The sequence below is a fragment of the Geotrypetes seraphini genome, chromosome 11 (genome assembly GCF_902459505.1).
Source record: "Geotrypetes seraphini chromosome 11, aGeoSer1.1, whole genome shotgun sequence".
NCBI lineage: Eukaryota > Metazoa > Chordata > Amphibia > Gymnophiona > Dermophiidae > Geotrypetes > Geotrypetes seraphini.
In genome coordinates this window covers 10,999,231-11,071,319 of record NC_047094.1, presented here as the reverse complement: position 1 = coordinate 11,071,319, position 72,089 = coordinate 10,999,231, and the positions used below count along the sequence as shown (strand labels likewise).

At 43.4% G+C, this 72,089-nt stretch overlaps 2 protein-coding genes across 3 annotated transcripts in view; both read left to right on the top strand.

The window, feature by feature from the left end:
- The window catches only part of NATD1 (N-acetyltransferase domain containing 1), a 30,937-nt gene extending 2,163 nt beyond the window's left edge, over positions 1-28,774 (top strand). Inside the window, exons 2-3 of the mRNA XM_033914117.1 lie at positions 6,928-7,046; positions 27,100-28,774. Coding sequence (XP_033770008.1) covers positions 6,928-7,046; positions 27,100-27,216 — 236 coding nt within the window. The 3' untranslated portion in view covers positions 27,217-28,774. The remainder of the gene's footprint in view (positions 1-6,927; positions 7,047-27,099) is intronic.
- A 14,724-nt stretch (positions 28,775-43,498) lies between these two features.
- TMEM11 (transmembrane protein 11) lies at positions 43,499-60,013 on the top strand. 2 transcript variants are annotated; one of them, XM_033914114.1, is made up of 2 exons: positions 43,499-43,691; positions 59,159-60,013. In XM_033914114.1, exons 1-2 carry the CDS (start codon positions 43,645-43,647, stop codon positions 59,673-59,675), a joined length of 564 nt encoding a protein of 187 aa, XP_033770005.1. In that variant the 5' UTR covers positions 43,499-43,644; the 3' UTR covers positions 59,676-60,013. The 2 variants fall into 2 exon arrangements, with proteins under 2 accessions (XP_033770005.1, XP_033770007.1); XM_033914116.1 differs by lacking the exon at positions 43,499-43,691 and adding an exon at positions 44,137-44,279.
- The last annotated feature ends 12,076 nt before the right edge of the window (positions 60,014-72,089 follow it).

Below are 72,089 nucleotides of genomic sequence, written 5' to 3'. Positions count from 1 at the left end.
TCTTACCATTCTCCCTGTGAAAAACTCCCCAACCCCTGTATGTACTGTTTGTCTAAACTAAATTGTAAGCTCTTCTGTTACATCTTAAATGCTCATGTACAGCGCTGTGTACGCCTTTCAGCGCTTTAGAAATGTTAAGTAGTAGTAATACAAAGTGCTTTACACATTATATACAGGGACTTTTTTTGTACCTGGAGCAACAGAGGGTTAAGCGACTTGCCCGGAGTCTCAAGTTGCTCCAGTGAGAACACATTGTATGGAAGGGAAAGAGAACGGAGAGATGCTCAGTGGCATAGTGTGGGTGGGAGGCGCCCAGGGGGGTGTTGCTTCCTCCTTGACACTCCCCCACTCCTTCTGCACCCCCATGCCATACTTGCGCTGTCCCTTTCCACTCCCGTACCTCTAAATTTTCATCAGCGTGAACAGCTTCTCCACCTGTGGCTCACGCTAGCTTTCCCTCTGACATCACTTCTGGCTCCGTGACCTGGAAGTGATTTCAGAGGGAGCCAGGCTAGAGTAGTTGCTCACGCTGTCAAAGATTTTAAAAGAGGTACCAGGGGTTGGAGAATGGAGGACACGAGCGGGGGGGGGGGGGAGGGTGGCCAGGTGCCGGCACCCTCACCCTCACCGAGAATGTGCCCGAGGCTGTCCACCCCTGACCACCCCCCTTACTATGCCACTGGAGATGCTGCAAGGAAGGGGGGGAGATGCTGGAAGGAAGAAAGCAGACAGAGAGAGAAGGAATAGAAAGGGACGTGATCTAGTGCAGACATGGGCAACTCCTGTTCTCAGGGGCTGGAATCCAATTGGGTTTTCAGGATTTCCCCAATGAATATGCATAAGATCTAGTAGCATACAATGAAAGAAGTGCATGCAAACATATCTCATGCAAATTTATTGGTGAAATCCTGAAAACCCAACTGGATTGCGGCCCTCGAGGAGGGACTTTGACACCCCTGTTCTAGACAATATAGCAGACAGTACTGTACTTTGAAATCCATTGCTCGATGTACAGGAGTGACAAAAAAAAAATCCCAAACAGAAGGTTGGGAATTATTAGGAAAGGCGTAGAGAACAAAGCAAAGAGTATCTTAATGCAAATTTGTGAAACAGCTCCTTAAATATTGTCTGCAAGACTAGGGGACACTCGATGAAACTGCAGGGAAATACTTTTAAAACCAATGGGAGGAAATAGTTTTTTCACTCTGAGAATAGTTAAATTCTGTAACGCAATTGCCAGAGGTTTTGGTAAGAGCAGATAGCGTAGTTGGTTTTAAGAAAGGTTTTGGACAAGTTTCTGGAGGAAAAGTCCATAATCTGTTATTGAGAAAGACCTGGGGGAAGCCACTGTTTGGCCTGAATCGGTAGCATGGAATGATGCTGCTCTTTGGGTTTTTGTCAGGTACTAGGGACCCGGATTGGCTACTGTGAGAATGGGTTCCTGGGCTTGATGGACTGTTGGTTTGACCCAATAAGGCTGTTCTTATGTTCTTAATTCTGGCTGCCTCATCTAAAACAAGATATAGTGGAATTAGAAAAAAGTACATAGAAAGGGATGAAATGACGTTCCTATTAGGAAAGGCTAGGGCTCTTAAGTAGAGAATGACATCCCCGCAGGAACACATTTTCCCGTCCCATCCCATCCCATTGAGTTCTTTTCCTGTCCCTGCCCCATTCCTACAAGCTCTGTCCTCATCTGCACAAGCCTCAAATGCTTTAAAATCCTAAGTGGCAACATTCTAGAGCTCAGATTGTGATGTCATAATGCCTCATTCCACCAATGCCTAAGCTCCATCCTCATCTGTACAAGCCTCAAACCCTTTCAAACCCTAAGTAGCAACATTGTAGAGCTCAGATTGTGATGTCATAATTCCTCGTTCCACCAATGCCTAAGCTCCGTCCTCATCTGCACAAGCCTCAAACCCTTGAAATCCTAAGTAGCAACATTCTAGCGCTCAGATTGTGATGTCATAATGCCTCATTCCACCAATGCCTAAGCTCCGTCCTCATCTGCACAAGCCTCAAACCCTTGAAATCCTAAGTAGCAACATTCTAGCGCTCAGATTGTGATGTCATAATGCCTCATTCCACCAATGCCTAAGCTCCGTCCTCATCTGCACAAGCCTCAAACATTTTAAAATCATAAGTGTTTGAGGCTTGTGCGGTTAAGGCAGACCTTACAGGTATGGAGCAGACAGGGACCATGACAAAACTCACAGGGATGGGACGGGGAAAATGAGTTCCTGTGGGGATGGGGAAAAATTTCTCCCTGTGTCATTCTCTGTACTACGCTGCACCACTCTAGAAATCAAAATGTAGTAAAAGTGAGCCAAGTAAAGGACAATCAAGCCATTGTGACATCACTGATGAGGTTGGCTCTTATTGGTAGAATGAGGCATTATGATGTCTGGTTATCAGAGGCTGAAACTCTTCACACTATTTATTTGTTCCATTTTCTACACCAGGGGTAGGGAACTCCGGTCCTCGAGAGCCGTATTCCAGTCAGGTTTTCAGGATTTCCCTAATGAATATGCATGAGATCTATTTGCATGCACTGCTTTCAATGCATATTCATTGGGGAAATCCTGAAAACCCGACTGGAATACGGCTCTCGAGGACCGGAGTTCCCTACCCCTGTTCTCCGAAGTACTCTTAAGCTTGAAGAAGAGATGACTGAGGGAGGATTTTCAAAAAAGAAAGATGTATAAAAAGGGGCAGATGGGCGTGTGTTTTTAGGGGGGTTTTAACCAAACCATTCCAATTAGCTATTTTCAAAACCTATGTTCTAGATCAGTGATCTCAAAGTCCCTCCTTGAGGGCCGCAATCCAGTCGGGTTTTCAGGATTTACCCAATGAATATGCATTGAAAGCAGTGCATGCACATAGATCTCATGCATATTCATTGGGGAAATCCTGAAAACCCAAGGAGGGACTTTGAGACTCCTGTTCTAGACTGATTTCTATGTTTTGTCTAAATCTCAAAGGTGAGATTAGGGCAGATTTATGACTTGGATGCTTTTATGCCATAATTGAACATTTAAAAATACGTCCAGAGCTCAGTTTGGAAGTCTGGGGCTAGACCTGTTTTAACAACAAAGAAGTGCCAAAAGGAGCCCAAACTGACCAGATATATAAGCCTGACTACCCACACTTTCTCAGTGGTCAACAACTCCTCCCCCCCCCCCCCCTCACTATCAAAGATGTGAATGAAACAGTATTTACCTGCCTGGTCTCCAACTCAAACTCTTTGCAGGGCCACATTTTGGATTTGTAGGTACTTGGAGGGCCGCAGAAAAAAATAGTTAATGTCTTATTAAAGAAATGACCATTTTGCAGGAGGTAAAACTCTATAGTTTATAAATCTTTCCTTTTGGCTAAGTCTTAATCATAATATTGTCATTTATAGCTAAAGAGATTTATGATCAAGAAACGGTTTTATTTTACTTTTGTGACTATGATAAACATACCGAAGGCCTCAAAATAGTACCTGGCGGGCCCTGAGTTTGAGACCACTGTTTTAAAGCAACAAGCAGGTTCCTGGAGGCCTAGTAGGCGGTGTAGTCAACCATAGAGATGGGAACTCAGGCCCATATCCCATCGTCAAGAATTTAGAAAACTCAAGAGCTTCACCAATAATAATAATTTTATTTTACACGGGTCTTTCCCATACGCTATGGCCATTTTATGCCGCGGCCGGAAAATGGCACTTTTTCCCATTTTCCAAATTAATGGCCACAGAATGTCCTCATTCTGGTTTAGCCGGGCAGCCATGGAAAGGTTTCCCTTCTCCGATGGTTGTCATTGAATATAGTGATAACAGGACAGTAGCTTCACAGAGGACTTGTCGGCTGAAGACACTTTTAGCGAAGCACCGCCGTGTGTTGAGAAGGGCTGAAAATGAAGGCTGTTAAGATCGTCAAATGATATCGTTCTCCACAACTCGTCTTAGAAGCAAATAGAAAGACAATACAAAGCTTTATCTCAGGATAAAGAGTGACAACAATTTTGATGATGAACTATTGATTGTGGACATTTCATTTATTTAACTTTCACGGTTTTATACTATTGGTGGTGTCTGTGAAGGTGAAAATAGTTGAAAACTGTAGAAAAAAATCTGTTAATGTGTTTGGTATATGTTTGATAATTGATTATGAAAAGTTTATGATAATTATTACATCAATATTTTATATATACACATATTAATTTTGCCCTTAGTGCGCAGCCATTAAAAAAATTTGTATGAATTTTGCTTAACTTAGCAATTAAAATAATTCTTGCTCACTGGAAAGACTTTTTAAGAGTTGAATACTTGGAACGGTGGAATTTAGTAAGTCTAACTGCTAAGTACGAGAGAGAGTTTGCGGAAAGAAAGGGATGTTTGCATATTTTTAAAAAAGTTCAGAATCCCCTCACAAAATATAGCGATATGTCACATTTAAAATGAATATCTTTTTTTTTTTTGGGGGGGGGGGGTAATGTACATCCGTGCTATTAGTTTTCTTATGTTTAGTCTTACCCCCTCTGCTAAGAAACCATGCTAGCAGTTTCTAGCGCAGGGAGACGTGCTGGATGGCCCGCGTTACTCCCGATGCTCATAGGAGCTCAGTGAGCATCGGGAGCAGCACGGGCCATTCAGCGCGGCTCTCTGTGCTAAAAACCGCTAGCGCGGTTTCGTAGAAGAGCGGGGGGTTAGGGTCAGCATTATTTGTATACTGATTATTGTAATTAATCTGTTTTGTGAGGTAGCACATGTCATGCGGTAATCCTTTGTACCCCCTGTTCGATTAAACTGCGCTAGCAGTTTTTTGCGCAGAGAGCCGCACTGAATGGCCTGCGCTGCTCCCGACGCTCATAGGAACTCTGTGAGCGTCGGGAGCTGCGCGAGCCATTCAGCGCAGCTTCCCGCTCTAGAAACTGCTAACGCACTTTAATAGAAGAGGCCCTTAATGTGATGTAGGCGCATGCTGGTACTTACTGCAGTTTATTAAATTGGCCCCTTAATTATTATTAAGCGTGTATTTTGTGTGTGTAGGCATGTGATTATTTTCAATTTTGTTTTATAACTCTTTCTTAGTGATTTTTAAATACAGCATCTGATATGGATGATGTAGAAAATGGACCAGGAAATGAGACTAATCTATTTTCCTGTTTCCCATATCATCACTGCACTTCTTCACATTGACTTTTAGTTGCCTTTTTCATATTTTCCACTCCCTTCAGGGCAGGGGTCTCCAACTCAAACCCTTTGCAGGGCCACCTTTTGGATTTGTAGGTCCTTGGAGGGCCTCAGAAAAAAATAGTTAATGTCTTATTAAAGAAATGACCATTTTGCAGGAGGTAAAAACTCTTTATACCTTATAAATCTTTCCTTTTGGCTAAGTCTTAATAATAATATTGTAATTTACAGCTAAAGAGACAGATGATCAAAGACACCGTTTTATTTTACTTTTGTGATTATGATAAACATACTGAGGGCCTCAAAATAGTACCTGGTGGGCCGCATGTGGCCCCCGGGCCACGAGTTTGAGACCACTACTTCAGGGTGTCCACTTTATTACAAATTTTGATATCCGTAAAAAGGCAAACCTTTCCTTTTTTTGTTTTCAACATTTTATTGAAAATTTTTAAAATACATAAAAAAGTACAAACCAATACAAAAATACAACCATAGATTCTAAGGATACAAAGATTAATAAGCTGCGTCATAGCGAGTAAGTTGGGAGCATGAAAGAATCATAGTCAGTATGTATCAAGAGGGGCCCATGTCTTGAAAAAACTGGAAATATTATTTTGTTTAAATGCTATTATTTCTTCTTATTTTCTGATAGAACAGAGATGATTCCACCATTCAGTGAAGTTCAAACCTTTCCTTCTAACTGTTCAGCAATGTCACTCACAAATATACTGAACAGAATCAGCCCCAACACCGATTCTTGTGGCACTCCACTGCTCACCTTTCCTTTCTCCAAGTGAATTCCGTTAACCACCACCCTCTGACTTCTGTCCGTCAACCAGGTTCTAATCCAGTTCACCACTTTGGGTCTTAAATTCTGCCCGTCAGGTTTATTCGAGAGCCTCCTATGTGGAAACGTATCAAAGGCTTTGCTGAAATCTTAAGTAAATTACTAGTCCCTGGTCGCCCTGTCAAATAATTTAATCAGATTCGTTTGGCACGATTTACTTTTAATGAAGCCATGTTGCTTCGGATCTTGTAACCCATTGGATTCTAGAAAGTTCACTATCCTTTCCTTCAGCAACACTTTCATTATTTTTCAATAACCGAAGCGAGGCTTACCGGCCTATAGTTTCCTGCTTCATCTCTGAGACCACTTTTGTTAAAGAGGGACGACATCCACTCTTCAATCTCACGGAACCTCTCCCGTCTCCAAGGAGTTATTGAACAAATCTTTAAGAGGACCCACCAGAACCTCTCTGAGCTCCCTCAATATCCTACACATGACATGACATAGCAACTTCTATTAATGTTTTAAACATAGTTATTCCAATTTTAAATTTAATTCGTGCTGGCATCAGTAGCTTAATGTAAGGTGGAATAGAAGGCTTTCACTGAATCATATCTTCAAACCAAAAATCATACGGAACAGCTATATTCTGAATCGTTCGCGGTCGACAGTGGTGAAAAGGCTGCCCGTGCCAGCAAACACACATGGCGCTCCTGCAGGCATTTTCAAAAAGGCTCTCTCTACATCAGTAGATTCTTTTCCAAAATGCCACCTGGAGACTTCAAACTCTAAAATGGGGCTCCGCTTCTTATGATGCAGTTTCTCACCTAAATCTGAATGTTATCAGGGAGTGATTTAAAAGTCCAGTAATTATTTCCTCTGTTGGCTGCAAGTTAAATATTAACTTAAGATAGAGATTAAATGACTTTTTCTCACACGGTATCTCTTGCCTGTTTCTGGTCAGGTTGCCACGACAGAGCGGTCTTGCTCTATGAATATGTAGGGAAAAAGACTGTTGATCTTCAGCACACGGAGGTCCCGGACGCCTACAGAGGGAGAGGGATAGCCAAACATCTGGCTAAGGTAGGTGAACACTGGCCTGACTGCACCCTCCATTCACGACTTCCCTTTATGAACTGACCTAAAACATGACCTCCTGTCCGTCCCATCTTTAAGATGTATTAATACCTGAAAAAAGCGTATTTTTTCAGATGTAGCCCCACAAACATGGAATTCACTGCCAAAACAACTGAGGGAAGAGATGTCATTAGATAAATTCAAAGGTTTACTAAAAAGCTTTCTGTATAAAGACACTTTCGACAGTTAAGACTTCCAAAAGGCTTTGATTATTCTTTTTCTGCCTGTCCTTATATTTTGTCCTCTAATTGTTTTGGAGGAGGGGGGATTTCCTATCACAAATTGTAGTTTTCCCAACATCCCTTTCGTATCTAATAAGCCACGTTTGTCCATGTCGATGTTCTTAATTGTTTTTTGGGGGGGTTTCGTATCACAAATTGTACTTTTCCCAACATCCCTTTCGTATCTAATAAGCCACGTTTGTCCATGTCGACGTTCTTAATTGTTTTGGGGTTGGGTTTTTTTCCCTATCACAAATTGTAGTTTTCCCAGCATCCCTTTCGTGACCAAGAGGTACACAAATGTTATACCAGCGGTATGATTGTAGGATTCTAATCACAGCACATAAGCTTCCAATGACATTTTGCAAAATAATAATGCAGTCTTATTAATTTGAACAGGGTAATCCAAACACTTATCTTAATCCAACAGACGAAAAAGGTTGACCCCGGCCTCGACACGAGCCACGTTTTGCGACTGCTACCTCAGGAAGCCAGACAGAAGTTTTTTTGTTTTTATTTTCAAAAATGCCTTAATCCTATTGCGTTACTAGATGTTACCCAGTAGAAACAAAATGAAAAGACGCTCGGCCTTTGATGCATAAAAGGGTCTTGGGGAGGGGGGGCTTCTACCAATCCCGGCAGCAGGCTACCGTGAACCCTATGCAAATGGATTACAAGGAGCTCCATCGTATTAAAGCGAACACTCCTTGTATGCAGAGAAGGGCGTTACGCCCACCTCTTACTGTGCAAAGTTTTCCGGCAGGTTGGAGCCGCCGGTAGCAGTTTGCGCGTGTTTTGTGCGAGTGTGTGTTCCACACCTAAGGTCAGAAGGCAGCTGTTGAGCACGGGATACACATTCAAAACAAATCTTGCTATCTTTGAGATTCTGCATGGAATCTTGTTACTCTTTGGGATTCCAGAATGTTGCATCTATTTGGGTTTCTGCCAGGTACTACTGATCTGGATTGGCCACCGTGAGGACAGGCTACTGGTCTGACTCAGTAAGATTATTCCTATGTTCTTATGCTAAATGATGGTCTCTTTTTTTACTCTGATGACTGATGCTTTCAGCGGAGGGCCATCAGCGACTTCTCATGTACTGAAGAATCGCAGTATAACAGAGACGGTTTATCTAGTTTACTTTTATATTCAATAAAAAATTAAATTTAAAAAAAATTATTTTCATGATAAATACACTGATAACCACTTGTTTTTTGAGCCTAAGAAAGTACTTCAGAACAAAACCCCTAAAAACAAACCAGCTCAGACGGGCGCCATTTCCTTGCGGAGAGAGGCCACTTTGAGGGGATAGTCATTAAAAAGTAACAACTTCTTCCCTTCATATTCCAGATGGTCCAGTTTTCTGAAAGCTTGCAGAAGGAGTTCCTTTTCTCTCCAGTTCAGGTAGCGGGCAATCGCTGCTCTGGGCCGGTTGTTGTCTCCAGAGCATTATTCGCCGATGACGCCAAACTAAGTAATGTAGTGGGCAAATGCACAACGGACGAAGATTCAATGCCCGACAACATGATGCACGACCTACTCCTACTGGAGCGCTGGTCTAGGACCTGGCAATTTAGCTTCAATGCCAAAAAATGCAAAGTCATGCACCTAGGCAACCATAATCCATACAAGACTTATACCCTTAATGGTGAGATCCTAACAAGAACAGTAGCAGAACGAGACTTGGGGGTGATCGTCAGTGAGGACATGAAGGCTGCCAGTCAGGTAGAGCAGGCCTCATCCAAGGCAAGACAGATCCTAGGTTGCATACGCAGGGGTTTCGTCAGCCGTAAGCCGGAAGTCATTATGCCATTGTATAGATCCATGGTGAGGCCCCACCTGGAATACTGTGTGCAATTCTGGAGGCCACATTATCGCAAAGATGTGCTGAGATTGGAGTCGGTTCAGAGACTGGCCACCCGGATGGTCTCGGGACTCAAAGATCTCCCGTACGAAGAACGGTTAGACAAACTGCAGCTATACTCGCTCGAGGAGCGCAGAGAGAGGGGGGACATGATCGAGACGTTCAAATATCTCACGGGCCGCATCGAAGCGGAAGAAGATATCTTCTTTTTCAAGGGACCCATGGCAACAAGAGGGCATCCGTGGAAAATCAGAGGCGGGAAACTACGAGGTGACACCAGGAAATTCTTTTTCACTGAAAGGGTGGTTGATCGTTCGAATAGTCTTCCACTACAGGTGATTGAGGCCAGCAGCGTGCCTGATTTTAAGGCCAAATGGGATCGACACGTGGGTTCTATTCACTAGGCAAAGGTAGGGGAGGGTCATTAGGGTGGGCAGACTAGATGGGCCGTGGCCCTTATCTGCCGTCTATTTCTATGTTTCTATGTTACTTTTTCTCATTGCTGCCATGTTTTTACGCTCGTTGCTTTACATGCCTGTTTTCTCCTGTTATTGTCTGCTTCCCTCTTGGTTGTATGTTCCTTTTGCAATTGCTAATAAAGATATTCCGAAAAAAAACAACCCAAACTCCAAAACCAGCTAGAATCAGAAGACCCATGAATGTTATATTATAGGGCGGCAGCACCTGACCATATGATCCCACTGCTCTTCTCACAAGTCCCACATTATTAGCACTAGGTCAGTTTCCTATGCTTTTGTAGTGCATCTGCTCCTAGAAAAGTCCTGCCTCTGTTTTTTTTTTTTTTTTTAGTGAGGGTGGGGGGAACAGTTTGGCTTGGCCCCAAATTAGATCAGCTACCCACGCTCATTTCATTACCTTCTGGTCCCACACTGCAGATTGAATTCTCAAGCAAAGTTTTGGGCATCATTATTGACTCTACACTTTCATTTAATGACCATCTCAACTGTCTGGTTAAAAAAATGTTTTTTTTAGTCTTCACATGTTGAGAAAAGTGAGATCCTGCTTCCACCACCAACATTTTGCTGTCCTTGTACAATTAATCATTCTTTCCAGACTGGACTATTGTAACTCTAAGTCTAACCAAGAAAAGTCTTCAAAGACTTCAGCGGATCCAGAACACTGTGGCTAGGTTGATCTTCGCAAAAAGTAGATTTGATCATGTTATCCCCTGCTTCTGTCAAAACTTCACTGGCTTCCAGTGATTTCTAGGGTTCACTTTCAATGTGCCTGCCTAACATTAAAGATCCTGCATGGCATTCTTCCTCCCCTAATTCCACTACCTTGGAATTCTACGAAACCTGACACTACCAGATCCACCCAAAAACTTAAACTACCTTTCCCCTCGTTAAAAGGCGTCATCTATGCGGGAAAATTAGGGAAATCTCTTTTCTTCAGAATCACTGAGCTTTGGAATAACCTTCCTGCCCTGCTGTGGAATCTGGGCTCCTTCCAATTATTCCAAAATTATTCCAATTATTTCAAAACTTGACTAGTTTCAAAAATGTAAATCTCGCTACCCTCTTTATAACCACTAATTCTTATGTTTTTCCTTCCTTATATTGAAATTCCTGTAAACCGTGCCGAGCTCTATCTTCATAGAGAGAATGCGGTATATAAACTTAAGGCTAGACGATTTAAGCCCTCTCCTCCAATTCCCTCTGCCTGAGCTAAATGTTATGTTATATGTAATCTCATATCGCGCCAAATCCTCGCAAAGAAAAGTTCGAGGCAGAATTATTGCTGCAAAAAAATAAACATACAATGCAAAAATCAAAATCAGATTACACTCCTAACAAAAACTCCTGAAACTTGATTCTTTGTATGTGTTAGCTAATTGTGAGCTCCTTTGATTAAGGTACGCGGATTTAGCGAGTGCTAAATTCTAAGGCATCGATTATATTCTATGGGCAACTTTGGGCTCCTTTTACGAAGGCGCGTTAGGGCCATAACGCACGGAATAGCGTGCGCGCTGGCCCCTACTGCCTCCTCTTGAGCAGGACGTAGTTTTTTGGCTAGCGCACACTATAGCACGTGCTAATCTGGTGCGTGCGCTAAAAATGCTAGTGCACCTTCGTAAAAGGAGCCCTTAGTATTTAGTGCGCGCTAAATCAGTTAGAGTACCTTAATAAAAGGACCCTTGTATTTTTAGAGTATAGATGTTGAATGTTGGTCTTTGAAAGACATCAAGGTTAAATTGGAGATTACGTATGCGAATTTTATAATCTGCCAAGAACAAAGGATCGTGCAGTTGAACGGAATATAATTTATTTTCTTAAATTCCTTCCTTCCTTCCCACCTCAGAGCAGACTAGTGATCTGGCCCCCCTCCCAGGGTCATAACGAGCTACATGCGGGTAGCGCCAACATTGTGCCTGTCCGTTGCCTTCCCTTCTTGGTTGCAATGCCGTGGATTGGGCAGGAACGCTAGGAATAGTGCTGCACAGGGTGCATTTCTGGCTCGGGATGGTTTTGCCCTTCCCCCAGTTTCAAGTTTAATAAATATTTTGATAAAATTGCAATTTCAAAAATACAAAGCGATGTACAATAAAATGTGGGGAAGACAGACAAAACAATTAAGAACGTCGGCATGGGCAAACGTGGCTTATTAGATCCGAAAGGGATGTTGGAAAAACTACAATTTGTGATAGGGAAAAAAAACAACCCTAAAACAATTAAGAATGTCGACATGGACAAACGTGGCTTATTAGATACGAAAGAGATGTTGGGAAAACTACAATTTGTGATACGAAAAAAACCAACCCACAAAATAATTAAGAACGTCGACATGGACAAACGTGGCCTATTAGATACGAAAGGGATGTTGGGAAAACTACAATTTGTGATACGAAAAAAAACAATCCCCAAAATAATTAAGAACGTCGACATGGACAAACGTGGCTTATTAGATACGAAAGGGATGTTGGGAAAACTACAATTTGTGATACGAAAAAAAACAATCCCCAACGTCGACATGGACAAACGTGGCTTATTAGATACGAAAGGGATGTTGGGAAAACTACAATTTATGATAGGGAAAAAAAACAACCCCAAAACAATTAAGAACGTCGACATGGACAAACGTGGCTTATTAGATACGAAAGAGATGTTGGGAAAACTACAATTTGTGATAGGGAAAAAAAACAACCCCAAAATAATTAAGAACGTCGACATGGACAAACGTGGCTTATTAGATACGAAAGGGATGTTGGGAAAACTACAATTTGTGATAGGGAAAAAAAACAACCCCAAAACAATTAAGAACGTCGACATGGACAAACGTGGCTGTGAACACCTGTTTAGAGAATGACACAGGAAAAAATTTGACCCTGTCCCCGTGAATTTTGGCGCTATCCCATTCCTGTAAAGTGTTTCTTAACCACACAAACCTTGAACACTTATGATTTTAAAGTGTTTGAGGCTTGTGCAGATGAGGACGGAGCCTGCAGGAATGGGGCAGGGACAGGAAAAGAACTCACGGGGACGGAACAAGAAAATGAGCTCCCAAGGGGAAAAAATTGTCCCCTTGTCATTCTCTACACCTGTTCTGTGAGCACAGAACAGCATTTCAATTTCTTTGTAAAGAAAATTTTGGTGAAAGTTCATTACGTTGGGGAGCTTGTAATGTAAAGTTGCAAGTAAGACTGTCTAGAACCAGTCTTACTTCCATGACAAGCTTTTGAGCATCTCCTCCTGAGAGGAGAGAGAACGCAGCAATGTTAGCTAAAATGAAGGAGGAGGGGGAGATGGAATGAAGAGACAGAACTGGATATTTACCAGATAGGCTGGATTCCAGTCAAACTGTGAACCCTGAAAGATTCAGGCCTTCACTGAGAGGCCTGACCATGTTTACGGCTGTGCAAGGGGCTGCCTGCTGCAGGGACTGAGTACCGTGGTACAGCGGCCGACAGGAATATAGAGAAGGCTCTTCTTTGTACAGGCCCAGATGATACTTTAACACTGCTGTTCAGAATAAGGGTACTGTGTGTGTATAATGGATCGAGGGGTGGGGAGAGGTTGCCCCTCTTTTAATAAAGAAAGACTTCATGGAATGTTTGCACAGCCCACAGAAATCTGCCATTGACGTGCGAGAGAGAGGGAGAGCTAATCCCTTCCCATCCCGATCCATCCCTGGTGGCTCAGAACAGAAGATAATGGCGCTCTCTTCTCACATAATATTGTCATTTCATTTCATTGCTTGCATGTTCGTTAATTGAAACACTGAGCAACAAACAAAACATTATTCGATACAGTCTAGAAAGAGAGTCGGTCCATGAAGCGGTTTGGAAGGAAGATGCGTTCTCTGATTCTGTGAGGGTTTATTGCATTTCAGCACCTTAAGTATAGACATTCGACTTCACTATTCCTTCTCCCCCCCCTGAGATTTTGTCAGCAAACAACGCTTCTGAGAGAAAATTTGGACTTCATACTATCCGTGCTTCAGGCTCAGAATTAAAGTAGAGGGAATGTCTCGCATGATAATACCTGAAAAACAGGTATTTATGTCCTTTTTGGCAGATAGTTTGCTTAAGCAGGTTAACAAATCCAGCCCTGAATGTTACTCTAGGGCAGGGGTAAGGAACTTCGGTCCTCGAGAGCCGTATTCCAGTCGGGTTTTTAGGATTTCCTCAATGAATATGCATGAGATCTCTTTGCATGCACTGCTTTCAATGCATATTCATTGGGGAAATCCTGAAAACCCGACTGGAATACGGCTCTCGAGGACCGGAGTTCCCTACCCCTGCTCTAGGGCAAAGGTTCCCAACCCTGTCCTGGAGGCCTACCAGGCCAATCGGGTTTTCAGGCTAGCCCTAATGAATACGCATGAGAGAGATTTGCATATAATGGAAGTGGCAGGCATGCAAATCTGCTCCATGCATATTCATTAGGGCTAGCCTGAAAACCCGATTGGCCTGGTGGGCCTCCAGGACAGGGTTGGGGGATCACTGCTCTAGGGTACCCCTATTACTACCACCTGAGTCCCAGTCTGAGCTCAAAATCTCTCTTGCTGAAGCTCCTAAAATTTTCTGAGTTTTCACCCCAGCGTTTTCTTGAACTTATATCTGCCTCCTCTTAAGATCACTAGGGAGTTGCACAAGTTGAAGGCTAAGGAGCCCCAGGTACCAAAAATGTATTTATATATTTGTTTCTGGTTCTGAGTTAGATCATTGCTTTCTGGGCAGATCGAGACTAGAGATGTTGAGGAGACAGCGTTATGTGGCGGGGATGCAGTCACGCCGGTGCATGGCTCCTGGCCAAGGAATGTCTCTAAAGTCCGGATATATAAAGTCCACCCCCACATTTAGTTGTGAATAAAGGTTCACAATACCATCGTCCAACCAATTTCAGTTCCAGTTCTAGTTTTTCTTTGCTATGCTGAGGCTGGAAGCTGGAACTCATCGCTGGTAGCTCCAGATCTGTCTTTGGAGTTTTATTTAGAATTGATATACCATCCATCGTGGGTACATCTGAGTGGTTTACAATAATATATATAAGGGAGATAGATTAAGCGTGCTCGACTTTAAGAATAAATGGGACATCCACGTGGGATCTCTACGTGGGTCGAGCAGCACTCTGACTTAATGGGGTGGGACAGTAGAGTGGGCAGACTTGATGGGCTGTAGCCCTTTTCTGCCGTCATCTTTCTATGTTTCTATGTTAAAATACAAATGAAAACACAATTTTTTTTTTTTTAAAGTGGATGTATGACGAGAGAATAAGAGAACTACATTGTAGAGAATGACAAGGGGACAAATTTTCCTCATCCCCACAGGATCTCTTCAAGTTTCCAGGTTTTTATCAAAATTTGAATGCTAGGGCATCAGGCAGCCAAGTGGTACAAATTAATATCTGAATATTTGAATAAGAAACCTAAAACTAGTCTAAAAGATATTTGGAGCATTGAGACAAAGCAGCAGATTTCTGCAACTCAATGGCCACGAATTCGGACTTGGAGGATCAGACGTACGGCGTCAGCATCTATGACACAAACTTGTTTTTTTCTGTTATATAGAATTTTTTGGACCCCCTGTTCGTTTGCAGAAGTTAGATAGTTCTAAGTCTAATAGATGTTGGCATTGTCATCTTGATATAGGGACACTGGACCATCTATTGTTCTATTGTCCCTTGATACTTAAATTTGGGATCAGATCTCATTGGCATTGTCATATGACGTAGTGTTGTTTCGAACACTATTAATGCCCAAGAGTCCAATAAATGCAAATAAGAATAAGTTACTTCTTATCATGACAGGAGCTGGTATGCAACTAATCACGAAAAACTAAAAAAAATGGGATAGAATAAATTATAATTTTTGGTGGGAAACCTTATGTCAAATTTATAAGTTTGAACGTATGAACTCGTTACAATTGGGCCACTATAATTTTGGATCCATTAAAAAATTTTTGTATGAATTGATCATTAATATTACCCTTTGAATGAGTGTTATGCATATCCTGGAAGGGTGGGTGGGAGGGAGGTAGAGGGATAAATACTTACCTTATTATTTGATTGTAATAAGTGTTGTTTGTTTGGTGTTTTTTTTCTTTGCTTGTATCAATTTTTTCTTTGCTTGTATCTATTGCACTTTGTGTTGGCTTTTAAAATAAATAAAGAATTGGAAAAAATTTTTTTTTGAATGAACGCTTATCAATAGTTCTAAGCAATTTACAAGTTTAAAAAATCAGGGATGCAACTGCTGATCAACTGACTTAATAGTCTCCAAAAGCATCTGAACATTTAAATTTTTCTAATGAGGATGCCTCTTGTAAGTGAATAGGGAGTGAGTTCCAGATTTGAGGGGCTGGAACTGAAAAGATGACAGTGAATTTATGTCCAGATCAGGGGTGGGCAACTCCGGTCCTCAAGGGCCGGAATCCAGTCGGGTTTTCAGGATTTTCCCAATGAATATGCATGAGATCTATTTGCATGCACTGCTTTCAATGCATATTCATTGGGGAAATCCTGCAAACCCGACTGGATTCCGGCTCTCGAGGAACGGAGTTACCCACCCCTGGCCTAGATTCACTAACCTGCCCAATCCGTGGCCGATCCCAGGCAGGCCGACTGATTCACAAATGGGGGCGATGCAAATGAGGGCGATCAGAAGCATGCCCCCCACCGACCACACGGATCGCTGGAGAGCGATCCTTGAGCATGTGTAGACCGTCTTCTTTGCCTGTAGATGGTCTGCGCATGCTCACTGCAAAGGAAGAGCTGGAAACTTTTTTGGTTTTTGTTGTTTTTTTTTTTAGAGCTGGAAACTTTCACGAACCCGTGATTTTAACCCACGGGTTGAAAGCGGGGCTGCACCGCGGGTTAAAATCATGGAGTCGGGGGCAAAGAGCAGGAGAAGCAGAATCGGGGCAGAGAGCAGGGTTTTTGTGCAAGCAGTCCTTAGCAGTCACTTGTTTTTTTATTGGGCAGCCCAATCGATGTTCCTGAAATAGTTTTGTGAATCGCATCCTTCCTACTTTGCATGCCGTTCCCCCCTCATTTGCATGATCGGATCGTAGGATGATCGGCACAGAGGTTAGTGAATCGGGTTGGAACATGATCGCAAACACAATCGGTGGGCTTAGTGAATCTAATAACTTTCAAAGAGGGGATGGATAATAGGTGTTGATCATTTAATCTCAGGAATTTTAGAGTATGGTAAGGGATTAATAATTTATCTAGGAAGGCTGGCATATTTGAAGCTCTGACTTTGAATGTCCCTGCCCTATTCCTGCAAACTCTGTCCTCACCTGCACAAGCCTTAATCGCTTTAAAATCATAAGTGTGCAGTTAAGGCAAAGCTTGTAGGAATGGGACGGAGATATTGAACTTCTGTGTATTCTGTACTACAATGTAAGATAGTAAAGTTGGAAGGGAAAAAGAAAGTAATAATTAAAAAAAAAAAAAAACACGTCCTCTGTCATCTGACTGTCCATGATTAATTATAAGCAGCATTGAAGAGGAAATTTTTTTGTGCAGATTTAAACGTGTCTAAATTGGTTTCCAGTCTTATATATAATGGTAAGGACATAAGGAGTGCCTCTGCTGGGTCAGACCAGAGGTCCATCCCGCCCAGCAGTCCGCTCGCGTGGCGGCTCATCAGGTCAAGGACCTGCATAGTAATTCTCTATCAGAATCCCTCAATCCCCTTTTCCTTCTGGAAATCATCCAGTCCTCTATCTATACCCTTCAATCCCCTTATCCTTCAGAAATTCATCCAAACCCTTCTTGAAACCCTGTAGCGTACTCTGTCGTATCACACCCTCCGGAAGTGCATTCCAGGTGTCCACCACCCTCTGGGTGAAGAAGAACTTCCTAGTATTGGTTCTGAATCTGTCCCCTCTTAACTTTTCTGAATGCCCCCTTGTTCTTGTATTTTTCAAAATTTTGAAAAATCTGTCCCTCTCCACTTTCTCCATGCCCTTCATGATCTTGTAAGTCTCTATCATGTCCCCTCTAAGCCTCCGCTTCTCCAAGGAAAAGAGGCCCAGTTTCTCCAATCTTTCGGCATATGTTAGGTTTTCCATACCCTTTATCAGTTTCGTCGCTCTCCTTTGAACCCTCTCGAGTATCGCCATATCCTTCTTAAGGTACGGCGACCAGAATTGAACGCAGTACTCCAGATGCGGACGCATCATTGCCCGATATAGTGGCAGGATAACTTCTGCCGTTCTGGTAGTAATACCCTTCTTGATTATATCTAGCATTCTGTTCGCCTTTTTTGAAGCCGCTGCGCACTACCATTACCCCCTAAGTCTTTCTCAAGGCTAATCTCACCCATTACCAGCCCCCCCACCCCCATCGTATAGCTGTACATCAGGTGTCTGTGTCCTACATGCAAGACTTTGCATTTCCCTACATTAAACTTCATCTGCCATTTATTCGCCCAATCTCCCAGTTTTTTCAGGTCCCTTTGTAAATCTTCACAGTCCTCTTTGCTCCTAACCCCCACTAAAAAGTTTTGTGTCATCTGCAAATTTTATAACTTCGCACTTCAGCCCTGTTTCTGTGTCATTTATGAAAACATTGAACAGCAGTGGTCCGAGTACCGATCCCTGCGGGACACCACTCATGACCCCTCTCCTGTCCGAGTAGTGGCCCTTCACTCCTACCCTTTGCTTCCTACCCGCCAACCAGTTTTTGATCCATCTATGTACATCCCCTTCCACCCCAAGGCTCTTTAGTTTCCTTAGCATAAGACTTACCTTTTCTAAAGAGTTGCTCGTGTAACTGAGAAAATAGTATATCGTGTGGTTATCATATGTAATTTGCCGGGTTCTGGGAAGTTAAGTTGTGAGGATTGGAATGAACGTGTTGGTGTATATAGAATAAGGTGATGATACAAGAAAAGAGGAACACGAGACGGTCAAATTTTAAAGACAAGAAGTAGGATTTTATAAATAATCCTATATTTGACCAGAAGCCAGTGGACAGCTTTGAGAAGAGTTGTAACGTAGTTGAATTTCTGGGCACCAACAATTAATTTTATGGCGGTGGTCTGAATGAGCTGAAGACGTCGTCTATCTATTATGCATAAGCTAATGTGCGGCGGTGGCTAAAAAATGCAAACGAGATGCTAGGAATTATTCAAAAAGGGATGGTAAATGATAAAGAATGTTATAATGCCTCTGTATCGCTCAATGGTGCGACCTCATCTGGAATATTGCGTTCAATTCTGGTGGCCTTATCTTAAAAAAAGTTATAGAAGAACTAGAAAAGGTTCAAAGACGAGCGACTGAGATGATAAAGGGGATGGAACTCCTCTCGTATGAGGAAAGACTAAAACGGTTAGGGCTCTTCAGCTTGGAAAAGAGACGGCTGAGGGGAGATAGGATTGACGTCTACAAAATCCTGAGTGGAGTAGAACGGGTAAAAGTGGATCGATTTTTTCACAAAGACTAGGGGACACTCAGTGAAATTACAGAGTAATACTTTTAACCCTTTAATTGGCAGATGGTGAAACGGCTTTTTTGTTTCAAGACGCTTTTGATATTTAATATGTATTATTTTGGACCCCTCATATTTTGTTATAGATATTAACCCCATTAACCCCCTTCCCTCCCTCTCGTTTTTTTCCTTTTTTGTAATTTCCAACATAAAATGAATTTGTAACTTTTCCCCCCTTTCCCCCTTCAATCATGTTTGTCTTTAATCTGACTGCAAAAAATGTTAGTCGGTTTATTTAATTTGTATGTTGTCTTTTATATCCAATTATATGTGAGACCACTAACTAGTGGCTTTTTAAATTGTTCATCGCTTAGAAAATTTGTATAAGCGATTCATCAAACGGTAATAAAACTTGAAACTTGAAACTTGATGTTGAATGAGAGCAACGGTGCCAAATAAAGGGTTAAAACCAATAGGTGGAAATATTTTTTCACCCAGAGAATAGTTAAGCTCTGGAATTTGTCGCCAGAGGATGTGGTAAGAGCGGTTAATGTAGCTGGTTTTAAAAAAGGTTTGGACAAAAGTCCATAGTCTGATATTGAGACAGACATGGGGGAAGCCACTGCTTGCCCTGGGATTGGTACACAGAAAAATAATAATAAAGTAATCACTCCTATACTGGTTCCAACATCAACAATTTCAATATTGTATACACATATTGGTAGCTTCAGTGCTCAGAATCATAGAGATAATAATGGGGACACTAATGCCCCGACGTTACCGTCTCACCACTCAATCATTGCATCTTCAAGCACCATTTGTAGATAGTGTGAATATTCAAATGGTCAACTTAGGTGCCAAACCGGCAAACTATTCTTCTTTGAATTATTAATTGGAAACTCAAAAAACTTATCTTGTAGATTGCAGGTATCAGGTTCCGACGTGACACGTTTCGTATCTGTTTCAGGGAACCCACAAAGTTGGAAATGATTTTTGCTTATGAGCTTTGTAGACCCGCTGAATGAAACTCATTTAAATTCATTTGCATAATCAAGCAAGATGTTAAAGCTTCCTCCTCTCGTGTCAACCGGCACTAGAACCGGTTCTAGTGCCGGTTGACACAAGAGGAGGAAGCTTTAACATCTTGCTCGATTATTTAAATGAGTTTCATTCAGCGGGTCTACACCGCTCATAAGCAAAAATCATTTCCAACTTTGTGGGTTCCCTGAAACAGATACGAAACGTGTCACGTCGGAACCTGATACCTGCAATCTACAAGATAAGTTTTTTGAGTTTCCAATTAATAATTCAAAGAAGAATAAGTAGTTTGCCGGTTTGGCACCTAAGTTGACCATTTGAATATTCACACTATCTACAAATGGTGCTTGAAGATGCAATGATTGAGTGGTGAGACGGTAACGTCGGGGCATTAGTGTCCCCATTATTATCTCTATGATTCTGAGCACTGAAGCTACCAATATGTGTATACAATATTGAAATTGTCGATGTTGGAACCAGTATAGGAGTGATTACTTTATTATTATTTTTCTGTGTACTTTTTCTAATCACTCAAGAAGAAACACCTTGAGTTTAGTTGCCCTTACCTTGTATATTTGACAGAGTCTGCCCTGGGATGGGTAGCATGGAATGTTGCTTCTTTTTGGGGTTCCAGAATCTTGTTACTCTTTGAGATTCTGGAATGTTGCTACTGTTTGGGGATTCCACATGGAATGCTGTTACTATTTGGAGTTCCAGAATCTTACTTACTCTTTGAGATTCTGGAATGTTGCTACTGTTTGGGGATTCCACATGGAATGCTGTTACTATTTGGGGTTCCAGAATCTTACTTACTCTTTGAGATTCTGGAATGTTGCTACTGTTTGGGGATTCCACATGGAATGCTGTTACTATTTGGAGTTCCAGAATCTTACTTACTCTTTGAGATTCTGGAATGTTGCTACTGTTTGGGGATTCCACATGGAATGCTGTTACTATTTGGAGTTCCAGAATCTTACTTACTCTTTGAGATTCTGGAATGTTGCTATTCTTTGGGGTTCCAGAATCTTACTTACTCTTTGAGATTCTGGAATGTTGCTACTATTTGGGTTTTTGCCAAGTACTTGTGATCTGGTTTGGCTACCACTTAGATGGGCTATTGGCCTGACTCAGTAAGGCTGTTCTTATGTCCTTATAATGCATTACAGTAATGGAGTTGAAAAATTACTAAAGCATGTACTAATTTTTACTAATGTTTAGTGATAATTTTTCTAATAAATTTTAAGTGAGCTGATCATCATAAAACCTGTGTTGGATTACATATAATATTTGTTGCTGAAAGTTCATCATTTGGTCTAGGATTACTCCTAAAATCGTTATTTAGTTTAGTTTACCGATGGTGTCGGTATATTATGGAGACGGATTGGTATTACCAAGTGTTGATCATGCAAATTAGTTTTTGACTTTGCAGGGTTGAGATGCGATCTGTTTTCTTGTAACCAGTTAGTGATTTTAATTAATGATTGGTTTATACTTTGTATTTCTGAAATTTTGCTTGGGTCTGGGGGTGTAAAAACTGTTTATCATGAGCGTCTATGAAAGCTGTAAATCCAAGACATTGCGTCGGTTTTAAGAACGGTGCTAGGAAGATGTTGAATAGCAGAGGCGCAAGTACCGAGCCCTGCCCATCACAAATACCTGCTTTTTGCCTTGTTCCAGCACTAATTATACACTATGGATTAAGGATGGAATCTTGAAAGAATTCCTCACATGGGAGGTGGCCATATTTCTTGCATTTCGATATCTTTGTCAGAAAAAGGTGTATGAGGAGTGTGAGGTGCAGTGATTAGAGCCTCAGCCTCAGCACCCTGAGGTTGTGGGTTCAAATCCCACACTGCTCCTTGTGACCCTGGGCAAGTCACTTAATCCCCCCCATTGCCCCAGCTACATTAGATAGGCATGTGAGCCTGTCAGGACAGATGGGGAAAAAATGCTTGAGCATCTGAATGTTTCCACCTCCCCTATCTGTGCTCTCAGGGCACGCTGATTATGGCTATCATTTATTTTATGGGCAGACTGGATGGGCCATTTGGCCTTTATCTGCCATCTTGTTTCTATGTATCTGCCTCTTCCATGATGTAGAATAGCAGTGTGGTGGGGCAGGGGGGTTTCCACTCGTGTTCTGTTTTTATGGGAATATTGTGATAGAGTGCTGGATTATATTTGATGGGACATAAGGCGGAAGAGAGATTTTGAAAATAATTGACTCTTGACTGAGAAAGTCAAATTAAGGCAAATTGGTTTTCATCGGTGTCCAGGAGACACAGTGTGTGCCCACCCCTCCCAACTTGTAAAGCCCCCATATTTGGTGCCATTCCCTCTTTGCTCTCCTACTTCTGGTCCCATATATTTCCTCACCTAAGTAACTTGTATAAGTTTTTGTCCTAGAGAATGACATGGGGACAAATTTTCCCCGTCCCTGCGAGCTCCGTCCTCATCTGCACAAGCCTCAAACACTTGAAAATCCTAAGTAGCAACATTCTAGAGCTGAGATTGTGATGTCATAATGCCTCATTCCACCAATACCTAAGCTCCGTCCTCATCTGCACAAGCCTCAAACACTTTCAAATCATAAGTGTTTGAGGCTTGTGCGGTTAAGGCAGAGTTTACAGGAATGGGACAGGGACAGAATTCACGGGGACGGGGAAGTCCTATGTCCATCCTAGTGTCTAAGTTTATTAAAATCTTATTATCCCGCACCATTGACAATCCTTCTTGGGCGGCTTACAACCTAAAATCTGGTAATACATATAATAAGAGTCTCACACAGTAGCGTACCAAGGGGGGGGGAGGCCCGCCCCGGGTGCAAGCCCTGAGGGGGTGCTCCCGGCCAGTGGGATCGCGATGCCAGCGATCCCTGTGCTGCTTCGGCACTGCTTCCTCCACCGCGGTCATGCCCCTCCTCTGATGTCAGAGGAGGGGCAGGACCACGGCGGAGGAAGCAGCTCCGAAGCAACTCAGGGTTCGCTGGCTTCACGATCCCACTGCGGGCTGCTTCGTAGGTGGTGCAGGAAGGCCAGGGGGGCGAGCGGTCCTTCGGGGTGGGTCGGGGCATCAGGCCTTCAGGGTGGGGCGGGCGGGCAGGTAAGCAGGCAGGCCTTCAAGGGGGGGTGACAGGCAGGCAGGCCTTCAAGGGGGGTGACAGGCAGGCCTTCAAGGGGGGGGACAGGCCTTCAAAGGGGGGACAGGCAGGTAGGCCTTCGAAGGGGGGACAGGCCTTCAAGGGGGGGGATAGGCAGGCAGGCTTTCAAGGGAGGGACTGGCCTTCAAAGGGGGGGCACAGGCAGGCCTTCAAGGGGGGTGACAGGCCTTCAGGGGGTGCAGGCCTTCAAGGGGGGACAGGCCTTCAAGGGGATCAGGCAGGCAGGCCTTCAAGGGGGGGCACAGGCAGGCAAGCAGGCCTTCAAGGGGGGGCAGGCCTTCAGGGGGATGCAGGCCTTCAGGGGAGGGGTGCAGGCCTTCAGGGGTGGGATGCAGACCTTTAAGGGGGGGACAGGCCTTCAGGGAAGGGGGCCCTGATGTAGAAATACAAGGTGGGAATGGGGGGGATTCAAAGAGACGCGCATATGCCGGACTTTGGGTGGGAAGAAATAATGGGCCTGAAAATAGAGAAGAGGGAGAGAGATGATGGACCATGGTTTTTAGAGAGGGAAGGAACAGAAAGGGAGAGAAGTTGGACACAAGGGATGGTGTGGAGGGGGGATAGAGATACTGGATAGGAGGGTAATTGGGAAAAGAAAGGGAGAGATGGTTGGCCCTGGGGTGGTGGGGAAGGAGGGAGAGATGCTGAATGAAAGGGTAGTTAAGAAAAGATGGATCTGTGGAGGGAGACGAAAAAAGGAAAGATGCCAGACCTCCTGGGGAGGGAAAGGAAACGGGGAGGACAGAGATGGCAGATGGATGGTTAGCATGCAGAAAGAAGGAAGAAGGAGACCCTGGCAAGCAAGTTATCAGAAGACAACCAGAGCCTTGAACCAACAAGATTTGAAAAATAACCAGACAACAAAAGTTGGAAAAACTAATTTTATTTTCTGTTTTGTGATTACAATATGTCAGATTTGAAATGTGTATCCTGCCAGAGCTGGTGTTAGACCGCAAACGTGAGCTAAGATTTAACAGAGAGAGGAAAAGTCCTTTTTGTTTCTTTATTTTATTTACACCACAGCGCCAGTGTGGTTAGGAGAAGCCAAAGGGGGGTGAAAAAGCTATAAAATAAACCCACCAGGATGTTTGAAAAAAAAAAAAAAACCCCAAAAAAACACACCCAATTGGGCAGGAAAGTTGAATCGAAAAACCAATTCAATAGGCTGAATCGAATCAAAATTTTTTTTTTTCCTTGAATCGGGCAGCACTAGTTTGTGCTACTGTCTTAGACTTTAGGACCTGGGATTGGGGAGAGATGGCATCCTCAGTACTTTATAATGCAAGTGAAACAAGGATTTGGTCAGACTTTTGAAGGGTCTGCAGAAGAAAAATATTGTATAGGCCGGGGACATGAGACAGCAGGAAACGGGAACTTTTCTTCCTTCTATTTTTGTGAATGGCAAGGCTGAGGATGTCAGAGAGTTCAGTTAAAATATGTGCTTTATAAGAAAATATAATAATATGTTTTATAAAGTTTATAAGCGTTGCTGGCCTACCCGGTGAGGTGTTCCTAATGGTGGTGGTGGTGGCAGCGTGTCAATGTGTTGAGAGGAAGAGGTGGTCTGGGAAATTCTGCTGAGCAAACTCCGGGCCCATTTCCACCCCCCCATTTAGTCCACTCCACTCAACTGGTTCACACACTGAGTGGGTCTTTGGGTGTTGTGCCTGGATAGTTGTTTTGGGATCTCTTCCAGTGGTTTGTCAGTATCTCCTTGTGGTCCAAGGAAGGAAACTTTGTTAACCTTAGCATTGACCTTCAGAATATGTTTGTAATAGCGCTGTTTGTGTGGCATTAGGCTATGTAGTGATCAAAAGAAAAAAACAGACCTTTGCACATTTTTGCACTATATGATGAGTGTATGAGGAGATTCACATTTCCTGCACAGCTAAATCCTTGTGAAGTTACCTTGTTCTTTCTGTATTTGACATCTAGCAAGGTCTCTGTTTGGAAGGAAAGATCTAAGCTTAAAAATGAAGTGGCCAGAAATTATGGTAAAAGCAGATAGCGTTGCTGATTTTAAGAAAGGTTTGGACAAATTCCTGGAGGAAAAGTCTGTTATTAAGACATGGGGGAAGTGTCTGCTTGCCCTGGATCAGTAGCATGGAATGTTGCTACTCTTTGGGTTTTGACCAGGTACTAGTGACCTGGATTGGCTACCATTAGAATGGGCTACTGGGCATGATGGACCATTGGTCTGACCCAGTTAGGCTATTCTTATGTTATGTTCTCATCTGTAGGGGCCTTTGTTTTCACTTCTTATTTTAATGTATTTTTTTTTCTGGGAACTTATCAGTGTTTTTTAGAATGGGAACAAAAATGGAAGAGAATTAATGTGTGTGGAATGGGGGGGGGGGTTTACTAATTTCTTCAGCTAAATAATTAAATCCACCTCAACCAGACATAGGAGAACTCACGCACCATTCACACACCCTCCAACCAAAAACGTCAAAAGAAAAAAACAGTTCGACAATCTCCTAACACTCGACCCCCAACTCTACAACCTATTGACCTCGACCACAAACTACAAAACCTTCAAATAAGAAATAAAAACCCTTCTATTCAAAAAACACATAAAACCGAACTAACACAATCAGAACTGTCCCAAGCATCACCTGCAACTACTCCATATGTACTTCTGATGTCATGACAATTCAGACATAATTTATGTTATGTTTGGATTAATGGTTACATATATGAGGTTCAATAAAAGAAAATTGTTACTGCCTGTTTCTATTATGAGCATTTATTTTTCATGGTTATTACAAAAAATATTTTTTTACATGGGGGGGGGTGTCAAAAAATGATGGGCCCCGGGTGCCACATACCCTAGGTACGCCACTGGTCTCACATTTCACTTACAGAAATTTAGGGTAATTTGAAGTACAACATTTTATAAGTTTCAAGTTTATTAGTTTCTTCATATACCGTCTATCAAATATATCTAAATGGTTTAAAATAAAATTGGTTATATAGTAAAGAAGGGGAGGGAAAACAATTTTATGTCATCTAAATTAGATTGTAAGCTCTTTTGAACAGGGACAATCTCGTGTGTTTATTGTACAGTGCTGGGTGCGCTTTATAAATAATAAATAGAAGTAATAGTAGAGAAAGGAATATAGACTTAATGGCCCAGGATCACAGGGATGAAAGTTAAATTCCCAGTGCAAACTTTCCCCAATATCTGAGTTCAATACTCCTTTCTTTTTTACTTCAAAATATTTAAAGAAGTAAATTTTCAAAAGCCGAGTCCGGATGTTTGCATAGAAAATGGTGATGCACGTGTGATTTGGCTGAATGCAGCCAAGTAGACTTTTCGTCTCTCTCTGAAAGTGTGCGTTCGCTCTCGGAACGCGCACACACCACGCAGCAGGGGGGAGGGGGAATTTTTCCTACCTTTTTCATTTTCAAAAAAGTATGCACAGAACAATCCCAACTTTGCTTGTTTGTTTCAGCCATATAAATCGAAAATGTTAGGTAGGTACCTTTCTATTTGAAAACCAGCTTGTTTTGTTCACATAACGTTGTAGTTAGGGGCCTATGGCAAACAGGTGGATTTAATTGCCAGCAGCCTGAAGGGGCTAGTTGACATTGGTTGAAGGCAGATGCACTGTGAGCAAAACTGGTACAAGCTGTTTGTCATTGCATCCACAAATGATGAGTTGGGGTGGGGGGGTCTCTGTGACATGCCGATGCCGTAACACTGCTTCCAAAAGTCCCTAGTTGAGATGGAAAGAGCCTTTGTTCGTTCCCTTGTGTTAACCTGGTACATTTTATCCCAAGATCAGTCGTTAACATGTTTTCTTAATATTTTCAGGCGGCGATGGATTTTGTGGTTGAAGAGGATCTCAAAGCCCACCTAACATGCTGGTACATTCAGAAGTACGTGAAGGAGAATCCCCTGCCCCGGTACCTGGAACGCTTGCAGCCTTAGTGTTGCTGGAGCTTTCAGAGCCAAACTCTCTAACACCAGCAAGCAGCAACCAGCACCCAAAACTGGTGACACCTTTCTTGCCGTGTGGTCGCAGGAAGAAAAAGTCAAACTTGATCTGTAATATTTTTTTTTTTTAATTCTGTGCATGACTGCCTGTGCTCTGCTGCCTTCAGGTGGGACACTGCGTTTGTCTAGGTTTCTTTGTGGCTGTCTGCCAGCGTCCTGAGAGGGCAGGACTTCAGTGGCCCTGGACTCCTGTGATCAGCAGCAGCAGAACCTGCATTGGGACTCATAGAGTAGACACTCTTCTTTCTTGGATCCACTTCTGATTGAGATATCCCTCACGTCTTCCTTGGATCTCTTTGTGGGAGAGGGACACCCTCAACTAATACCCTCCGTCTCTCTTAGGCTTTGTGCTCCCGCCTGTGTTCTGACCAACCATCAGCTCTACAAGTGGAACAGAATGGAAATGTTGTCGTCGAGAGGGTCCTTACTAACTTAGAAACAGCAGCACATTGGAGACCGGAAGAAACGTGACCTGATGTGGGAAGCTGTCGGCTATCCGCATTTTTATTTCAGGTGCATGAAAGATGCTGGCTACTGGAAAATATCCAGAGGGGAAGAATGTGTGAATGTGACCTGAACTCTCTTGGGTCAAGCTGAATCGGAATCGGGCTCCGCAGCAGAGTAAGGCTCCTTGTTGAGAGAAACAAGAAAGGTCGTGCCCAGATTGCACAAAACATTACAGCGACATCCTTTCAGGGTTGGATGCAAGTCCAAAATCTAGGTCTCCTACAAACCTTCAACCTCAAAATGATTAATATGTTTTATAAAGCTTTTTTTTTTTAAACCAGTTTGGTAGGATAAACACCTTGTCATACTGGTGTAAGGTGTTTAAAAGGAAGAAAATTGCGCCATGTACAAAGCAGAGCAAAGTGTTTCTGAAGATACAGTTGCAATGCAGGTGAATTCTGAGCATGGATGGCGTGTTCTGCTCCTGTTCCTCAGCCAAGTGCTTTTCAAAAAAAAAAAAAAAAAATCTGACCTCTGTGGATGATGTTTTGTCCTCCTTTATGGTCTGTTTTTAGCAGGTTGCACCTCACGCCCACTATGAGCCATCAGCAGGCAGATACCACTTTTTTGAGGGAGGTAATATTTGCCTCATTTGCGGATCAAGACACCTCGCCACTCATCCGTTGTATGTGGGCTTCCTGAGCAATAGCAACACTTAGCCTTTGCCTGCAGTATCTTGTTTCTTAAAATGAGTCCAAGTCCTTTTCGTACAGTTCTGCCCCCCTGCAAAATTCCTCCATGTTGTTTTTATACTAATGTGTTTGTGGCATCTGTATGGTAGGAACACTTGAGTAACTTCACTGACTTAAATCTCTTTAATAAGTTCTGTTTCCTATTTATATGTAGATTTGTTTTGAACCTGCCTGACTGTTATATTCTCCCTAAGTCTCGTATGATGAGTCTGGGGGTGTGGTGCTGGACTGTTGTCTCTGAAGTAGCGGGTTGTTTTGTTGGGTTTTTGGTTTTGGTTTTTTGTTTGGTTTTTTTTTTTGGGGGGGGGGGGGGGTTGGAGCCAGATGGCTGTGCCTTCATTCAGGTGCTGCTGGTGCTTATCCCAGGGTTCATCTGTCTTTTGGCCCTGGGTTACTTCCTGCTCCAGCTGTAACTACACGGGAGGGGGAAGTGTTAGTGGGGACTGAGCATGGGAGTGGGTGGCTGGTTAATTTCAGGCATTACAACATGACATGTGCGCACAATGCAAGCAACACGGAACCCTCGTGCGCCAGATCCAATCAGTGGGCGCACAATTCATGAGGATCATTTCTTTAGATGATTCAGGCATCTTCAAGGTGATGAGTAGAAAAGTTGTAATGGAGAGCTGTAGAAAATCCGACCGATGGGAACGGGCGGAAACTAAAGACTGGGGATTAGGGGGAAGCAGGGGGAAATGGGTAGGGCTCGGGCATGCCCAGTGGGGCCCGGGCACTGCACGTGCTCAGAGAGAGAGAAAAAAAAAATCTCTCTGAGCTTTTGGAGAGCTTATCCGCAAATTGGGGGCTGTTGGGACAACACCCATATGTGGCTGACTCATCCTGCTTGTCCTAGGAGAACAGGCATTACAACACAGAATCCTAGAACCACACATGATCCTGAAACCTCACTTGGTCTTATTCCTACATCTCCTATTATTCAGATGTGTTACTTTCTTTTTCTCAGACATGAAATGCACACCTAATCTGTTTACATTGCAAAGGTGGTGTTTTTTGGGGTTTGTTTGTGGGGGTTTTGGGGGGGAGGGTTATTTTATGTATTCAACCTGTTTACACATGCATTCATGGACCTGTGATGAGTCAGTGCAGCTGCATCATGATTCACAGAATGAGCGTGGCAAAGGAGGAGGAGGAGATGTGCAAATTTTTTTTAATAGAGTTTGCTAATCCCTTAAAATTAAGTTACCATCAGACAGAAAGTGGAGATCTTGATGCAGATGTCAGATCAGTAATCCACGTGAAAGTGTTGCCGCATGCATTAAAGTCCTGCCGGAAGACCTTTTTTTTTTTTTTAAGCTGCATAAACGGTGCAGGCCACTGCCCGCATAAAAGCCAAAATTCCCATCATTTTATCGATGCTGTAGTTTACGTGCATAGAAATTTAAGGCCCACTCGCTGCCATCTGTTTGTCAGTAATGATGAATTGAAAATGTTGTTTATATTTCTTGCCTTTCCCAAACAAGCTGAAGGCAAGGGTTCATAGACAGTAACGCGGAAGACAAAGGCGCGCGCCGACAACTGAGCGCAAGACGGAGGTGCGTGCCGAAGAAAAAGACCGTTTTTAGGGGCTGCGACAGGGGATTTTGTTGGGGAGCCCCCCCACTTTACTTAATAAAGATCGCGGTGGCGTTGTGGGGGGTTTGGGAGGTTGTAACCCCCCACATTTTAGTGAAAACGTAACTTTTTCCCTAAAAACAGGGGAAAAGTTAAGTTTTCAGTAAAATGGGGGGTTAAAACCCCCCATAACGCCCCCACAACGCGGCGCGATCTGTATAAAGTAAAGTGGGGGGGTTCCCCCCCCCACACCCCCCATCGTAGCCCCTAAAAACAGTCTTTTTCTTCGGCGCGCACCTCCGCGCTGCGCTCAGTTGTCTGCTCGCGCCTTTGTCCCGGCACGCTTTTGACCCAACACCGAAGGCAAGTTATGTTCAGGTCGTCACACTATGGCTTACAAATAAAATTTATATCTGCAGCAGTGGGGGGTGATGTGACAAATAGCTTTAATGGGATCTGAACACAGGACGTACTGATTCGTTACTTACTGCTTTAAGCACAAGGTTACGCCTGTTTCATCCCTATTGTCCTAATACCTTCATCCCTCCAAGAAAGCTCAGGACTTATGTATCGGATAAATGACCTTAAATGTAAAACCCAGCCTGGGCGCATGGACAGAATGGTAGTAAATGGTCCTGTAATGAAAGAAATGGCTAATAATGTCCAAAGGCGGCTTCCGTGGTATGGCGGTGATGATGGTGTAGCTGGCACCTCGCTGCTCTAGGCAGGGCCTGGAGACTGGCATCAGCGAGGGCATGTCGGGATACTTTGGTGTTCCAAGCTAATCCCTTTGTATGTGCTATACAAAATTGGACAAGATTTGATCCAATCTGAATTAACTCATGTTTTCTATATAATTTGTGGGTCCTCAGTCAGCAATCCTGTGAAATCTTAAAATTATATTATTATTTTATTTAGAAGTGAATGTTATCCTGTACGTTTGTTGTTGCGTGAGTTAGGTCTATTCTATCTACAAATAGAGTTGTGGTTGTTTTTTTTAATCCTGTTTTTATTTGATTGTATCATGTAAACCGCCTGGACCAGTAAAATGAACAAAGCATACTCGGCTTTATCTATGCTGCATCGAGTTTTAAAAATGCAAAATATTTCACCTTGATTTCAATCCACAGGGGACCCCCAAATGTATCCGAATCTTTTGTTTTCCAGAATCTCTGCGATGAATATCCTCATGTGGTAAATTTTAGGTCAAGGACCAGGTTTACTTCCATATTTTAATCGGGCCTGTTGTGAAGCGCTGACTTTAATGTGAGCAATTTGTGGCGTACAGAGGGTTCAGAGCTTTGGATGGTGCAAAGATGGTATTTGCGACTTAAAAGAAAGGGAAGATAGGAATAAACCAAGTCAATTAGGTTAGAGGAAATTTCAGCACTCTGGCCAAAAGCACCGTCTTTGGATTTCTGTTGACCTGAGGAGATTGTGGCGCAGTGGTTAAAGCTACGGCCTTAGCTAGGGTTGTGGATTCAAACCCACGCTACTCCTTGTGACCCTGGGCAAGTCACTTAATCCCCCCGTTGCCCCAGGTACATTAGATAGATTGTGAGCCCACCAGGACAGACAGGGAGAAATGCTTGAGGACCTGAATAAATTCATGTAAACCATTCTGAGCTCTTCTGGGAGAACGGTAAAAAAAAATGGAATGAAATAATAAATAAATAAGTGAGGGTGGAATTTAAATTGATTGCATGCAAGATCTGGCTGGTGAATCTGCGGCAGGGCAGCTGAATTTGTTGCACGTTACTTTCATCACAGTCCGTAGTCTGTATTAGATCTCTATCCTTCCTTCTCTCTTTTTTTAGGTCCAGCTCAAACACTAGTGTTACATTTAGATAGATCTGGATCAGTTGTTGCAGTATCTCGTTGAAGTAGAGAACTCCCCAGGGCCTTACACTAGAGTCCAGTCTGTCCCCTTTCCTTGACTCTTTTGCTTGGGCCTCACTAGTGGATCTAGAGCTGCTCGGTTGGCAGATTTACCTATTTTCAAGTGACTGAAACTCTTGATGTCGGTGTGCTAAGGGTAAGCACAGTCTTTCAGCCAGGCACAGGCTGGTTGCTGCTGCCTTAAACAATCGCAATACAAGACACCCGTCCTTGCTTCAGTCCAAGGCTCTGTTTATATTTAAGTTTTGATATCCTGCAAAGCAATCATGTATGCTCATAATCTCACTCTAGTAGGCGTTCCCAAAACGTCTTCCCCCCCTGCTGCAATAAAATGTGGTGGTGAATAGCAATCCCGTGTTCCAGGTTTGGCTGCAGCTTGTTTGCATACCATTACCCCAAAAGTTATTGTCCTCAGCTGTTGTCGCAACCTTTTTGGAACTCTTAACTGCACTGTTCATCCTTCATCAACCATAACAAAATATCAATCCAATCCTTGGTTTTATAAACTGAGTCATCCCTCCAATGGGGCTTGACTCGGTTAACAAAAATAGTTAAAGTAGAAGAAGCGGTTAGGAATTTCTGAAACAAGTAGGTTTTCAATGCTTTCCGAAAGGTTGATAAGATGTTTTCTAGATATACCAAGAATCTCCCAGCAATTACGTACCATGAGACTTGAGCCAGTGTGGAGTGGCTACAGCACTATTGAGTTGCCAATGCTGGCTTCAGCCAGGAATTACCTGGAACTCTTTCCAAATCCAGTAATTTGAAGTTGTAGAGTTCGTTGCATTTCCATCTCTACTGTGTCTCCCTCTGTATGTTTTTGGTACTGTTGAAAGACTTAAAGTGGTAACTATGTGCCTTTCCTACTCAGGACCTGTTATAAGTTCCATTTTAGCTTTGAGATGTCCCTAATATTCTCTTTCCACATCATTGTTGAACTTATGGACCCATTGCATGACGTACAGTTTAATAAAGTTGTGATTTATTAACCTGCCTCTTTTTTTGGCTAGCAATGATTGTGCTTGTGGCATAATAATAATAACTTTTTTTTTGTTTACCGCAGTACCATAGCAGTTCAAAGCGGTTAACAGAGTAAGAGACTGTACATATACAGCGATGTTACAAACAAGACAATCAGCTTAACTTAGCAAGTCGGGGGTAGTCAGGAGATCCGGAGGCATATCGGAGATACAGTCAACATTCTGAAGCAAGCGAGAGAGATTTTTTTTTATGTCCTGCTGATTTGTATGATAGTAAAGCTGTGGTTTTCAACACGGTCCTCTAGCCCCAACCAACCAGTCAGGTTTTCAGGATATCCTCAATACACTTCCATGCATCAACCTATTCCTCTGCGTATTCATTGTGGAAATCCTGAAATCCCTGCCGATTGTGTGCCCTGAGGATTGAGTGGAGAACCACGAGATGTAAGTGTCCTCCTGACAGTGGAAAATGAAGACTGATAAGAGGATAAAAAGTTCACAAGGTTAGGTAGATGATACATCTTTTTGAATTTTTCTATTTTAAAATAAACATTTGCTTTTTAATGAAAGCATCTTTAAGAGTGAACAGATAAAATAACTATTGCACGGGACGTTTTGAGAAGCTCAGATACTGGAGCTATCGTGTGTTGGTCTAGTACAGGGGTAATGAAAAGGTTAACCCACCAGGAGAAAAATATATTAAGTAATTGAAGGAAAGGATCTCAGAGTTGCCACTCCGTGGATAATAATAAAATTAACCAACTAGGGAATTGTGGCAGGAGTATCTTTCATAGATCCAAAAACCATACTATCAATGTGTCAAATTATAACACGTTTTAGAAAAATTTCAATCATTTACTACTTAAAATATTTTTTTTGTTTTTCTTTTTATAGAATCAATAAATATGAGAACTCAATAGTGCAAAATAGCTGTAAACAGATCTCTTTCTTATCTAAATTTGTGCAAAAAACTTTGTGCAAATAGCATTCTTAGAATTATATTGAAAACAAAAGCACTTATCTTTTTATCTTTTGTCAGTAGCTAGCGGTGTGAATCAAACAACCGCTACAGCCCCTTCCAGTGTTTCCAACGGGGACCCGTTTCGCCGCTAAACAAGCGGCTTCATCAGGGTTTTCAAAGTTGGGCTTAAGGTGTAGCTTTATCGTTTTCAATTCCCTAGTTGGTTAATTTTATTATTATCTACGGAGTGGCAACTCAGAGATCCTTTCCTTCAATTACTTAATGTATTTTTCTCCTGGTGGGTTAACCTTTTGAGTACCTGTTTGCTGTGGTGTACCTTTTTCCTTAATTTTTACTAGTACAGGGGTAGGCAATTCCAGTCCTCGAGAGCCAGAGCCAGGTCAGGTTTTCAGGATATCCACCATGAATATGTATGAGATGGATTTGCATGCACTGCCTCCTTAAGATGCAAATCTACCTCATGCATATTTATTGTGGATATCCTGAAAACCTGACCTGGCTCCGGTTCTCGAGGACCGGAATTGCCTACCCTTGGTCTAGTAAAAACATTAGTCTACAAAGAATGTAGGTTCCTTTATGATCAGAATGGCTTAAAAGGCTGGAAATATTCAGTGGCCTCCAGAAATCTTATAGGAAACAAATTTCCTCCATACTGGGCGGTCTATTATTTGACACAGCCTAAATATCATTGAAAATGTTCTCAGTTCTAGATTTTTATTTATTTATTTGAAAAATTTATATTCTCTATCAACATTTCTAGACAGATTCCAAGGCAAGGCAAATCATAGGTTGCATACGCAGGAGTTTCATCAGCCGTAAGCCTGAAGTCATTATGCCATTGTATAGATCCATGGTGAGGCCCCACCTGGAATACTGTGTGCAATTCTGGAGGCCGCATTACCGTAAGGATGTGCTGAGACTGGAATTGGTCCAGAGAATGGCCACCCGGATGGTCTCGGGACTCATGGATCTCCCGTACGAGGAACGGCTGGATAAGTTTCAACTGTACTCACTCGAGGAACGCAGAGAGAGGGGTGACATGATCGAGACATTCAAGTATCTCACGGGCCGCATCGAGGTGGAAGAAAATATCTTCTTTTTCAAGGGTCCCGCAGCAACAAGGGGGCATCCGTGGAAAATCAGGGGCGGGAAACTGCACGGGGACACCAGGAAATTCTTTTTCACTGAAAGGGTGGTTGATCGCTGGAATAGTCTTCCACTTCAGGTGATTGAGGCCAGCAGCGTGCCTGATTTTAAGGCCAAATGGGATAGACACGTGGGATCTATTCACAGAGAAAGGTAGAGGAAGGTCATTGGGGTGGGCAGACTAGATGGGCCGTGGCCCTTATCTGCCGTCTATTTCTATGTTTCTATTCCATACCTAATTTATAACAAATGCATTAAAATAGCAATTGCGTAATAAATTTCAAAACACTTAGGGCTCCTTTTACTAAGGTGGGCTAGCGGTCTTAACGCATGCTACAATGCCCCTGCGCGCTAAATGCTAACGCCTCCATAGAGCTTGCATTAGTGTTTTTCATTTAGCGCGTGGTTTCTGCACGCTAAAAACGCTAGGGCACCTTAGTAAAAGGACCCATTGATAAAAATATATATATATATAGGAAATTGGCATTGATATACCTCCCTAAACAAAAATGTTTCCAACAAACTCTTAAAACAAGCCAGCATCACCAAGCCCTTGCAGTTGCTCAGGCAATTGGTTCCATAACTGTGGTCAATGCACATAGAATATAGATTTCCTATGTCCCTGGCGGGGAATTGCATGAATAGATGGAACCACCAGGGCATTACCGTTCAAAGGACATAAGTTCCATGTTGGTCGATAAATGCAAAGGGAGTCTGACAAAACTGGACAACAATTGAGAATGACATGGGCGGGAAGCCACTGGTTACCCTGGATCAGTAGTATGGAATGTTGCTACTCTGGGGGTTCCGGAATCTTGCTACTCTTTGGGGATTCTGCATGGAATGTTGCTCCTATTTGGGGTTCCAGAATCTTGCAACTATTTGGGGATTCTGCATGGAATATTGCTACTCTTTGGTGATTCTCCATGGAATGCTGCTCCTAGTTGGGGTTCCGGAATCTTGCTAATCTTTGAGATGCTGGAATGTTGCTACTCCTTGGGTTTTGGCCAGGTGCTAGTGAGCTGGATTGGCCACTGTGGGAAAGGGCTACTGGGCTTGATGGACCATTGGTCTGACCCAGTAAGGCTATTCTTAATTTATATAACGAATACGATGAGAGCTGGTTCAGGGATTCTGTACAAGGGAGACCTGCCAATGCCTGTTCCCTCTTTCTGGGAGGATTTTCTCCACTTTTCATCTGATTTGGGATTTCTGTAAGCTGTGCTATGCTCTCATACAAAGTAATTAATCCAACAAACAATGTTGTCCTGCTTCATGAGATTGTGTTCAGTGACCACATGCACCGGAGGAACCTGTGTGGTCTGGTCATTGTTTTTGGGAGCTCCTAGTTCTGCCTGCCTTAGAAAAAAGGAAAGTACAAGTCCCCGAATACAATGGGGCAAAGCTGAGCCTGTTTTCAATCTGTGCCACATCATCCTTAAAGGCAGAATGAGGAATTGCTGTCAGCACCCATTAGAACAGGAGTAGGCAATTCCAGTCCTCGAGAGCTGGAGCATGAATATGTATGAGATGGATTTGCATGCACTCCCTCCTTGAGATGCAAATCTATCTCATGCATATTTATTGTGGAAATCCTGAAAACCTGACCTGGCTCCGGCTCTCAAGGACCGGAATTGCCTACCCCTGGGTTAGCTGACACATGGGTGGGCAACTCCGGTCCTCGAGGGCCAGAATCCAGTTGGTTTTTCAGGATTTCCCCAAAGAATATGCATGAGATAGATTTGCATCTCAAGGAGGCAGTGCATGCAAATCCATCTCATACATATTCATGGTGGAGATCCTGAAAACCTGACCTGGCTCTGGCTCTCAAGGACCAGAATTGCCTACCCCTGCATTAGAAGTTCAGGTCACAAAGCCCTGTTTAAACCAGTGGTCCCCAACCCTGTCCTGGAGGACCACCAGACCAATCGGGTTTTCAGGCAAGCCCTAATGAATATGCATGAAGCAGATTAGCATTCCTGTCACTTCCATTATATGCAAATCTCTCTCATGCATATTCATTAAGGCTATCCTGAAAACCCGATTGGCCTGGTGGTTCTCCAGAACAGGGTTGGGGACCACTGGTTTAAACTGCACTGGACTGGGAAAATAATAGAGCAGACAACTGAGAAGCCTTTTTTTTTTAAATCCAAAATTATGAATGAAGACTAGTTTAGAAACCTGATGAAATGATGTTCTTCAAAGGACTCCCAAAACTTAATTGCCCCTCTCTCTTTTTTTTTAAAGAAGTAGATTTTTCTATTGAGGCACTTCTCAACTCTTTCTTCTTAGAGACACAATTAATGTAATGTAATGTAATGTAATTTATTTCTTATATACCGCTACATCCGTTAGGTTCTAAGCGGTTTACAGAAAATATACATTAAGATTAGAAATAAGAAAGGTACTTGGAAAATTCCCTTACTGTCCCGAAGGCTCACAATCTAACTAAAGTACCTGGAGGGTAATAGTGAAGTGAAAAGTAGAGTTAGAGGAAAAATAAAAATAAAATAAACATTTTAAAAAGACAGCATTGATCTAAATACTTTGGAAGGTAGAAGAGAGGAGAGAAAGGAATAGAAGCAGAATGGGTCAGCGTCAGTGATGAAGTGGAGCAAGTAAGTTTAGGAGGAGCGATTGACGTTTCCAGAAAGGGCTTCTTCAGGGAAGAGACTTGGCAGACAGTCCCAGGATGCCTATGTCCCCTCCCCTGCGATGTTCTCCCATCCATGCATTCCCTCCCAGACACACTGCCCGTGTCCCAGCCGCTCCAAGGAGGCTGCCCCAGATGAGGTCCACGGTGAATGCAGGATTCTCTCCTCTGCGGGAAAGCCGCCCGGAGCCGACAGTCGATCTTCTTAGCGGATTGCAGGGGGGAATTAACCCCTTGCGTTTCAGGATTAGCACAACGAACAAAAAGGAAAGAGATTTGCATGAATCGGCAGATCTCCAGCCTATTCGTTGTGGTAATCCTGAAAACCTGACTGGCTAGGCTCACTTTCAGGAGAGTACATTGACAAGCACTATTCTTTTGACATCGCTACTGTGGTTGCCATGTTCCCTCACTAGGATACTTGTATGTAGAAATAAAGAATAAACAAATGGAAATGGTCAATACATTATTTGGTCTAATTTTAATAGATTCTTGACTAGATTGGGGAGGTTATATTCCAAGGGTGTCCTACCTCGGCCCTCGCTAGGCCAGGTTTTCATGCTTTCCTAAATGAATATGTATAAGATCTATTTGCATACAGTGGAAGCAGTGCATGCAGATTCATTGGGGAAATCCTGAAAATCCGACCGAATGCGACCTTTCACTTTCTCAGTGCAATAAAATTATATTGTTGGCTGGACTTGCAGACTTACCCCAGTTCATACAACAAGCTGATCCAGTCCTGGTTTTGCTCATTTGCATGCACGGCATTTAAATTTGACTGTCTTTGAGTGTTTTTTTTTCCTGAAGTATTCAGAACTACGGTTTCATGCAGGTAATGGTCCAAAAGACTGGAAGAGCCTGTTTACGTAAACTAAAATGTTTCAAGTTTAATAAATTCTTGATATACCGCTCATCAACAAGTCTGTTTACAGTTAAATAATTTAAAAAGACACAGGGAACGTAATAACCAACCAACACGAAACAGAGAATTAGGGGAAATAAATACAATATTTTCAAAGGAAGTAGAGGTAGAGGGGAGACACATATGGGAGGGGGGAATATTTATATTAATCTGTTCTTGATCTGTTTTACTCATACTTATGCATCTCTAAACAAGGAATATTTAAGATTTGATTTAAACTTGGCTATAGAGTTTTCCTGATTAAATTGTCTCTTCTTTGATATTTCTTGGCCATAGACTAAAGTCCACCTGGTATTGTCCTAGGTTCCAACTGCTGAAGTTGCTATCTAAGCTCACTCCAACTTATCCAACAATCCCGTTGTTTGCAGGATATCTGCTGTAAAGTCAGGGCAGTAACATCCTCATGTTCCAAGTTAGTGGTGTTCCCACTGATGCCCTCCCTAGCCCATCTTACACCGAATCACTATATATGGGACATAAATTGTACAAGTCTATCCAATACTGGCCTTAGTTCTTTAATTTATACCATTTGTTTTCTTTTTTTAAATCTTTATTTAATTTTATAATTTGACATAATAAACAGTCAATTCAAAGAAATATTCCAATACCAGTCTCAACCATTGTTAACATTATAATCAAAAAGATAAATAAAATAACAAAGGAAAATAAACAATTCAATAGTATAGTACAATAGGGAAATTTTTTCTTAAAATTCTAATTATACTGGATTGGAAAAATTAGACCTCAATAAAAAAGGAGAATGCTAATTTAGCTGAGTTTCAATCAAACATTACTAAGAAAATACAGATGGTATTGAGTAAAGGCAAGGAACCTAATTAAACTAAGCGGGTTGTAACTACAATTCTCACAGGAGTATCAAATTTGCTCTTTTGCAGAAATAAACTTTATCAACTGCTGAGGTTCAAAATAAACATGTCTATTCCCCTGATAGACCATCACGCATTTACAGGGGTATCTGAGTACAAACGTAGCACCCAGCTGTATGACCCTCGGTCTCAAAATGAGAAACTGTTTTCTTCTCTTTTGGGTCAACCTTGACACATCAGGATACATTCTCACAATTTTTGTCATAAATGGTATATCCTTAAACTTAAAAAACATCTTAAGCATCCATTCTCTGTCAGAGTCTATAGCAAATTGTACCAGCAGCGTCGCAGTTGCCGGTGGCTCATTATCCGACCTCTAAAGGAAATTTGTTAGGTCCAAACTATCAGCAGATAAATTCTGCTGACCTGGTTCTTGACCCAAAGTCCTAGTTGGCAAGTAATATATTTTAGTGAGAGGTGGGTAAGAAGTTTCGGGCACTTTCAAAATCTCTTTCAGGTATTTCTTAAACATATCTTGTGGAGACATAGTTGAAAGTTTTGGAAAATTTATAATCCGAAGATTACATCTTCTGGTCATGTTTTCCAACATTTCAACTTTAAAATTAAGATTTCCACTATCCCTGACCCACACCGAGGCCTGGGATTCCAAAGATTTTATTCTGGTCTCATGTCCATCCACTTTTGTTTCCACATTAGATAGTCTATTTTTCAATTCCATATTTTCAGAAACAACAGTTGTATATCTTGTAGTAAGTTGCTGCATTTGAGATCCTAAAGAGAGTTGCAAATTGGATATTGCTTCCCATAATGTTTCCATAGTGAAAACTTTGGGCCTCTGCATGGGAGTTAGTTCAGACCCATGACCCTCTGTTGGAAACAAGTTACCTGTTACCTCTGCTGATGATACATTCAGTCCCAACAAATCCTGAGGAATTTGCAGGTTCAATTCCTCTAAGTGCACAGATGATTCACTTGGCTTCCCCTCTCCGCTCTCCAAGACGTTTCCCGCTCTCGGTAGCGCTGGTGAGGAGACACCCTGGGGCGCTCCGACCTCAATCTGCTGGTCTAACGCCCCCGGGCGACTCGGAGGACTCCGCTCCTCCGGAGACAGCGATGTTGCTTCGAGGGAGAGATCAGACGCCTCAGCTAGCGCGTCTCTCCTTGCCGAAGAAATCTCCGGTCGACTCGTTCCTGCCCCACGCTGGAGGAAAGCATCCATCGGGCCCGCAGCTGCCATCAAAGGTTCCTCCGGGAAAACCCGGATCTTAGACTTCCGTTTGACCATTATGCGGTCCAGGTAAGAAAAAACTAGCAGCGCTGAGCCTTCGTGAATGCTCAACACCAGCGTCTCGCGGCCATCTTGTCCTGCATACGCCCCCTCCATATACCATTTGTTTTCTAATTAGAGATCCTCTATGTTCATCCCATGCTTTTTTGTATTCCATCACCATTTTCCTCTCCACCACCTCCCTCAGGAGGGCGTTCCAAGCATCCACCACTCTCTCTGTGAAAAAAAAAAAATCCTAGCATTACTCCTAAGTCTTCCTCCCTACAACCTCAAGTTATGCCCTCTAGTTTTTGCCAGTGTCCCTTCTATGGAAAAGATTTGGTTCTATATTAATACCTTTCAAATATTTAAATGTCTGTATCATATCTTCTCTGTCCCTCCTCTCCTCTAGAGTATAAATATTTAGGTCTTCCAGTCTCTTCTCGTACTTCTTTTGGTTCAAACTAGAGAATGATATGGGAACAAATTTGTCCCCGTCCCCACAAGAATTCAATTTCCCCATCCCGTCCCTACAAGTTTTGTCGCTGTCGGTGTCCCATTCCTGTAAGCTCTGCCTTAACTGCACAAGCCTTGAACACTTATGATTTTAAAGTGTTTGAGGCTTGTGCAGATGAGGACAGAGCTTGAAGAAATGGGGCTGGGACAGGAAAAGAACTTGCTGGGATGGGACTGGAAAATCAGTTCCCATGGGCTGGGAAAAAATTTGTCCCCGTGTCATTCTCTAGTTCAAACCCCTTACCATTGTTGTCACTTTCCTTTAGACCACTTTAAGTTTTTTTTTATATAATTCGCCCAATATGGCCTCCAAAACGGAACACAATAACAAGTGTGGCCTGACCAGTGCCCCATATAGGGGCTCAACACCTTCATTCTGCTGGTTATTCTTCTAGTTCTATACAGCCTAGTATCCTTCTGGCTACAGCCACCACATTATCACATTGTTTAGATACCTTTAGATTTTCAAGACACAATCACCCCAAAGTCCCTCTCTCCATCTGTGCTTATCAGCCTCTCACCTCCCAGCACATAAGGTTCCCTCGGATTTCTACTCCCCCAAATGCATCACTCTGCACTTCGTCGCCTGTTATGCTCATGTTATCCCTCTCCTCAAGTCACTTCACTGGCTCCTTGTTTGTTTCCGCATACAGTTCAAACTCCTCTTACTGACCTACAAGTATATCCACTCTGTGGCTCCTCAGTATCTTCTCTCTCCCTATATCCCATCCCAGGAACTCTGATCATCGGCTAAGTCTCTCTTGTCTGTTCCCTTCTCCTTTATTGCCAACTCCCAACTCCGTCCCTTCTGCCTTACTGTGCCACACACACCTGAAACAACCTACCCAGCTCACTGCATCAAGCACCATCTGGGGGTATTTAAATCCAGGATTAAAGCCCACTTCTTCAAAGCTTAGAGGAAAAGTCCATAGTCTGCTGTTGACATAGACCCTGGATCGGTAGCAAAGAATGCTGCTACTATTTTGGTTTTTGCCAGGTACTTGTGACTGGGCTTGGCCTCCATGAAGACGGGATGAAGTCTGGCTGTTCTTTGCCATTCCCGCTGTAGTCCCTTACCCTCTCTACCTCATCATTCCCTCTGTTTTTCCATACCTATGTCTGCCATAATTAGAGTGTAAGCTCTTTGGAACAGGGCCTTATGTACAAGTTTCAAGTTTTTATTAGTATTTGATGAATCGCTTATTTGGGTTGCTAAGCGATTTACAATTACAGAAATTTACTTTAAACAAGGTAGCTTCGGACTTACAAATCAAAGACAGACACGAAACAAGAGGGATAGAGGGGCAAAGTTACATGTTCGTGGTTTAAGAAAAAAAAGGTTAAAGCTAGGAAAAAAACAATAGGATGGGTAGAAGACTGAGCCAAAAATCTTCGTCTAAAATTAGATATTAAATGCGTCTTTAAAAAGATAACTTTTAAGTAGTTTTTAAAAAATGGTTAAGGTCTTTTTTCCTCTCTAATATACTGGGGAAGGGAGTTCCACAGCTGGGGGGCCATTACTGAGAACATATCCTGTCTTCTAATACCTATGATTTTCAATGAAGGGACCGTTAGGAGATTTTGTGAGGTTGAACGAAGGGACCGGGAAGTATTGTGGGGAATAAGTATTCTGTCAATGAATTGCGGTTCTTTAAAGATTAAAGTTTTAAATACTAAAAGTAATATTTTAAAAGTGATGCGGTGACTAATTGGGAGCCAATGGGAGTTAATTAATAGAGGGGTGACATGATCATATTTTTTTCCATTGTGGATGAGTTTAACGGCCGTGTTTTGTATTATTTGGAGGCGTCTGTTTTCCTTTTGTGTAATACTGATGAAAAGAGAATTACAATAGTCGAGTCTAGCTATGATAAGAGAGTGAATTAATATATTAATAGATTTGGGCTCGAGAACTGTATTACTAATATGGCACTACAGAAATAATAAGTAGTAGTACATTTGTTTAAATAAGAAAAACTTAGCCCTTGAACAAGAGGCCAGCTTCTTTCTTGTGTCCAGGGAGGGGCAATTTGTACTGTGTTTAGACCCCCCCCCCAAAAAAAAAAAAAAAAAATTCTTTCGCATTATTAAACGCCTTGGAAGAGGCCCCAACACGCGTTTGAACTACCTTTCCCACCATGCCCTGCGCGATGGGAGCTGACGGGAGGGGTAGCGCGCGCGGCTGGCGGCGCACTACGCTTCCCGGCACGCTCGCGCGCGGCAGCCGTGCGCGGCGGGACGGGTAGTGCGCCAGAGGGCGCTCCCCCACTCTCGCCGGCGGACCTCCCTCTCTCGGCGCACTACATTTCCCGTCAGCCCCTCCCGCTCGCGAGCTCGCCTCCGGGGAGAAAGCAGCAGCGAGCGGAGGCTCCAAGATGGCCGCCTGGGGAAGGAAGCGCGCTGGCCCGACCGGCAGAGAGCGGTTAGTCTGCGGCCTGCTCGTCCGCCCGACGGGTCGAGGAGCGGGAGGCCGCCCTCCGGAGCCTCCCCCCCGGGGCGAGCGTGGCTCGGAGCGACAGCCTCCCTGACCTCGGGGAGTGAGGGGGGGAGGGAAGGTCCAGCGGCAGCTCGGCCTGGGAGACGCCGGCCCCGAGCGCCCCTCCCCCCGGGGGTGGGGGGCGGCTGGTGGAAGCCGGGCCTGGCCTGGCCTGAGGCGGGAAGGCGTGGATCCTGGCCCTGGAAGGACTAGGTGACCCCCGCAGAGGACGTGGTGGTGACCGGGTGCGAATGAAGGCTCGAACCGGATCCGCCACGGTTTGGCCACCAGCGCGAGGGGTCGCTCGGGCCGGGGGTTTTTGTTGCATGATGTTAATAGGTGAAATGGTACAAGGGACTAATGGGGTTACCACACATTTCACATTGTTGTTTGGGGTTTTTTGTTCTCTTTTTTAAACCTGATTGCACACTGCATTGAAGCGAATGTAAATACAACTGCTAACAACCATTTTATGGCCATGGAAGAAAAAAAAAGATTTGGCTAATGCAAGAAAATGTTTTTGTCAGCTTTGAGGTACTGTAGAAGGAACAGTTGATTGAGAAGAATGAGTTTTTCTCTTCCCCCAACCTACCCTGGATACCTTTTTCTATTCGCTGCCCCTTCCCCCTTCTTAAAAATTTTTCTCTGCTAGTCTCGTGACCGCCCTCCCTCTCCAACCTAACATGAAGATCCACCCTGCCCCCTACCCACACTGCAAAACCTTTCCCTGGTACTCTAGTTCGGTGGTCCCCAACCCTGTCCTGGAGGACCACCAGGCCAATTGGGTTTTCAGGCTAGCCCTAATGAATATGCATGAGAGAGATTTGCATATAATGGAAGTGATAGGCATGCAAATCTGCTTCATGCATATTAGGGCTAGCCTGAAAACCTGATTGGCCTGGTGGTCCTCCAGAACAGATTTGGGGGACCACTGCTCTAATGTAGTGTTTCTCGACTATTTCCTGAGTACTTCCTTGCCAGTCAGGTTTTCAAGATGTCCACAATGAATATGCATGAAAGAAATTTGTATATGATAAAGGCACTGTATGCAAATCAAGTTTGTGCATATTCATTGTGGAGTTCCTTAAAACCTAACTTGCAAGAGGGTACTCCAGGACCGAGTTGACAAACACTGGTCTTGTGGGGGTTTTATATAGTTGGTACAAGTATCTACTTCAGCCAAGGAAGGATGAGGTTTTTGCACAGTCGGTGGTGGGTGTTAGCTTTCTTGTTAGTGCCTGAGCCAGTCCCTGCTCCAGCACTGGCAGAAAAGATGGCATTTTTGCAATGGGCTGTAACTTGCATGTTGTGGTAGTCTTCTGTGCTGGATCTGAGAGTAAAATATTTCATACAGATCATCCTATGTGAATCAGCATGTAGGATATTGATGTACAGCATGTGCAGCATCAAAAGAAGAGTGGGGAAGGGACACAAGTAAACCAACTATGAGAGTCAACAATTTATTGAAAAATATAACACACAGCATATACACAAAAATTAACACATGTAACAGATATCTATAGTGAGGCATAAGACAGTCTAGATAGATAGATCTTTGGCAGCAAATCTTTGTTTGGTTTATATATGTGAGACAGGCACGGACACACTGTTTCAGAGGCTTTTTTAAATATACCCCTGAGGAAGGCTGTGTTAGCCGAAACACGGACCATGTTGGGGTCCAGGAAACAGAAGATTTAAAGACTGTCATATGCCTATCTATTATATATATATATTTCATATATGTTACACGTGTCAATTTTTGTGTATATGCTATGTTATATTTTTCAATAAATTGTTGACTCTCATAGTTGGTTGACTTATGTCCCTTCCCCACTCTTTCTTTTGACATTGTATTTCCTAGGTGGTGGTATTTTTCCTTTCTTTTTTTGGATACTGCATGTGCAGCTCCTCAGTCTCTCTTCTGCCCCATCCCAGGCACTCTGCTAATTAGTTAAGACTCTTATCTGTACCCTCCTTACCTCTTCCCTTCTACTTTCTGCATCATATGCCTGGAACAAACTGACTGACTCGGTACGTCAAACTCCATCTCCGACAGTGTTCAAATCCAGACTCAAAGCTCATTTCTTTGAAGCTGTTTTCAATTCCAAACTCCAACCCATCTATTAAGCACCAATATCTGTCCTATTCCCTATGTTATTCCCCCACCTTAGCACTATGTAACAATGTACCTTCTTGTCCAGTTTGTCTGTCTTGACTAGATTGTAAACTCTTTGGATAAGGGACTGTCTTTTTTATGTTTTGATGTACAGCGCTGTATGTCTAGTAGTACTAAAGAAATGATAAATAGTAGTTTTAAAAGGAATAGTAATGAGGCTATTATCCATTCCAATGCAATGGGGCAGGGATAGGCAATTCCGGTCCTCGAGAGCTGGAGCCAGGTCAGGTTTTCAGGATATCCACAATAAATATGCATGAGATAAATTTGCATCTCTAGGAGGCAGTGCATGCAAATCCATCTCATACATATTCATTGTGAATATCCTGAAAACCTGACCTGGCTTTGGCTCTCGAGGACTGGAATTGCCTACCCCTGCAATAGGGGATGGTTTGCTGAACAATAAGGTTATCCCTCTGTGCTCATGAGTATACTGCAAAGATGTCAATTGCAGCTTTTCAACTCCTCGGCCTCCATAGTCCTTCAGTTCTTCCTTCTGCAAGCAAGCATGAAGATGTCTCTCTGATCTGCTCTGTTTATTTTTTATTATTTTGTGGAGTTTTTTGTTTTTTTTTTCAGTTTTTCGGATCACGAATTTTTGTGTAGTGTCGGAGATCCCAGTGTAAAGAGACTGCTCTGCTTGCTTAGAGAGGAGCAGATGTATAAGTCTGCAACTGGCAAGTGTATCCCTTGGGGACCTTTACAGCCAGCCTGCTGAAGATTTGAGGGGCTCAGGGTTCCGGGCCCTCAGCATTTGCTCGCTTCCTTGTCTTGGTCAGGAGCTTGAGTGCAGGCTGTTGCATCAATAGCCATCCTTTGGTGTGCTCAGGGTGCGGCAGCAACTTTGTCTTTTCCCCCTTCTCTGTGTTGTGTGTCGCAGCCCTTTGGGCTGGCAGTGGTGCCCCAAACTTTCACCAAGCTATGGTGGTAGTGGCTGCTCATCTACAGAGAGTGGGTGGCAAGTATATCTGTACTTGGACGATTGGCTTATTGGAGCCCTGTCCTGAAAAGGAGAAAAAGGCCATAGTGGCAGTTATGAAGATATTACAGAGTCTGGGCTGGATTGTGAACTTTCAAAAGAGCCACCTAGTTTCTGCATAATACCTGGAATATCTGTGGGTACGGCAGTCTTTCTTCCAGAAACACGCAACAGAAGCTTCATGGTCAAATTATAAATCTGTTGGCCAAGCCAGCACCTTCTGCATGACATTACCTTCAGATCTTTTAGTCAATGTCCATGATAAGAGGTGGTACCCTGGGCGAAGGCACACATGCGCCCCCTCCAGTATGCGTTGTCTCACTGGTTGCCTCAGAGAGACTCCCTTGGACAGTGGCAACCAAAAGCAGCATGAACTGGTGGTTCCACCTATAGTCCTATTGAGAAGCCACTGCTTGCCCTGGATTGGTTTAAATAGAATAACCCCAAAAAAGAAGAATATGATAAACTAACAAGACAAAAAAAACTTCTTGTAATAGAAACTGTCACTTGGAAGGTCGCAATGATCTCAAAAAAGCACTATTGCATGAAGCACTGAACTACTGCTCCAAATAATTTATAAAAAATTAAGTTTACGTTTAGAAGTTGTGAAAGTCCTCAGTATTCACTCCTCTTGTCAGGACAAGCCTGTAATGAGAGTCGTGAGCAATTGTTACCCAGCAGGGTATTCGAGCATGAAACATCCCTGGACTTAAAACAAATGTGTAAAATATTCAGTGCAAAAAGTGCTCAAATATGTTTGTTTGTTTTTATATACTTTTTAAAAAAATTTTTTATATGTATGTGTGGGTTATAAAACTTAATTTGTTTAGAAATCAGCACCATATTCACACCCAATGTGCAATAATCAATTAAACAAAACCTCCGATGAGATCAAACATTTAAATACAGAATCTGAAAAATTCTTATAAGTTCCCCTAGCATCCGCTATTTCAAAATCATTTGAAAAAACTTTCCATAAAAGAGAAAAGCACAACAGTCTGTACTTATCTGTACGTAACATCGATAAGGAACTGTTAAATATAAAAAAAATCCTTGCTCAGCAGAGCTCCGTTTCAGGTATATAATCCCCTTCCTCAGGAGCAAACGCTGGATGCAGGCAAAGCAGTCATAAGGGGAAAATCAAGCGTGTGTAATCCTAAATCAAGATGGTGCTTCAGCGTCCTGGATTGGTAGCATGGAATGTTGCTACTCTTTGGGTTTTGGCCAGGTACCATTGACCTGGTGAGAACGGGCTACTGGGCTTGATTGATCTGCCCTAGAAAGGCTATTCTTATGTTCTATGTCTACACTGATCAGTGCACAAGTTCTGCCTTCTTCAAATTTGCTTATGATTAACTTATCACATCAGTGGGCAAGACTTTCTTGTTACATTTGCATTAGAAGAATATAATTATCAACCTGCTCCAAATTGACTCCCCCAGTCATTAGTAGCAGTATAGAAGCTTTCCATAAACAATAAACCCTTTACTGGGGCAGAAGCTTTGGAGGGCAGTTCTCTTGGATCTGTTAATATGGACTTTTGTCCTCAATGCTTATGCCTTAGTAAATATTAGTCTGTCAGTGCTAGCAGCTATGTGTGGTCTCTTTACCTGTTGCAGGGATTTTCAACCCAGTCCTTTGGACACACCCTTTTGGTTTTTCAGGATATGCACAATGACAAGGTACAAGCGGAATAGAAATCACTAATGTAATGTAATGTAATGTATAAGAGATTTGCTTGAAAACCAGAGGACTACCTGAATTGGAAATGGTTTTTAAGGGTGATGATGCAGAGGAACTGAAAGAAATCTCAATGAATCTGGAAGATGTACTAAGCCAAATTGACAAATTAAAAAGTAATAAATCGCCTGGACTGGATGGTATACCTCCCAGGATACAAAAAGAACTCAAACAAGAAATTGCTGACCTGCTATTAGTTATCTGTAACCTGTTGCTAAAATTGTCTGTAGTACCTGAAAATTGGAGAGTAGCCAATGTTAGCTGATTTTTAAAAAGGGTTCCAGGGGAGATCAGGAAATTACAGACCAGTAAGCCTGACTTCAGTGCTGGGCAAAATGATGGAAATAATTATAAAAAATAAAATTGTGGAAACATAGACAAACATGATTTAATGAGACATTAGCGTCAGAATGGGTTCAGCCGAGGGAGATTTTGCCTCACCAATTTGCTTGACTTTGAAGGTGTGAATAAACATGTGGATAAAGGTGAGCCGGTTGATGTAGTTTATCTAGATTTTCAGACAGCTTTTGATAAAGTTCCTCATGAGAGGCTCCTGAGAAAATTAGAGTCATGGGATAAGTGGCAAAGTTCATTTGTGGATTAGGAATTAGTTATCGGATAAAAAACAGGGAAGGGTTAAATCAGTGGTCTCAAACTCAAACCCTTTGCAGGGCCACATTTTGCATTTGTGGGTACTTGGAGGGCCTCAGAAAAAAATAGTTAATGTCTTATTAAAGAAATGACAATTTTGCATGAGGTAAAACTCTTTATAGTTTATAAATCTTTCATTTTGGCTAAGTCTTGATAATAATATTGTTATTTATAGCTAAAGAGACACATGATCAAGAAACTGTTTTATTTTACTTTTGTGATTATGATTAACATACCAAGGGCCTCAAAATAGTACCTAACGGGCCGCATGTGGCCCCCAGGCTGCGGGTTTGAGACCACTGGGTTAGATGGTAATTTTTCTCAATGGAAGAGAGTAAACAGTGGCGTGCCGCAAGGATCTATACTGGGACCGGTGCTATTTAACTTATTTATAAATGATCTGGAAATTGGAATGACGAGTGAGGTGATAAATTTACAGATGACACTAAGCTGTTCAAAGTTGTTAAAATGCATGCAGATTGTGAAAAATTGCAGGCAGACCTTTGGAAATTGGAAGACTGGGCATCCAAGTGGCAGATGAAATTCAATGTGAACAAATGCAAAGTGATGCACATTGAGATGCACAGTTACCAGATGCTAGGGTCCACCTTGGGGGTTAGTGCCCAAGAAAAGGATCCGAGTGTCATCGTAGACAATACGATGAAACCTGCCCAATGTTTGGCGGCGGCCATAAAAGCAAACAGGATGCTAGGAATTATTAATACAGGGATGGTTAAGAAGACTAAAAATGTTATTATGCCCCTATATCGCTCCATGGTGCTACCTCACCTGGAGTATTGCATTAAATTCTAATCTCCTTATCTCAAGAGCACTAAAAAAGGTTCAAAGAAGAACGACCAAGATGATGAAGGAGATGGAACTCTTCTCATGAGGAAACACTAAAAAGGTTAGGGCTCTTCAACTTGGAAACAAGAAGGCTGAGGTGAGATATGATTAAAGTCTACAAAATCCTGAGTGGAGTAGAATGGGTACAAGTGAATCGATTTTTCACTGTCAAAAATTACAAAGACTAGGGGACACTTGATGAAGTTACAATTTTATCATGACTGTTTAAAAATAATACTAAATACAGATTGATAATTAAATTCTGAATTCATGCATATTGATTTCAGTGCAGTGGTATACGCCAGACTCCAGTCTCAAGGTGGCTAGGGCCATGATCCAGCTATATTCTCTCTCCTCCGAGGAGCTGGAGAAGCTACACTAGCCTAATGTGGATGCACTGGTAGCTGCTGTCATCAAGAAGACTACTCTCCTTGTGGAGGGTGGCATTGCCTTGCAAGATGTTCACGATAGGAAGCTAAAGTCCACCCTGAAGCTTTCCTTCGAGGTCACAGCTTTATCTCTATAGGTTGCAATCTGTAGTTTTTACACTGTGAGTGTGTACTTTGGTTGGGTACAAAAAGTGGTGGATTCTCTGGAGGAATTAGAATCCTCTCAGCTGCCTCCTTTTCCAAACATGGAGTTGGGGCTTGCCTATTTGGTGGATTCCCTGTTTGATCTGGTATATGCATCTGCTATGAAAAATGGCTTTGGCCGTCATGGCTCATCATTCCCCATGGCTTCACCATTGGGCGGTGTCCAATATGGCCAGAAAGATCAAACTTCTGTCTCAGGTCCGTCTGTAATTGAGAGATCTGCAGTCGTGTGCCAGGGATTATGTCCAAGTTCTTGGTTCCATGGCAGCATCCCTGGAGGTAGTCCCGTGGGAGCATACTCACGTAAGACCATTGTAGCGGTCAGTTCTCTCTTGCTGGTTCCTGGTATCTCAGGACTACAGTGGCCAACTCTGTTGGCCAACTCATCCCAGCCAATCTCAGTCATGGGATACCCTTAAAGTCGCTGTCATGGAAGGTGGTGATAATTGATGCCAGTTTTCTGAGCTGGGGAGCTCATTGTTGCTATCTCGCGTCTCAGGGGAAATGGAGCAGGACAGAGGCAATGTGGCCCATAAATCATCTGGAGTTGAGGGCAATACGGCTGGCCCTGTTCACCTTTCAGAAGTTGATTGGGGGGAAGCTAGTCTGTGTGCTGTTGGCCTACATCAACAGGCAGAGAGGCACTCGCAGCAAAAGAGTTGCAACATTTCATTCTTCTACTACTGATCAGTTCTGTAGCACTACTGGACATACATAGTTCTGTACATCAAAACACAGAAGAGACGGTCCTTGCTCAAAAGAGCTTACAAACGGGACAAGAAGGTGCATCAATACACTGCTCAGGTGGGGAATTACAGAGAAAATAATAACAGATATTGGTGCTTAGAAGTTGGGTTGGAGTTTGGAATTGAAAGCAGCTTCGAAGAACTGGACTTTGAGTCTGGATTTGAATACTGCCAGAGACAGAGCCTGACGTATCGAGTCGGGTAGTTTGTTCCAGGCATATGGTACAGAAAGGTATAGAAATATGATGTTATGTTATGGTGTCTGGAGCTAGATGTAGAGACTTATCTGATGAGCGGAGTGCCCAAAGGGCAGTGTGGGGAGAGAAGAGAGATACTGAGGACCTGCACTTGTAGGTCAGTAAGAGGAGTTTGAACTGTATTCAGAAACAGATAGGGAGCCAATTAAATGACTTGAAGAGAGGGGTAATGTGGGCACAGTGACTATCGGAATATGAGACATGCAGCAGAATTCCGAACAGATTGAAAGGGAAAGAAATGGTTTAACGGAAGGCGAGTGAGAAGCAGGTTTCATAGTTTATTAAAATTTTGATTGAACGCTAAACATAGAATTCAAAGTGTTGTACCTTAAAATAAATGGGGGCATTAATATTAAAACAAACATGAATTAGTATAAAACCATTTACATATGGGTATGGGATATAAAACCAAGAGGAAAGGGGGAGAACTCCATTAATTAAAGAAAAGAGAACAAAAAAAGATATAACATCAAGGAGGGGAGGTAGGTAAGTTAAAAAGTGATAAAATATCCAAATGGTGACTCACTCATAAGCATCTTTAAAGAAAAACCATTTGAAATTGCCCTTATATTTATCTAGATTTTTTCTGCTCTAATATGTAATGGAAGGGAATTCCAAATAGTAGCAGCTGTAATTGAAAAAAAATGAAAGTGTGGCATGTCCCAATAATTTTTAATGAGGGGATATAAGAGTATGTTCTGAAGCAGATCTTAAGAGTTCTAGAAGGCTCATATGGAATCAGGAGTCTATTAATAAATGCCGGCTCATTGGACTTTAAAGATTTGAAAGTAAGAAGAGCAATTTTGTACGTAATTCGATAAGCAATGGTTGCAGTAGTCTAGGTTTTCAAGTTTTATTAAAATTTTGATTCAGTCGCAATATCATAATTTCAAAGCGATTTACAAATAAATGAAGGGGTCCATCCTGTTTAAAATACATTAAATAGGTGATGAGGGTCTTGACAGTGCGCTCAGAAAGGTAATCCTCGGAGACGTACTCAAACAGATAGATTAAAATCTGACAAGTCTCCGGGCTCAGACGGAATCCACCCGAGAACACTGAAAGAGCTCAGAGATGAAATAGCGGAGTTCCTACAGCAGATATGCAACCTATCCTTGCAAACAGGGGTAGTCCCGGAGGACTGGAGGATAGCAAATGTTACACCCATCTTCAAAAAAGGATCCAGAGGCGACCTGGGGAACTACAGACCAGTGAGCTTAACCTCAGTTCTGGGGAAGATGGCCGAATCATTAATCAAGGACAGTATCAATGGGCATATAGAAAGAAGTAATCTAATGAGAGCTAGCCAGCATGGTTTCTGTAAAGGAAGATCATGCCAAACAAACCTACTGCACTTTGAGGGGATAACAAACAATTGGACAAAGGTGACCCCATAGACATCATATATCTGGACTTCCAAAAAGCCTTCGACAAGCTACCCCACGAGTGCCTATTAACCCTTTCAGGACCAAGGGACATATTTGTCCCATAACTTTAAAATCCTATAAATTTTGATTGGGATAGTCTACAGTTCTAAATTTGATATGTACGGATTCCATATGATACTGCCTTTATGTAAACAAACTGGTTCCGACATTCATTCATTAGTGTCGTTGCTAGATCGACGAGAAGATTCACTTGCCACACTGTCCATAAGCCAGAAGTGTGATTTTTTTAAATAAAAATAATGATATTTCACAAAAAAAATCAATTTTTTGGCATCTGCAAGCCCTTTTTACCATAAAAAATGTTGTCAAAACCACAAAAATTGGCCTACGATCCTTATGGTCCTGAAAGGGTTAAGGAAACTGTGGAACCACGGGGTGGAAGGGGATGTGCACAGATGGATCAGAAATTGGCTGGCAGACAGGAAGCAGAGGGTAGGAGTAAAGGGCCACTACTCTGACTGGAAAGGGGTCAAGAGTGGCGTCCCGCAGGAGTCAGTGCTGTAACTGCTGCTGTTCAATATATTTATTAATGACCTGGAAACAGGGATGAAATGCGAAGTTATAAAATTCGCGGATGACACGAAACTCTCCAGTAGGGTTAGAACTGTTGAGGAATGTAAAGAACTGCAAAGGGATCTGAACAAGCTGAGTGATTGGGCAAATAGATGGCAGATGAGCTTCAATGTAGAGAAATGTAAGGTCTTGCACATAGGGAAAGGAAATCCGATGTACAACTACACGATGGGGGGGATGGTATTGGGGGAAGGCAACCTTGAAAAGGACTTGGGGGTCTTGGTGGATAAAACAATGAAGCCGGCGGCACAATGTGCAGCGGCCTCCAAGAAGGCGAACAGAATGTTGGGCATTATCAAAAAAGGTATCACTACCAGAACCAAGGAAGTTATCCTGCCGCTGTATCGGGCGATGGTGCGCCCACATCTGGAGTACTGCGCTCAATACTGGTCGGCGTACCTTAAGAAGGATATGGCGATACTGGAGAGGGTTCAGAGAAGAGCAACAAAAATGATAAAAGGCATGGAAAACCTTTCATATGCTGAGAGGCTGGAGAGGCTGGGGCTCTTTTCCTTGGAAAAGTGGAGACTTAGAGGGGGCATAATAGAAATTTACAAGATCATAAGGGTATAGACAAGGTAGAGAGGGACAGATTCTTCAGACTGGTGGGGGCAACAATAAAAAGAGGGCACTTGAAGAAATTGAAGGGAGACAGATTCAGAACAAATGCTAGGAAGTTCTTCTTCACTCAGAGGGTGGTGGACACCTGGAACGCGCTTCCAGAGGAGGTGGTAGAGCAGAGTACAATTTTGGGGTTCAAAACGGGATTGGACGAATTCCTGAAGGAAAGGGGGTATGGTTAGAGGGATATTATACAAGGCAAAAAGTTTTAAGTAAAAGATCACTAACAGATCTTTGACTAGGAGGGCCTCCGCGGGAGCGGGCTGCTGGGCACGATGGACCTCTGGTCTGACTCGGCAGAGGCGATGCTTATGTTCTTATGGGTCTGGTTTTTGTGATATTGTAGAGAGATATTCTTTGATCAAGGTTCATAGCTTAACTATTCGTTGACAAGGTTCATAGCGTAACTATTCGTTGAGTGAAAAATAATTTCTTTTCTCCTATTTATTTGAAAAGTATTACCATGTAACTTCATGGTGTGTCCCTTAGTCTTTTGTACTTTTTGAAGGGAAAATAGGTGAGAAACCACATACATGTTCCATTCAGGATTTTATAGATCTCTGTAATATCCCCACTTCGCATTTTCTTCTCTGGGCTGAAGAGACCTAACCTCTTTAGCCTTTCTTCACATGATGAGTTCATCTCCTTAATCATTTCTAATTCCACAATAAATATCTTAGATTGATGGATTTTATAGATCTCTGTAATGTCCCCACTTCGCAGTTTCTTCTCCGGGCTGAAGAGACCTAGCTATTCTTAACTCATTGATTCCAATATTCTATCTATTGTAGCTCACTGAAAATGGTCAGCCCATCTCATTTGTAAACCGCATAGAACCGAAAAACGTTTGCGGTATATAAATAAAAATTTATGTTATGTTAACCTCTTTAGCCTTTCTTCACATAATGAGTTCATCTCCTTAATCATTGTGGTCACTCTTCTGTGAACCATTTCTAATTCCACAATAAATAAATAAATATAGATATATCTATATCTATGTACTGTATATCTATATATGTTTCTTAGATTGCTGTTGGTTCTTCCACATGGTTGCCATATCTAAACCCACCTCCATTTTTTTTTTTTTTTTGGAGATGTGGCAACCAGGCAGAAGAACCATCAGCAATCTGAGATACACAGATGATACTGCCATGCTGGCAGAGAGTGAGAAGGACCTCAAGAAGTTAATCCTGAAACTGAAAGAAGACAGAAGATGGGACTTTACCTGAACATCAAGAAGACCAAAATCATGACTACTGCCAACAAGAAAGTCCACATTCTGCAACGAAGAAATAGAAGTGGTTAACAGCTTTGTTTTCCTTGGGTCCCTCATTGATCACAGTGGCGGTTTGACAACAGATCAAGCGTCAGCACTGGGGTGTGCAACCATGTTGAGCATGGACCAAATATGGAAGTGCAAGGATGTCTATCACCATCAAACAAAGACTGATCACGCCATTATGTTCCTAGTTGCAACATACGGATGCAAGACATTGAACACTCACGAAAGCAGATAGAAGAAAAATCGATGCCTTTGAGCTGTGGTGCTGGAGAAGACTTCTACGAATCCCATGGTCAGCTAGAATCACCAACAAAAATGTTCTTGATCATATAAACCCAGAGTAGTCCCTGGAAGGCAAGATTACCAGACAGAAACTAACCTATTTTGGACATGTGATGAGGGCAAATTCACTAGAAAAGAAGATGCTACTCAGAATGGTCAGTTTGCAGGGGAGATCAAAGGCCCGTTGGCTGGATACCATCAGAAATGACACGGAAATGAACATCAAGCAATTGAAAAAAGCCATGGAAAACAGGGAAGCATGGCGAAGACTAGCCTACAGAGTATCCAAGGGTCGGACACGACTGAATGGATAGGAGGAGTAGTACTCTAGGTAAAATCACTCCGTGGAGCAATACAGAGAAATTATAATAGTCTTTGACTTTCTATTCCTTTCCTCATAATTCCTAACATCTGTCTGCTTTTCTGGCCACTACTGTATGCCAAGCAGATTGATTTCAACATACTGTCCATGATGACACCTAGATCTTTCTTGAATGATTCCATAAACCACGTAGTCTGTCTGCTATTACTGTATGTGTTGAAATGCCAAGCTGCTAGGATTAACATTTGATTACAGGTTGACGGAGGGGTACAGTTAAAGCTCGGATTGCTTATTGTACAAAATGAGAAATAAGTTCATAAGTTAGTAATTTAACATTACTACTAATACTACTTCATAGCGCTACCAGGTATATGCAGCGCTGTACATCAGACATGGAATAGACAGTCCCTGCTTGAAAGAGCTTACGAAATAGTTAAGACAAATTGGACAAAAAGGTGCATCTATACACAGTGTTCAGGTGGAGAATTACAGAGGGAATGAAAGATGGATGGGTGCTTATCAGAAGGGTTGAAGTTAAGAATGGAAAGCAGTTAAATTGAAATTGACTGACCTAAAAAAAATTCCTGTCCAGTTGTGATGCGTGTATACTGTATGTACTTGTATTGCAAGACATTGCTTGTATATTAAGTTAAAATTTAATAAAATGTTTTGCTTGTCTTGCAAAACACTTGCAAACCAAGTTACTTGCAATCCAAGGTTTTACTGTGTTTTAAAAGGCAGTAAGTTTAGTGCTGTTTCATGGTTGCTAGCAGACTATTTAAAGAGACCATCAGAAAGAGTACTTGACAGAAATACATTAACTGCATTGCCTGCTTTCAGAAATGCTGAGTATTCTGTGGTCTGTTAATGAGAAATGTAAAGTATTACATGTGGGAAACAGAAACCCGAGGTACAACTATACGACGGGAGAGTTGTTATTAAATGAGAGTGCCCAAGAAAGGGACTTGTGGGTAATGGTGGACATGACAATGAAGCCAACAGCACAGTGCGCAGTAGCTGCTAAGAAGGCAAACAGAATGCTAGGCATAATCAAGAAGGGTATTACAACCAGAACGAAAGAAGTTATCCTGCCGTTATATCGGGCGATGGTGCGTCTGCATCAGGAGTACTGCGTCCAATATTGGTCGCCGTACCTTAAGAAGGATATGGCGTTACTCGAGAGAGTTCAGAGGAGAGCAACATGTCTGATAAAAGGTATGGAAAACCTTTCATACGCTGAGAGATTGGAGAAACTGGGTCTCTTTTCCCTGGAGAAGAGGAGACTTAGAGGGGATATGATAGAGACTTACAAGATCATGAAGGGCATAGAGAGAGTGGAGAGGGACAGATTCTTCAAACTTTCAAAAAATAAAAGAACAAGAGGACATTCGGAAAAGTTGAAAGGGGACAGATTCAAAACGAATGCTAGGAAGTTCTTCTTTACCCAGTGTGTGGTGGACACCTGGAATGCACTTCCAGAGGGCGTAATAGGGCAGAGTACAGTACTGGGGTTCAAAAAAGGATTGGACAATTTCCTGCTGGAAAAGGGGATAGAAGGGTATAGATAGAGGATTACTACACAAGTCCTGGACCTGTTGGGCCGCCGCGTGAGCAGATTGCTGGGCACGATTGACCTCAGGTCTGACCCAGCAGAGGCATTGCTTATGTTCTTACGGGAAAGGCAGGATTTGTCAACAATTATAGAGCTAGTTGCCTTTTCTCTCTGTAGTTCATACTTATTTATTGATTCGTTAGTTTATAATTTAGATGGCTATTTGAGGTTCTTCACAATGGATAGAGCAGTTAGCTGAGAATGACCATCCTTAATGATGCTCTGTTCAAGATTAGCCACATAGATCAAAGAATGTAACTGCTATGTAAATAACTAAATCAATCAAAGTGGCTTTTTTTTTTTCTTTTTTCAAAGCGGGGTTTTTTATTGGAAAACTGGTCTTTATAGAATGTGCTGTCCCCTATATTACCCAAACCGCTAATTTCAGAATCGTTCATATTAGTACCACAGATGAGTACCAGGGATCCCTCCATCCCCCCCCCCCCCAACTCTTACTTAGAATCCCTATTTGTTTCCTTTACATGTAGAGAAATTGTTCAGCTGAAATTTCAGGGAGGGCAGATCACATTGTGCCACTGGGTATTTTTAAAGCTGCTCTGCTGTTGGTTGGAGCTTCACTGTGTATTTAGTACTGCTATAGAAATATGTTGCATTAGTACACTTCTCCCTCCGAATCTGCGGATTTGGTTATTTGCAATTTTTAAATTTTTATTTATTTATTTTTTAAAAAAAAAGCTAATTCTGGACCTTCCCTGCCTCCCTCCCGGCATCCCAGACCTTACCTGGTGGTCTAGCGGGCTTTCGGGGAAGGACGATCTTCCTACGCTCCTTTCCTATGCAGATCGCTCATAGAAAATGGCTGCGGGGAGTTCCCATCGTAGTCTCAAGAGACTATGGGAACTCACAGGAGCAAGACTTTTCACCGCTTCCACGGGGCGGTGAAAGGTCTTGTCCCCATTCCTGCGGTAAACCAGTTGCACATGTCCCCATTACTGCGGATTTACTGCGGTGGCCACGGTTTACCGCGGTAAATGTTCCCCGTGTCGTTCTCTAGTTGAGGGGCACCGTCTGCTGCTACTATAGTGCTCTGTGTGGTCTGATTTTTATTTACCTAGTTCATACATTTTAAGTCCTAACAGGATGCACATGGATTCCGTGTGCTGCATTAAATTGTCTTGCTTTTGTGTTCTCAGTTGATGCATTTGCTAAGCTAAAACGCTGTAACCTTGGCTTTACACGTGTTGAAGGTCAGCCACTATGAAAGTGTAATTACAACTTGAAAATTTATGTTGTACACAATTGACTCTTTCTCTTCATTTTGTAGGGTGGCCTTGTCCTCCACAGAGTGTTACATCGTGCATGAAATCTACAACGGCGAGAATGCACAGGACCAGTTTGAATATGAGCTGGAGCAGGCTTTGGAAGCTCAATATAAATACATAATTATTGAGCCCACGCGCATTGGTGATGAGACGGCCCGCTGGATCACTGTAGGGAACTGCCTGCATAAGACCGCTGTCCTATCTGGCACTGCCTGTCTCTTCACCCCACTGGCACTTCCATCAGAGTATTTTCACTACGTATCCTTGCCAGCTGGCATGCTAAGTGTGGCCTGCTCTGCCCTCTATGGGATATCCTGGCAGTTTGATCCCTGCTGTAAGTACCAAGTGGAGTACGATGCCCATAAACTTTCCCGGCTGCCTCTACACACGCTTACTTCTTCGACACCCGTGGTTCTGGTGAGAAAGGATGACGTTCACAGAAAGAGACTCCATAACACAATAGCACTCGCTGCCCTGGCATACTGTGCCAAGAAGATTTACGAACTTTACGCTGTATGATTTCAGGAGGAGGCAAAGGACGCGTGTATGAGCAGCAGTAACACTTTTGTTCCTTTGAAAAGCAATGGAGACGGAGAGTTTGGTTAAGAGATATATTGGGTATTTTAAAATAATTCATCTTACTGCTGCACTGAGTTTTTTTTCAGCTTTTCATACACTTGAGGTGTTGCTCTGCAGTGATCGGAGACCTGTATTAGATGGTGGAAGTTTTATTGCAAAAATGGAATGTTGGCACAAGAAAAATGGTGTGTTGAAACTTTTTTAAAACGTTATGTTATTCATTGTACTATATAAAACCAGCCAGAAGTCATCATGACCATTAAAAATGAGGAAATTTCCAAACATCCTTGGTTTTTTTTGGGGGGTAAATATACCTTCTTTTGTGGTACTCTTTAGAGAACCTAAGATGAAAAGGCACATTTTGTTGACTTTAAATTCTTTCTTGTTGAGGCTTGAAAACCATTATCCAAACCATCATGGGGTCACATGGCTGAAATCGTAAGGGCTGGGAGTTGTTCAGTTTAGATCTCTTGTGACAGAATAGAGCCATCTGTGCCAGGTTCACATGGCTGTACCGCATAAGCCCAGCACCGGTTTACTGGAGCTCTGAAGAATTCACAAAGAGCTTAGCAATGGGTTCTGCTCGTCAGTTTCTTCCCTTTCTCTGGGCACCTCTCCTCCTTGGGTCTGATCTGGAGCAAATATTGGGCCATGTAGGGTGTCTTAGACATGAAACAAGGCACCCTGCGTGATTCATTTCTTCTGTTTGGAGCCCAGAAATGATCCTGGGTTGCAGGAGAGATGCATAGCCTTTGTAAACTAGGTCTAGTATTACCGATTGTGCTGTTTTCATGAATTTGGAAAAGGAGTGTAAATGTTATCTGTTTCAGGTACATGTCAGTAAATATATTTTAATAGTCCCCCATTTTGTTGCGATACAATGCTGTCTTTATTTTGCTTTTTATCACAACTTAAAAGTGTTGAAACAGTGCACTAGAAATGTCATTCACTGCATGCACTTTTCCTTGCTTTGCTTAGTAAGAGCAGAGCAATCTTTTGCTGTGAATAATATCACCATCACTGGCTTGATGCACACCTGGAGGGGGGAAAAATTATGTTCTGGGATTCAGTTTTTTTTTTTTTTTTTTCATTTCTAGTTGACTGTACAGTTTTTTGAGCCTCTGCATTTCTCACTATTTCAGTGTCTCTGAATGTATGTTTTCTTGGAACAGCTGGCCAAGTTTTCTGGAATGTCTTTTTTTTTTTTTTTTTTTGAAAATATATTTATTAAAGGATCAATGCATACGAGAATATACAGAGTATGACCATACAATAGGGACATCATGTACAATAATCAAAGGTGCAGGCAAAGAATGAACAAACATGAGTAAATCCACAACATATCAACTCCCATGCAGATCCAATTTTGAAATGAAACCCTCCCCTCCAACCCCTCCCCCCCCCACCCTGTGCACCCGGGATCTCTAACCAGCCCTAAAAGGAGCTCCAATAATCCAAATAGGTTCTAGATTTCCAGCTCGCTGCCCCCCGGCGATGCTGCCGTTCTCACCCAGCCATCAGAGACATATGAGCCCGCCACTGTTGGCCGCGTTGTACAAATCCAGTGGCGAAGAATTAGTTTCTTTGTGATTCCTAAGGCCACTAAAAGAAAGCGCTGTCCAGGGTCGCTAACACCCGCTTCCACCAGGGGACCTGTGACACCCAACAGCAACGTTTTGTAAGACCAGTCTATAGATAGTCCTATAACGTTTTCCAGCTCCCGAAGCACAGAAATCCACAGGGGCCCTACATGTGAACATTCCAAAAAGTGATGTACCAAGGTGTCCCGACGAGCCGGACATCTGGGGCAGCAGTCATCAGGCCATAGCCCCATCTTTCGTCCCTTACATCTCGTTAAATAAGATTGGTGCAGAATCTGCAGATGTACTTCCCTCAAACTCACATTAGGGGAGGCAGAGGCACATTCCTGAAAACACCGAACTAATTCGTCAGCAGTGACCTGCTCTCCCAATGCTGAAGTCCAATCCGTTGCCATAGCATCAAGAAACCTATCAGACCGTCTTTCCCTCCCCACTTTATACCACTCCGAGAGCGTGTTAAAGTCAGATGGGGCGGACAAAAACTGGTGATCCAAGGAAGTGAAAGTGGGCAAGCTGCCCTCTGGCGAACGGAGCGCCAAACAATAACTACGCATCTGCAGGTATGCAAACATAGACCCTGCGGTCCAACCCCAGCGGTCCCGACATGCCAGAAAAGAGGGAACCGATCCTGACCCCACTTCAACAACCTGCCCCACAAAGCGACACCCAGACGTCCGAACTGAGGCAAAAAATGCGTGCAACAAACCAGCAGGAAACTTAGGATTACCCACCAATTCCGTAAAAGGCGAAGGACCCACCGCGCCCCCCAAGGAAGACCGCCACCAGCTCCAGGCCATTCGTAAGGGTCGAAGCATAGAAGGGCAGGGTCCCGCCCCATGCCACAGGAGGTTAAAAACTGACACCGGAGCTGACAAAATGTACCAGAATCCAACCGGGGCAAACTTGGCAACTCCCGTATATAATTCATGCACCCATCTCAACAAAGCAGCCACATTGTAAAGACGCAAATCGGGCAAGTTCACACCACCGTGCTCTCGCCCCCTAATCAGTTTGTTATAGCCAATTTCCACCCGGCGGGAGCGCCATACAAAGGACGAAACGACCCCCCGATAAGCCTGCACATCTTTCTGTTTAACCCAAAGGGGCACCATTTGTAGTGGGTACAGGAGTTTCGGCAAAAGGACCATTTTAATAAGGGCAACGCGTCCCGGGGCGAGAGGGGGAAACTCCATCCATCTCCTACATAGAGCTCAGACTGTATCTAATTTATCAAGTACATTCTTCCGATATACCACCCCCGGATCCGCATGCAGATATATTCCCAGATATTTGAGCGTACCCTTAGACCATTGCAACGGAAAGGAAGAATCATGCCGCAAAACACACGGGGGGCGGACCACCAGAGTTAATTCGCAACCCAGAAAAGGCTCCAAACCTCCGTATAAGATCAATTAAACGAGGAACCCCCTCTTCAGCATCTCCCAGAAAGATGAGCATGTCATCCGCAAACAAATTAATTTTAAATTCTTGGGAACCCAACCAAATACCACGCAAGTCGGGGCTCTGACGGAGCTTAGCCGCAAGAGGCTCTAGAGCCAAGACAAAAAGCATCGGAGAGAGGGGACAGCCCTGGCGCGTCCCCCTCTCGAGTTCAAAAGAAGAGGTAAGCTCCCCGTTAATCAGGATTTGGGCCGTAGGATGAGCGTATAATGATCGAATCCCAGTCAGAAAGCTCCCCATAATGCCGAACTGAGGAAGAACCCAAAAAAGATAATCCCATAACACTTTATCGAACACTTTTTCCGCGTCTAGACTGACTATAAGGGCATTCCTCTGTCCCGGGTGTTGCCCAACAAGGTCAGGATTCTGAAGCACCGAAAGCGCCCTCAGCACATTAGCAGATGAATAGCGGCCCGGCACAAAACCTGCCTGGTCCGAATGAATTAAATTGGGCAAAACCCGACCCAGGCGAGCCGCCATAATAGCAGCAAACAACTTGATATCTTGATTGAGCAGAGAAATAGGTCTATAGGATCCCAGCTGATCTTCCGCTCGACCCGGTTTCGGTAGAACCACAATATTAGCGTGAGTTAGTCTATGCGGAGGCAGTTCACCTCTACTAAGAGCCCCACACAGGGCCTGAAAGGGGCCCACCACTCGTATCCCCAACAACTTATAATATTCAGAACCCAGTCCGTCAGGCCCAGGGGCTTTAGCCAATTTTAAGGCCCGAATAGCTTGTTGAATCTCCAACCCTCGCACCGGGGCATTTAACACCTCCTGCTGCTCATGTCCCAGGGACGGAAGCTGTAGGTCTTTAAAGAAAGACGTCCTCTGTTCTGTGTCACAGGTCCCCTTATCATATAGAGCCCTATAGTAGTTAACAAAACTCTGCTGTATCCCAGCTTGGGCAGTGATCTCTCTACCATCAGGCGCCCGAATCTTTGAAATTATTTGCTTCGGAGCCCTGGAGGTAGCCAAAGATGCAAGCAGTTTCCCCGCTTTGTTACCCCAGCGGTGGAGGCGATAGCCTAGAACTCGTTGGGTATGGCGGTATATAAGAATAAAATTATTATTATTATTATTATTTATACAATCTGATATCTCTGAGGGCTCTTTCCGCCAATAAGTCATTAATTTGCCTACGTAGGTCAAAATATTGAGATCGAGCTGCCGTGGCACCTGGAGCATGTAAGCTCCCATGCAGCGCGGCCAAACGTTGTGTTAAGTCCAATAGTGTCTTATCTTGGGCTCTGCGCTTGCGGGCAGTATACTCTATAATTTTACCCCGCAAGACCGCCTTGCTCGCCTCCCAAAACACCACCTCTGATACATCAGAAGCAGGGTTGTCGTTCACAAAGAAATCCCATTGTTGTTCCAGGAAATCTTTAAACTCATCATCTTCATATAACGTGGGATTCATACGCCAACTGGTAGTCGACCCCTGGGGCCCCGGCCTATCAATGAGCTCCAGCCAAACCAAGTGGTGATCTGACAAAACACCGTCTTCAATCACCACTCGTGGAATACCTGCCAGCAGAGAAGGAGCCACCAACAGGTAGTCCAAACGACTATGAATATCATGCACTAGACTCGAGAGTGAAAAGTGAAGTCAGATTCAGTAGGATGCAGTGTGCGCCAGACATCAATCAGACCCAGTTGGTGCATCACAAAGTTCACCCCCTTGTGATCGCCTCCTTTCAATCGGGGCTTAGGCGGCTTGCAATCAACAAGTGGGTCTGCAGTGATGTTAAAGTCCCCACCTAGTACCAATTGGTATTCAGAAAAAGGCGTCAGAGCCGCTACTAATACAGAAAAAAATCTATGAGAGTATACATTAGGTGCATAAAGAGAACAAAACACATATTTCTTCCCCAAAAAAAACTCCTGCCCAGATCACATATCGCCCCTCAGGGTCCTGTATTACTTTGTGCATAGTACAAGGATGCTTTTTATGAAAGAGGAGAGCAACACCTCGCTGTCTGGAGTTATAGGAAGCAAAAGCTACTTCCCCTACCCACTCCCTCTTCAGTTTAACATGTTCTGTCACGCTGAGGTGCGTCTCCTGAAGCATTAAAACATCTACTTTTAATTTCTTACAGTATTGAAATAATTTGCTGCGCTTCACCGGGGAATGCAAGCCATCAATATTAAAACTGGCAATCTTAACAGAACTCACAATAGCAGTTGGTAAGAAGTAAGTTCCCCCAGAGACAACAGGCCTGTGGGGCAGCAGCGCCGGCCTCCCAGCCAAACCGGCACGCCACCCACTGAAGTATCAGAACATTGCTGGTCAGAGACCCCCGGGTGCTCCCAAGATGCAGCCCACCCTCCCACCCCTCCCCCAACAAAACTTCTTGTTCCTTCAGATAAACCCCCCACCCCCCACAGATATCTCCCTTATCCAGTCCCCCCTTCCGTAACACCTCCCCAACCCATAACCACACTCTCGTCCACACTCTCATAACACCAACCCCAGCAACAAGCAAACACAGATACTCTCACTCCCCTCCCCGAAGCTCCCCCTCCCCCCATCTACCCCCGTAGCCATAAAACAAATACCAGAACTGTCCAGAACCTGCAAAAAAACAAAGATATGTGCAGGGACATATAACTAGAGACATATAACTGGAGACCTGGAAGGACAACAACATAGTTCCCCTCAGAACCAAAAAAAGTTCCCGGGGAGGGGAGGCAGTCCTGCCGTAAAGATCCCTATTGCAGGTGCTCCCCGAGAGGTCCCCTCCAACCAAAAAACAGAATCAAAAAACACAGTCTCTCACAAACAGTCCCACACGCAGAGACCGGAGATATCAGCAGGGACCCCAAGGGGCCTCTCCCCTCGAGATAGAAACATAAAGATGTAAAGGGGAACAACACAGCTCTATCAGGTCCAGATCGTCCAGAAGGTAAAGATCGGTCGAGTCTTCAGAAGAGGCCTACTGGGCGGGAAGGCTCTCGATGAAGCGCTTGAGTTCCTCCGCCTGGGACACTGTGAAGGTGCGATTTTCATGGGTCAGGCGCACCTTAGCTGGATATAAGAAAGCAAATTTTATTCCCCTTGCGATCAGCTGCGAACAATATGGTGTGAAGGTTCTGCGCTGTTCAGCCACCTTAATAGAGAAATCTTGGAAGATCAAAATCTTGGCACCCTCATATTCCAAACGCCGGGACTTCTTAAATAGCTCAAGCAGCCGGGCTTTGATAGCATAATTATGAAAGCGGGCCAGCATAGCTCTCGGTCTACCAGCGCTCTCGTCTCTGTCCCACCCGGTGGACTCATTCCACCACCACTGGGCCCGCATGCTCCGGGAGGCCCAACTCCTTCGGCAGCCACTTCTCCACAATATGGAGGAGCTCAGGGTCCTTAACAGACTCCGGAATTCCGATGATCCGGAGATTCTTCTGTCGGGCTCTATTTTCCTGATCTTCAACTTTCTCCATGAGCTGACCAACTCGAGTTTCCAGCAGGTCTAGCCTCCCGTCTGCTACCCCAGCACGATCCTCCTGGGCCGACACCCTCTGCTCCACGTGCTGCAGCTGAACAGCTTGTCCCGCCAAGGTGTCCTTCAGTTCATCCATAGAGGCATGCAGTTTAGCTAGTTTGTCATCTAGCAACTGTGACAAATGCCTCATGGACACCTGCAGCACATCTTCAGATCGATCCGTCGGGACGTCGGTTTGCGTGCCGGCCATCTTGCACACTGGGCTCCCACACTGCTTCACCGGCCGAGAAACTTTCGGCGGCATGCCCCACGGCCAAAACTGCTTTCTGCGCCTCTCCGAACCGCAACAATGTGCCCCTGCACTAGCGCCTGCACTGGCGATCAAAAAATTAAAGTTTCACCCGACATGGGCGGCAATTAGGGGGGAGAAACCGGGAAGTCGGAGCGGAGCTCTGTGCACGGACGTCCGCTCAGGAACCCGCCATCACGTGACTTCAAGTTTTCTGGAATGTCTTAATCTGGCTATTATACAAGTGTCCACAGATGTGACTGCCAGTGAGCTCTACATGGGATATGCATCACAGCACGTTCTGTTTTATTTCTGCCTCCTGCAGTGATCTTTTCAGCTTACTGTTTTTCAGGTCTCTAATGGGGGAGAACTGCAGTGGAGACGAAGCTTTGAAGAGAGGAAAAGCGGTGCTGCCATAACTGTAGACCTGGTAACGGTGCTACCCCAAGCCCTAATTTGGCACCAGCATGCTCTGAAGGATGGGTTGCCCTGTAGCCACTGCTGTAGTAGGCAGATCTCTGTGGGGCTTAATGGATGTTATCTGGGAGCCATGTTTCTCCAATTGCAAACTAAGGTCTCTGAGAACTGAAGCAGACTGATTTGACATACAAATCCTTTTATGAATTAAGTTCTTTGGTTCTAAATTTATGAGAAGCAAACTTTTCTTGAGAAAAGAGGAAATATGGGTGGTTGTTTTTTTGTATTATACTTTTATATCTGTGGGATCTCCTGTTGGGCCTGATTCTCCTTATTTGTTCCCTGACAAGGGCAGTCCTTTTGCCAAGGGTGAGAGAAATCCACAACTTAACATTACAGGAGCTGCCTAGGACTTTGTATGCTGAAGTGGGGGCTCCTGAGCTGCATCTTTTATTCCACATACTGATGTTATCGGTAAGAACAAATCTTATGGGATCTCAGGTGGTGTTTCACTGACTTCAAGTGTATGTGCCCATGCTAGACGACTTGAAGCAATGCACTTACACAGCTTTGTATGTCAGAAGTTACTTAAAATGATTCATAAGGCTCAGCAGCGGTGAAGCAGAGGAGCATTTTAGTTCAGGACTCTGCAACCTTTCAACATCGAGGAGCCATTTTGTGTGTGTGTCCTGCAAAATGTTTCCAGCATTATAATCATCAAATTGATGTGTCCCCTCTCTGCCCTGCCAAGCGTCATTAATTTGCTTCTCATCCCTGGCAGTCATGCTTCAGTTTGCTCCCTCATCAATAGAAGTGACTCTTAAAACTGCTGCCCCATCTCCGTTTTCTCTTTTACAGACCAGGCCTCCTCTTGCTGGAGCCCATACTGCAAGTGGTGGTGCCAGCACACTGCCTCTCCCCCTGCAGCCTAGGTGTGATATTAATATCGGTACTTGCTTCTTTGCTCTGTGTCTAAAGCTGCTGCATCAGTGCCTGATGGAGCAAGGAAATCATTGTTCCTTGGCCCTAATGGCTCCTCCCTTACTTCTGCCAGCAGGGACACCAAGGAGCGGCTTGCATCCTTTATTTTTAGAAATCTTTTGAAAATTTGGATAATGAAATGGAAAGATATCAACTGTGAGTGAACAGGAGAAAACTAGGAAGAGCAGATAGGCTTTGAGGGTCATTTGCTGTCACATGTGATATGAGTTTAGAAGTACCTTTGGGGTGGTGTCCTTCAGAGTGGAGATTAGCACTAGAGCCTATAGGTGAAAGGCAGGAAGGTATTGCTGGAAGTACATTGAGAGAGACAATATTCATTGCAGTAACCTGGTACAAGGGAAGCATCGCTGCAGCCTCCCATTCTAGAAAACAAAAATCCATTGAGATCATTCAGATTTTACCAACCAGATTGTGAGGAAAATTCTGTAGCACTACCAGAGTATATTTATCCACCACTCCAAGAAGAGGGTATTTGCAGATTCGATGCACAAGGGTCAGATGTCTTCAGTGATTGTGACTATTATGCCATCCCAGCTACCTTCTGTTCAAATGAACTGGTCAGGTCTTTATCTACTGTGTTTATTTATGTCCTATTTTTTCCTCCTCTTGAGATTTAAGGTGGGTTATATAAAATTTAAGAAAGGGTATCACATTGCTTTGGATAGATGAACTTGAAGATCGGCAAGACCTACAAGGTAGCTTGTGAAAGAGAAACAAATGATGGGGGGAACAGGAGTTCTCTGGATACATAAAATTTAAGAGCAGGACAAGTTCCTGGAGGAAAAGTCCATAGTCTGCTGTTGAGACAGATATGGGACTGTAGCTGCTACTATTTGGGTTTTTGCCAGGTACTTGTAACTTGGTTTGGCCTCTGCACAGACAGGATAATGGGCTAAATGGACCATTGATCGGACCCATTAAGGCTATTCTTATGTTAAGACACTGGACTACTGCAGGTAGTGGTGGTACTGGTGGTTTAAATATTGTCCATACCTTTACAATTATAGTTTAGCAGCAGGCTGAAAGTTGCAAGTGCTTCTGTGTTTGTCTGGTTCTAGCTATGGGAGGATGACCTTTGTACATCCGTTGTCTTTCTGTAACTTTTTTTTTTTTTTTTTACATTTTGCTCTTCCTCATACCTTCTACTGCTCCATCTTCTGACTTTAACATTTGAAAACACCACCAGGACTTCACTGCCTCTAATGGAACCTGTGATTGGCTGTTGTAGTCAACACACAAAAAAATAGGGCAGTCTCAAACAAAGTCGGAATTAGACTGGTGTGTATACCAACCAAAGCTCCAAAAAGCCCCACTTTCACAATATAATGGCAGTATTGTATTTTCATGCATTTAACATGTCCACATTAAATGCAGATGTAAAAAAAAATAAAAAAATAAATATATTGTGCCCATTTTTATAGTGTAAAAACACCCTTCCTCCCTGGAGTCTACCTGCTTATGCCGGGGGGAGGCAGGGGGCACTGCTGCTCACTTCAGGCTCCCCCCTTCCATGTGCCAGCTTCTCCCCTCCTTGCAACTTGCTTATTTTGGTAGTCTAGTTCAGCAGGGACTCTCAGAGGCAGCCTTGTGTATCATGGGGTTGAGGGGAGGCTTTCCCCCTCTGATGTAACTTCCTGTGTATGCATCAGAGGAGAAAAGGCCCTCAGATGCTGGAGCAGATTACTAAAGCAAGGAGGGCTGCGGAGAGGGGGTGGGAAAGGGGCAGAGGACTCCAAGGAGGGATAAGCCTAAAAGCAGCAGTTTGGGTTGTTTTTTTTTCAAATAGAACTCTGAACTTTTGAATATTATACTCATGCATATAACATAGGGGCATGTCATTTGTAAAGATGCATATAATGCACATGTTAATGTAAAAATATGGCAATTATATAGTGATCTCCTGCTTTGGCATTTTGGTATCTGCTAATTGGACTTAGGTTGCAGGAAGTGCTTGCTTTTATACCATTCAAAAATGTATTAAAAATAATTTGGTCTTGGATGTTCAGTACTGTTTTTCCTGTCATCAGCAGCAGATAAATGGGTTGTGTCCATCCACCAGCAATCAGTGATAGAGAACATAGGCAACCAGGAAGTATACCATCCTATATGTCACAGCTCAGTACTTTCTTCAGCAGGCGGATGGATGGATTTCTTCCATGGTTCTGGTGATAGCCTTGCTCCAGTGAGCTGGGTGGGGTTCCTGGCATAGTACACCTGGTGGGCCAGGTCAGTTCCCACCCCCTGCTCAGTATCTCTGATGGGTGGTTGGGTCCCCTCCTCCATCATCAGTAAACAATATTAGTCAAGAAGTAGGAGGAAATAGTTTCCCTGTTTTGGTCACTAAAGTTTTAAAGAAAAGCCCAGGGAAAGACAGCTTTGACCTATTCCGGCAGAGTTTTCTGCACTCGGCAGCTTTCATCTTCAGAGACCGGGGCACTGCATGTGGGGAAAGTCCCTTGCTGTTGATTTCGCTGTGCAACTTTGCTTCAGTGTTCCTGCTCTACCAGCAGTGTTAGTGTGCAGTGGTCCATCAACTTCAGTTTTGATCCTTGTGTGGGGCCTATCTTAAGTACAGGTAGGCAGGGGAAGCCATGTGGCTATGACTGTTTGAAAAAAAAAAAAAAATTAAAAAGTGCAAACTGCACAGTGGGCCCAACAAGCCATGTTGTTGGCAGTAGCGTATCTTTTCATGGCGGTAAAGCTTGTTAAACACTGCTTCTGCTGTGGGAAGCGGAGAGCAGTGTCTGGGATTTGCTCCAAATGTTGTTCAATGTTGCGGGACACAGACAAGCCCCATTGATGGTCTACCACTGCTGAGGGCAGTGGGGGAGATAGAGTGAGAGAACTCCTGGTAAGAAACCCAGCGATGTCTTCACTTGCTCCAGCATCTTCAGATGGAGCTTTCCATGGAGGAATCTCCTCTGGGGTATCTGGTCATGAGATGTCAGATGCAGGCACATCTTCTAGGGCTTTGTATCCCAGGGGCGTTTGGAGACTTCTCAGCCTTTCTCCCCAGAGTTTGTGCTTCATCTACAATTAGTCCTTCCTTCTCAAGCAATCCAACCCCTTCATGACACTTTTTCTGCCTCAGACATCCCAGGGGGATACAGTGGCAAAGAAGTGGTCGGGGTTGCTGCCGCAGCCCAGCTAGACTTGTTGAACGCAGGAGACTCCATCTGAGGTCCTGGATGACTATTCAGCAATTAAGGTCCTTTGCAGGGAGTAGTTGCCATCATTCATTGTGAATGCTCTTGGGGGTCCTGAATATTTCCACTCCAGAGTATGACAATCCTGCCTCTGCAAATCCTAAGAAGTCCAGTATGAGACGTCCTTCTAGATCCTTCCCACTCTAAGAGGTCATACAGGAATTGATTACAGCTCAGTGGTCCCCTCTGGATGTGGGCCTTAGTCTCAGAGCGATAGCTTGCTTGCACTCTTTCTCGGAACTAGATAAGTTTAAGTGGCCCAAGGTGAATGCCCTGGTAGCTGTGGTAAGAAAGCCACTGTGCCAGTGGAAGGTGGTGTGGCCTTTAAAGAGACTCATTGTCACCTGTAATCCTCTCAAGCTCTCTTTTCAGGTAGAGGTCTTGCCCCTTCAGGCCACAGTTTGCAATGCCTAGGCAACACATGCATGTCATTCATGGATCCAACAGTTGGCAGAGTCTTCCAACCTCCAAGATCTCCCATTTATTGAGTCAGGCTTGGCTTACTTGGCTGATTATTTTCTATGATTTGGTTATGGCATCAGCTAAACAAATGGCAGTGGTCATTACAGGACATCAGATCGTGTGGTTGTGACACTGAACAGCTGAGCTGGCCTCTAAGTTACGGTTGCTTAAGCTTCCAGTTTCGAGTTGCCTTCTTTTCAGCAAAGACCTGGAGAAACTGGGGGACTCTCAGGACAATCCTCAGGAAGCTGCTGGGTCTTAAGTGATCAGAGAAGCAGTCACAAGGCCTCCAGGATTCCAGGGCATTCTCAGTAGTTGTTCAGTTATGCTCCTGAGAAGGGAGGACTCCTGCTTTGATATTGATAATACTGGGCAGCCAGGAAGCATACTATTCTGTATATCACAGCTCAGTTCTCTCTATCTTCACCTGCAGGTGGATAGACACAACCCATTCATCTGGATTTGTTTGT

Bases quoted from the DNA above. Each gene is read 5' to 3' on its own strand.
- TMEM11 (XM_033914114.1), top strand. From the start codon at position 43,645: ATGGCCGCCTGGGGAAGGAAGCGCGCTGGCCCGACCGGCAGAGAGCG. The intron at 43,692-59,158 runs GTTAGTCTGCGG...TTCATTTTGTAG, and splicing joins GGCCCGACCGGCAGAGAGCG to GGTGGCCTTGTCCTCCACAG.